Source organism: Adiantum capillus-veneris, chromosome 15 (assembly GCF_014529385.1).
Source record: "Adiantum capillus-veneris isolate H3 chromosome 15, ASM1452938v2, whole genome shotgun sequence".
In the NCBI taxonomy this organism is placed as follows: Eukaryota; Viridiplantae; Streptophyta; class Polypodiopsida; order Polypodiales; family Pteridaceae; genus Adiantum; species Adiantum capillus-veneris.
In genome coordinates, this window is record NC_140945.1 from 132,049,920 (window position 1) to 132,122,008 (window position 72,089).

General features: G+C 40.6%; 1 pseudogene; it reads left to right on the forward strand.

Moving 5' to 3' along the window:
• The first annotated feature begins 45,525 nt into the window (after window positions 1-45,525).
• Window positions 45,526-49,042, forward strand: LOC147441506 (uncharacterized; annotated as a pseudogene).
• Window positions 49,043-72,089: the final 23,047 nt, after the last annotated feature.

Below are 72,089 nucleotides of genomic sequence, written 5' to 3' on the forward strand. Positions count from 1 at the left end.
TTTGTTTTGTGGCACCTCCACTCCTATTGGGTATCCCAGATGTCTGAACACCTGGCCTTTACGCACTCTTTTCCCAGGCCACACAAGGCCAACAAAATCTGTGGCTGATACATCTATCAAAGAAGACTTTTGCAGACCAGCTGCTACTACATCATACAAATCAAGTACTTTCACACATCTCATGATGTGTACATAAGCTTTCAAAAACAAAAATGTGTCATCAGCAAAGCCCTTTCCTGCCCCTTGTTTAGAACCAAGCTGAAGAGTTTGCAGATGTCCCTTGATAGCTAAACAATCCAATTAAGCATACAGAGGATGAGTGGCTACTGCAAAGAAAAGGGGGCTTATAGGGCAGCCTTGTCTAACAGACCTTGCAATGTAAACTTTGGGTGACAGTCTTCCATTTATGACAAATCTTGAATATGCATTCTGTCCAATGAGGTAAATGCATCCACTGATTTTAGGTCCAAACCCATTTTGCTGAGGATACCAAATACAAAATCCCATTGTACTATGTCAAAGGCTTTCACAAAGTCAATCTGGAACATAACCATATCTTGATGAGTGGCTAAAGCATGTTCAATACCTATCTGCACAATAAGAATGTTGTCAAAAATAGATCTACCTACTATAAATCTAGTTTGGGCAGGATGAAGATATTTCTAAGCTCATGTGAAATTCTGATTGCTATGGTTTTATCCAGAGAATTCCCATCATGGTGATAGGCCTCCAATCTTCTAGGGATTTCGGAAATGTATTCTTTGGTATCAGATTGATAATACCCTGCTTGAGTGCAGGATCCATGTATTGAGAAATCCACACTGCATTGAGCAATGGACAAATAGTTCCTTTCAATTCAAGCGAGAAGGAGATTATGAACTCCTTTGATAAGCCACATATGCCTGGGCACTTTCATTGGGCAATTTATGCAGTCCACACAGTATTTCCTTGTCATGTAGAGGGTGCTCCGATCTGTTAGCTGTAGCTTTCTCAATGCATGGATTCACTGTATCAAGCAGGGTATGAATAGCTTGTTGTCTGGTTTTTGAGTATTCAGGTTGCACATTGAGCAGCTCATTGTAATAATGTGCAACCTTTTCCAGGATATCACATCCCTTGGTTAGAGGAGGCCCATCATCCTGATGTAATACCACAAGACTCTGTCTGCACTTCTTGTGTCTCAATTTCTTATAGAAGCTTTTTGATGCATCTCTACCATCTTCCACAACCCACTGCCTACATAAGAACCTCTGTTTAGTAGTTTGGGCCAGTTCCCATTCTAGAATGGTGGCTCTAGCCTCAGCCAATTCTCGAACCTCACTTTGACACGGTACCATGTTCTGGCCATCTTTGTGGACAAGCAGATCATCCTTGCACTTGGATTTCATCAGTTTCAGATTCCCCTGTTTGGCTACTATCTTACCAACAATTCTGATACATTGCTGCATCCCAGAGACAATACATAGCCAGGCAGCTAGGGGGTTAGTGTAATGCTCAGTTTCATACTGTATGAGATCATTAACTTGCTGTTTGAAAGCTGCATGAGTGAGTAGAGAGTTGCTGACCATAAGGGGTTTAGTATGACCATACAGATGCATATTTTCCAACGCATAATCAATAAGGTTCAAAAAAAGTGGAAAGTGATCAGACATGGTAGTTGAAACATCAACAAACATCTTTTCAGAATTAGGCAGCCAGTGTGAACAAATAAAGTACATTTGTCCAATCTAGACCAAGTTTTCTAATGAGATGCAGAGTGGTAGGTGAAACCAGAGGATGGCCTGGTAGCAGTCTCCTAAGAATCTATGAGCTTAGCACCTTTGTGAACGTTTTCCCGGCCACCAACACTCTTTGTAGCATTCATGACAGTGGATAGAGAAGTGGTATGAGCAGCATGCTCTACCATACCTATTATACCTTGGGTTCAATTCAGATTAGATAGCCAGTGCGAGAGGTCAAGTCTTTTAGATGTAGCATTAGAAGCATAGACATTGCAAATATGCAATGATCCCCAGGGACAATCAACATTGAAGACAGAGTGATGGTCAAGTAACCATTGAGGGTTTAGAGAGCTCTTAATATAGGTCAATGTTCCTGAATAGCAACCCTTTTTTCCTCCATAATAAGCATAATATAGGCTTTATCATGGATTTTATGCCATCTTTCTCATGGCTCTCTCTCTCTCTCTCTCTCTCTCTCTCTCTCTCTCTCTCTCTCTCTCTCTCTCTTTGCCTCTGTCCCTCTGTCTATCTCTCTCTTTCTCTCTCCCTCTATCTATCTATCTCTCTCCCTCTCTACCTCTCTCCCTCTTTCTCTATTTCCTCTCCCCCCCCCCCCCCCCCCCCCCCCCCCCCTCTCTCTCCCCTCTATCTATCTATCTCTTTGCCTGTGTCCCTCTGTCTATCTCTCTCTTTCTCTCTCCCTCTCTCTATCTATCTCTCTCTCTCTCTCTACCTCTCTCCCTCTTTCTCTATTTCTCCTCTCTCTCTCTCTCTTCTCTCTCCTCTCTCTCTCCTCTCTCTCTCTCTCCTCTCTCTCTCTCTCTCTCTCTCTCCTCTCTCTCTCTCTCTCTCTCTCTCTCTCTCCTATCTCTCTCTCTATCTCTCTCTTTCCCTATTTCCTCTCCTTCTTTCTCTCTCTTCTCTGTCTCTCTCCTTTTCTCTCTTTCCCTCTCTCTCTCTCTCTCTCCTCTCTCTCTCTCTCTCTCTCCCTCTCTCTCTCCCCTTCCCTCTCTCTCTCTCTCTCTATTATCTCTCTCTCTTTCTCCCTATTTACCTCTCTCCCTCTCTCTCTCTCTCTCTTTCCCTCTATCTTTTTCTCTCTCCCTCTATCTATCTCTCTCTCTCTCTTTCCCTCTCTCCCTCTTTCTCTATTTCTCTCCTCTTCTTCCCCCCCCCCCCCCCCCCCCCCCCCCCCCTCTCTCTCTCCTCTCCTCTCTCTCTTCTCTCTCTCTTTCTCTCTCTTTTCCTCTTTCCTCTCTCTCGCTCTCTCTCTCTCTCACTCTTTCTCTCTCTTTCTCTCTTTACTGTCTCTCTCTCTCTCTCTTCCCCTCTCTATCTCTCTCTTTCTCTCTTTACTCTCTCTCTCTCATCAAATTGACGTCTACGTCGAGCCCCTCATCAAAAAGTTGGAGGAGTTATGGAGAGGCGTTCCTGTTGTAGATGTCTCACTTGCAAAGGGGAGAAGAGAAGCCATTGTGAGGGGAATCCTTATTCGGACTATGCATGACTATTTTAGGCTTGGAAAGATTTTTGGTATCTCCATTTCTCTCTCTCTCTCTCTCTCTCTCTCTCTCTCTCCCCCCTTTAGTTTTGTCTCTTTCTAACTATATGATATGTACGTATGGTTGTCCACATTGGGTCACAATGCATGTCCTACTTGCGGGTCATCATTGGTGATAGAGAGGTCTGATGCCTTGCACAAAGTATTCTATCCAAACAACCATCATTTCTTACCCCAAGGGCATAGCAGGCACAAGCTTAGGATCCAACATATAGGAAGACCCCTCTAAATCTCACGATGGGAGCTTGGGCAGCCATTTGGGAAGAGCACCACAACAACAATCCGACTCCGTGCCCTCCACCAAAAGGTATGTCAAGGTATTCCATATTTTTAAGGCTTCCATTTTGGAAGGACTTAAAAATACAACTCCTCTTCGATCCCATGCACATATTCAAGTATGTAGCCCAAAAACTATGGGACCACATTATTGGCAAGAAGGACTCTTCGGGTTCGAGGGACGATTTGAGGCTTTTGAAACGTTTCCTCGCCTCTGCTACTCCACATCATGCCCCCGATGGAAATGTTGTGCTTTTTAAAGCACCATGGATGCTTGCCAAAGAAGAATTAGATGAAGTGAAGATTGCTTCTATTTGCACACCAGCACGATACATGATGTCTCCAAAGGGAGCTTTCACAAAAGCGAAGAAAGGTGGAAGCGTTCAATTGTATGGGTTGAGGTCCCATGATTGGCACAAGATGCTTCAGGTAATGTCCCTCTACCTGTTCTATATATAGTTTTTGTGTATGACTTTCTCTCACTTTTCCTCTCCATAATTTACATTGTAGTTCATTCTACCGGTGAGAATGTGTATATGGCGGGACAAGAACGTCGGGGATGATATTTTCAAACTTAGAGAGCTAGTAAGGTACACCACAAGACTCCACTCAACTACAATTTTTTTATGTACACAATAATCTCAACTAGCACTTAGCGTATTTTTGTGTGTTTTCTTGCAGATTTGTGAGCTCCAAGGAAATTGAAATAGATGTTGTCCCTATTGCTCAAACACTTGATCCTCCCATTAACTCTACTTCGATAGCTACTGTGGCATTGCAATCACACTTTGAGCCAGACGATGAGCACATGTTTGACATGTGTGATGGGATAATGGCTCATGAACGTGACGTCTTCGAGAAGGATCACCACTCTTGCACTCAACGGGCAGTGGAAACAAAGGATAGATTGATGGCGAGTGCTCGAACACCTCTTTATGATGGTGAACAGTACTCAACTTGCAAGCAAAATTTGGTTGGATCAATGAAAGTCTCGATGCACTAGGGTAAGTTTGAAATATGTCTCCTTAATTATATACGCTTCACTCACTTTATGGTGGCGCCTCCTTCCAATTGTACTAATACGCTTGTTTGTTGTATTTTGATGGGCAGAATGTTACCAAAAGATCACCACATGTGTTCATATTGTTGATGAGGTAGATCGTATGTCATTGCACTTGGAATGGAGTATGAGCACATCCATGTGTGCATCAATGATTGCATGCTATACCGCAATGATCACGCGCATACTACCTCATGTCCAGTGTGCGGGGAAGCATCATACAATACTAGAGTGAGCTGGGCGTACCTACCCCGCAAGGTATTGAGACATTTTTCATGGAGCTTCCCGCGTGGCACGCCAACCACCACTCAAATGATGGAATGATGCATTCCCCTACCAATTCACTTGCATGGAGCACGTTGAAACTCAATGGCCAGAGTTTGGGCTAGAGTCTCGACACTTGAGGCCTGGGCTAGCAAGTGATGGTGTCAACTCCTTCGGCACTAAGTCTACTTCATGGAGCACTTGGCCTGTGGTGATTGTCAACTACAATATTCCACCATGGGAGAGAATCAAGAGAGGAAATATCCTTCTTTCCTTGCTTGTGCTAGGGAAGTACAAAGTATCAAATATTGAAGTCTACCTCGAGCCCCTCATCAAAAAGCTGAAGGAGTTATGGGGAGGCATTCCTGTTAAATATGTCTCTTTTACAAAGGGGGGAAGTGAAGCCATTGTGAGGGGAATCCTTATGTGGACTATGCATGACTATCTTAGGCTTGGAGGGATTTCTGGTATCTCCATTTTCCTCTCTCTCTTTCTCTCTCTCTCTCTCTCTCTCTCCCCCCTTTAGTTTTGTCTCTCTCTAACGATATGATATGTATGTAGGGTTTTCCACATTGGGTCACAATGCATGTCCTACTTGCGGGCCATCATTGGTGATAGAGAGGACTGATGCCTTGTGCAAAGTAATCTATCCAAACAAACATCAATTCTTACCCCAAGGGCATAGCAGGCACAAGGATCCAATCAAATAGGAAACCCTCTAAAGCTCACGATGGGAGATTGGGCAGCCATTTGGGAAGATCACTACAACAACAATCCGACTCCATGCCCTCCACCAAAAGGTATGTCAAGGTAATCCATATTTTTAAAGCTTCCATTTTGGAAGGACTTAAATATACAAAACCTCTTCGTTCCCATGCACATATTCAAGTATGTAGCCCAAAAACTATGGGACCGCATTATTGGCAAGAAGGACTCTTTGGGTATGAGGGAGGATTTGAGGCTTTTGAAACGTCTCCTCGCCTTTGCTACTCCACGTCGTGCCCTCAATGGAAATGTTGTGCTTCCTAAAGCACCATGGATGCTTTCCAAAGAAGAATGAGACAAAATGAAGATTGCTTCTATTTGCACACCAGCAGGATACAATCTTTCAAGAACTCCCCTAAGGAGTTGTTTGTTACAAATCATCCATCCATGATTTATAACCATTGTCCATTTTTCTTTTTAATAAAAATTCTTTGATATAAGGTTATCTCTGGCCCATGATCTATCAACGCATTATATGGACCTTCAAAGTCTCCCACTTGTACCAAAGTCCCATTAGTTGCTCTTGCTTAGTGACTCTCCAAGTAGTAACTCTTGTGAGTGGTTTTGACTTCATCTTCATCATCCAAGAAGAGAACATGTTTTACTCCCCTTTTAGACTTGTAGCATCCAACAATATTTTCATCACCTTGTTCACCATAGATGTGTAATCCTTGTGCATTTAAAGTCTCTCCTTCACCCTGTACATGGATAGATTCAGTAAGAGATTGTCTTTTCCTCTTGATGATATCAATTTTTTCTTCATCGAACTCTCTCTTCGCTATTCCAAGGACCTCACCCAACGTAAATTCCACCTTATTGCTTAAAATCCTCTCTTCCAAAACCTTTTCAAGACCAATTACTGCCTCTATATCAGATTGGAGTTTGTAGGCAGCACCCTTTGCTTCCAATTTTGTTGCTTCCTTCTTCTTCTCTTTAGAGGCTTCTGCAATTCAGGGACATGCATCTGTTTTGCAGGGAAGGTTGAGAGAGATGGACTAGGGAGAGAGGGAGTGAGGGTGTGTGGGGAGGGGGGCAAGGAGCTTGAAGATGAGGCTATGGCAGAGAGGAAGGAGGGCAGGGTATGCAACAAAAACATGGCATGCTCTGCACTCCTTCCATTTTAAGGCTCTAGGCTTTATTGCCGTTATTATTGCGAGCATTACCGCAGGTATTACCGCAATTATTTCCACAAACCGTCATTTGAAACGGATACAAGAGTATCCAAGGTTCCGGGGGGGAGAGGGGGTTGGGGGGGTACAACCCCCTCTACAATTAGATTTCAATTATTTCATTTCTTAGCCTTTTGAGTTTTTTTATGAAGATTTTTAATTTTTTTATGAGTACTTCTTTTTGTAGTACTTTTAGATGTTTTTTAATTGCATTTTTAATGTCAATTTTTATTTCAAAATAGTTGTAGCACTCATTGCACTTTATTCTCTTTGAATTTAACGTCATTTCTTTTTTATTGAAATTTGTAGGGCACATATGACGTAATAAAAGATTTATTGCATGTGCAGGACATTGACTGGGATGATCGTGGCCCCCTAGAGGCCCTGAGCGCGATCGATGGATCAAGGAAAAATCCCTTGTCTGTGCGCCAAGTACAAAAGGACAATCTCTTGCTTGAGGCGCATTGCATTGGAGCACGTGGAGAACAAAGGGCTTTGGCATCCTCAAAAAAGCGCTCGGAGAGATGAGAGCACCACTCACCCATCGCTTGAGGAGGTGCCCCATTGGTCTGTGTTAAGGGATGGTGCATCGGCTCACAAGGCTGAACAGCAAAGGCAAGAGCTATTGGATGATCGATTTGGGTGCACCACATGGTGATCCTACCATTAGCTCTACTTCGATAGCTCGTGTGGCGTTGCAATCGCACTTTGCACCAGACGATGATCACATGCTCAACATGTGTGATGAGTTAATGGCTCATGAACGTGACCTATGCGAGAAGGATTGCCACTCCTGCAGTCAACAGGCAGTGGCAACAAAGGATAGTTTGATGGCGAGTGCTATAACACCTCTTTATAACGGTGAACAGTACTTAACTTGCAAACAAAATTTGGTTGGAGCAATGCAAGTGTTGATGTAGTGGGGTAAGTTTGAAATATGGCTCCTTAATTATATATGCTTCACTCACTTTATGGTGGCGCCTTCTTCAAATTTTACTAATATGCTTGTTTGTTGTAGTTTGATGGGCAAAAAGTTACCAAAAGATCACCACATGCGTTCATATTGTTGATGAGGTAGATCGTATGTCATTGCACTTGGAATGGAGTATGAGCGAACCCATGCGTGCGTCAACGATTTCATGCTATAATGCAATGATCACGCGCATGCTACCTCATGTTTAGTGTGTGGGGAAGCATCATACAATAGTGGACTGAGTGGGGTGTACGCACCCTACAAGGTATTGAGACATTTTTCCATTAATTTCTCGCATTCAACACATAGGTCTACCGTGGAGCTTCTCGCGTGACATGCCAACCACCACTCAAATGATGGAATGATACATGTCCCTACCAATTCACTTGCATGGAGCACGTTGAAACTCAATGGCTAGTGTTTGGGCTAGAGTCTTGACAATTGAGGCTTGGGCTAGCAAGTAATGGTGTCAACTCCTTCGACACTAAGTCTACTTCATGGAGCACTTGGCCTCTGGTGATCGTCAACTACAATATTCCACACTGGGAGACAATCAAGAAGGGAAATATCCTTCTCTCCTTGCTTGTGCTAGGGAAGTACAAAGTGTCAAATATTGACGTCTACCTCGAGCCCCTCATCAAAAAGTTGGAGGAGTTATGGGGAGGCATTCCTGTTGTAGATGTCTCACTTGCAAAGGGGAGAAGAGAATCCATTGTGAGGGGAATCCTTATGTGGACTATGCATGACTATCTTAGGCTTGGAGATATTTTTGGTATCTCCATTTCTCTCTCTCTCTCTCTCTCTCTCTCTCTCCCCCCCCCCCCTTTAGTTTTGTCTCTCTCTAACGATATGATATGTATGTAGGGTTGTCCACATTGGGTCACAATGGATGTCCTACTTGCGGTCCATCATTGGTGACAGAGAGGTCTGATGCCTTGCGTAAAGTATTCTATCCAAACAACCATCAGTTCTTACCCCAAGGGCATAGCTGGCACAAGGATCCAATCAAATAGGAAGACCCCTCTAAAGCTCACGATGGGAGATTGGGTAGCCATTTGGGAAGAGCAGTACAACAACAATCCGACTCCATGCCCTCCACCAAAAGGTATGTCAAGGTACTCCATATTTTTAAGGATTCCATTTTGGAAAGACTTAAAAATACAACACCTCTTCGATCCCATGCACATATTCAAGTATGTAGCCCAAAAACTATGGGACCACATTATTGGCAAGAATGAATCTTTGTGTACGAGGGAGGATTTGAGGCTTTTGAAACGTCTCCTCGCCGTTGCTACTCCGCGTCGTGCCCTCAATGGAAATGTTGTGCTTCTTAAAGCAGCATGGATGCTTGCCAAAGAAAAATTAGACGAAGTGAAGATTGCTTCTATTTGCACACCAGTAGGATACATGAGGTCACTAAAGGGAGCTTTCACAAAAGCGAAGAAAGGTGGAAGCGTTCAATTGTATGGGTTGAAGTCCCATGATTGGCACAAGATGCTTCAGGTAATGTCCCTCTACCTGTTCTATATATAGTTTGTGTGTATGACTTTCTCTCACTTTTCCTCTCCATAATTTACATTGTAGTTCATTCTGTCAGTGAGTATGTGTATATGGCGGGACAAGAAAGTCCAGGATGATATTTTCAAACTTGGAGAGCTAGTAAGGTACACCACAAGACTCCACTCAACTACACTTTTTTTTATGTACACAATAATCTCAACTAGCACTTAGCGTATCCTTGTGTGTTTTCTTGCAGATTTGTGAGGTCCAAGGAAATTGAAATAGATGCTATCCCTATTGCTCAAACACTTGCAACAGAAACTATGTGTGCCATTTAGGATGCATTTCCTCAATCGGTCCTTCTTAGTCAAATCCACCTCTTAGTTCACGTGGTGGAGGAGATTGTTATATGAGGAGTAGTACATGCACTAAAGATGTTCTTCTTGGAGAGGTGTTTAAAGACTCTCAAAGATTTTTTGCAGCTACGGTCTCAACCAGAGGCATGTATGGTTGAATGGTGGATTGTGGAAGAGACATTTGTTTACAGCTCAGAGTATTTGACACAAGTTGATCCGTCAATGCCTTGTATGTGGTCAGATGAGGAAGATGCAAGGATGACTTCGCACTTGCCACGTGGAAAGGGAAACTACTTAACATGAATATGAATCTATCCCGAGTGGTCAATAAAGTTTGTATTCTCAATGCAAAGATTATGACCAAGTGGGTGGACTTGTGGACAGTGGCAAAGGCAAGGCGTTTGTAGGAGAGAGAAGCATGGAATCAAGCACATGGAGGAACGAGGGCACCCCCAATGCCTAGACACCTTGCATGTTTCCTAGATCTCATTAGTGCAGAGTGGATTCATGAGAGAATGACCGAAGCAAAAGCGCACGGAGAAGAACGGCTTATGGTAAAGAAAATACTGCCAAGGCTCTGATATCATGTAAACCATCACAACAGAAACCAGTAAAATGTGTTGCGATGGAGTAACAGTTCTCGTCTAACTGCACTAAGCTCCAGCCTATTAATAAATAGAGGACTAAGAGGTTTTTACATAGGATGAGTGAATCAGATACTGAGGGATGTCTACACCATTTTCCTGTTATTGTCATATATGCATCCTCAGATGGACAAAATAGCCTAATCACCATGATGCTCGCAACAACAAACTTAATATTCTACAACCTTGAGTTGCAAGCATTATGCGGGACTACAAAAGGGTGCAAATAACATCAATCCTCAGAATAGGTGACTTACTCTTTATGGTGATCTTGTTGAGTGCCCTAGAATCAATATACATCCTCCAAGGATTATCCTTCTTCTGAACCAGTAACACCAGAGAGCAATAAGTGATTAACTAGGCTGGATCCGACCCTTCTCCAAAAGCTCATGTACATGGCTCATAATTTCTTTTTGTTGCACCTATTTGGTGTTGAGCTCTATGGAATCAAGTCAAACATGTAATCATCAGGCCTTTCTGGTGGTAACTCCCATGGCAAGGACTCAAATTTTGGTTTGGTCTATCGTCGACAACTCACATTGGATTCTATGTAATCTCTTTCTCTTTTGGGTTAGACAGATGCAGACTGCACAAGCTCACATTTATCTATGCGATCTACTAGTGGAAATTGCTTCTTTATAAATGGTTGTCTTGTTTCTTGGACCAGCAAGAAACAACATTGTGTTGCAGTTTCTACGACTGAGTCAGAATATGTCGCGGCATCACTTGCAGCTCATGAGCTCATATGGTTTGACAAATGCTGGTTGATATTGGTCACTCTCCTCTTTCTAGCACACCCTTGCGGTGTGACAACCAAAATGCTATTAGTATTGCAAAAGACTATGTTCAACATAATAAGTCAAAGCACATTACTGTCCATTATCATTAGGTCAGGTATGAAGTACGCAAAGGAATCATTATGGTTGAACACTGTCCAAGTGACCAGATGATTACAGACATTCTTACCAAAGTCCACAATGAGCCACATTTCATCCTCTTGCGCTCGGAGCTTGGAGTTGCTTCAGCCTCACTCTTTCTAGATTAGCTTCTCTGCTATTGTTGATAGCTTTGTACATATGACATTGTAATCCTATAGGCACCATGCACTTTGCACATTCCACATTTTCACATTGTGATCTTTGAGTCACTTGTATCTTTGTACATAGATACACAATTCACTTTCACATCATCATCGTTTGTTCATATTTTCACATTGTATAAGGGCTTGGGTTTTTCCCTTGAACTTCCCAAGGGTTTTTTCATCCAAAGCTAGAGACCTTTGTTTGAGTGGGGATGTTGGAGCTATATATGGCTCACTCTACTCAACCTGGTCTCACCTATATATTTGCATCTTGTTCTCAATATGAATCAGTCTTTGGGAGCGTACATGGTGTGTCTCTTGTCCTGTCTCTCTCTCTTTCTCTCTACATCTCAATATCCATCATTTTGAGTATAAATAAATAATTATGGTTATAAATGTAGCCATCATTTTGTGTTGTGCCCAGTGCAAGAGTGCTCGCTGCTTCTATAGAGTGCTATGAAGAAGAGATTCTTTATTGTGTTTCTTGCACAACATCTCTTCACAGTAGCTCCTTGTTCCAGGGATTACTTTGCACATCACATGTCTGCCTCCATTCTGAGGTACGATATCATTAAAGGCTGTCCAAATTAGTGCCTATTGTGTGGGGAGAAAGAGATAGGAAGAGAGAGAGAGAGAGAGAGAGAGAGAGAGAGAGAGAGAGAGAGAGAGAAAGATAGAGAAGCTAAGGAGAAGAGAGTCGAAAGTAATTTCTAAGGGTCCAACGACTTCATGTAAAGAAGGTCTTTTTCATAGCACTCTACAGAAGCAGGAGCATACCTGTATTATGCACACCACAAAATGGTTGCTCCGCCTACAACCATTGCTCTTTATCTCCCTATTTCTTTATCTTTCTCTCTCTATCTATCTCTTTCTCCCAATGGATATCTCTATTTTTCTCTCTCTCCCTCTTTCCCTCTTTCTCCCCATAGATATCTCAATTTCTCTCTCCCTCTTTCCCTCTTTCTCCCCACAGATATCTCAATTTCTCTCTCCCTCTTTTTCTCTCTCTTTCTCTTTCTCTCCCTCTTTCTCTCTCTCTCTCTCTCTCTCTCTCTCTCTCTCTCTCTCTCTCTCTATATATATATATATATATATATATATATATATATATATATATATATATATATATATATATATATATATATCCCTCTCTTCTCTCTCTCTCTCTCTTTTCCTCTCTCCCTCCCTCTCTCTCTCTCTCTCTCCTCTTCTCCCTCTCTCTCCCTCTCTGCTTTCTCTCTATATCTATCTCTTTTTTTCTCTCCCTGTCTTTCTCTCTCTTTCCTCTCTACCTCTTTCTTTCTCTCCCGTCCCTCCCCCCCCCCCTCTCTCTCCTCTCTCCTCTCTCTCTCTCTCTCTCTCTCTCTCTCTCTCTCTCTCTCGGGAGAAAGACCTATTGTATGTACCATGGCTGATAAGGTCAAGAGAAAGATCATCCTTGAAAATAGTTCAAAGGAACTGGTTGTAATGTATATGAGGATCGCACTCTTATACAACAAAATGTATGTCGCAAAGCATATGAGGAAAGAAGCAAGAAGGTTAAGGTGTCATCTCAAGAAGAAACGTCACTTGAGGAGGATGCAAGCCCACCCAACAATAGGGACACATGATCTATGAGACCAACTCACGCTTGCAAATAAGCTTTTGAAATTATAACGGGTATCCATGGAATGCGGGAATTGGCATTGATGAGCTTACCAATGACTCTTATGTGATACTTCTTGTCGAAACATGGGAGCATGATGCGCAATAAATTCTCGGATTTGACAAATACGATGTACATTCTTTGATGTGGGCCAAATATGCAAAGCAACGTAGAGGCCAAGGAGGCATAGAATGTATGACCAAAAAGGGTTCAAAATATGTTTCCATTGTCATAGAAGATAAGTATAAAGGCTACTTATGGCGAAAAATCAGCCCACCCAATGGTCAAGTCATATTTGTGGTTGGTTGCTAAATTCCTAACTATGACTCCAACTTCTATGCTCGCTTGGATATGGATAGAGATCAACCCTTTGTTGAACTAGAGGAAGACATTGCTCCTTACAAGGACCATGGTGAAGTCATTGTCTTTGGAGACATGAATGCTCGCACAAATACGTTACAACACGACACACGACAAGTCGACATGCCGCATGTCTCAAGAAGAAAGGATGACTCATACATGTATAATCGAAGTTCTAATGATGCAAAAGAACTAGATCACTATGGAAAGTCACTTCTATGTATGTGCAATAGTACCGGAATGCTCATTGCAAATGGTGTATCTCTATGGCAAGGCACTAATGACTTTACATGTAGAAAACACAATGGTGATAGAGTGATTGACTATATGTTGTTTTTGGAAGCCACTCTAGAATGCACACAAAGCTTTATATTTGGTGAATGGAATCCGGAATCGGATCAGAGGATGTTATGTGTTGACCTCAAGTGTGGTAAAAGACCGGGGCATGTAGCCTCCAATCATTATGTGAATCATTTGTACCTACGTCTAGACTTCAAACGATCACTTATATATGCTGATATGGTAGACCAAATGTTAAGCATGACAGAGCATCAAGAGAGCCCAACATTAGAATGCAAGTGGAAATTTTTCAAATAAGTAATTTGCTCTTGTGCGAAGGAATGGTTTTCGGTGAAACACATGTCTTGCAAAAGGTCTAAGAACGGTAGCACCAAGAAGAAATGGTTTGACATGGAATGTAGTCAAGCCCGAAAATACTTACTAAGTTTGGATGCAAGTAAAGACAAGGAACTTTACTTGGAATGTTCACACACATACAAAGCACTTGTTCAAAAAAAGAGGAGAAGGTGGGAAGTCAAAAAACAACTTCTTTAATTTTAGCGCAAGAGAAAGCACATGCATGTGGCAAGTTTTGGAAAAATCTAAAAGGAAAGCGTGTTGAGAGCTTTGGTGACTTGACTCTTGAGGATATTTATACGCATTGCAAGAACCTCTATGAGCAAACCAATGTTGATAAAATGGATTTTGTTAGCTCCCTTTTGTTTATGCATCCCATCTTTACCATTGAAGATGTATGCCGCACGCTTGAGAAACTTGCTACTAGCAATGCAGGGGACCTTCAAGGTGTCAAGGCTGAAATGATTAAATAGACAAGCAAGAAAATACGATATTGGATACACGATATGTTTAACTTTTCACTTTAGCATGGCATGCCCCATGATTGGAGTGCAAATTGGATTAAACCTTTGCACAAAGGAGGAGATGTAAACAATGTGAACAACTATCGCACTATAATGGTTGGCTCTCTGATGGCAAAGTTATTTGGATGTATCATGGAGATGAAGATAAGTGAATGGGATGAAAATAACGGCAAACATACGGTTGGCCAAGCAGGTTTTCGAAAGCATCATACCACTATTGATCACCTTGTCACTCTTTGAGTTCTTAGGGAAGTGTCTCGATTGAAAGGAAAAAAGTTGTATTGTTGCTTTGTGGATTTCAAGAAAGCTTTTGACATGGTACCACGAGGAAATATTTAGAGACATATGCAACGCCTTCAAGTGCCAAGAGAATTTATGCATGCAGTCTTTTGTATCTACCAAAAAGTGATATATAGACTACGTATGGGAGATGGAATCACATAATTTTTTCCAAGCACCATTGGTGTTAAACAAGGATGCCCACTTTCCCCAACCCTCTTTGGGCTACTCATTGATGAATTGGAATGCATGGTTCTTGATTTGATGCAACAAGAAGTCATAGAAGAGGTTAAGAATATCGGAAATGGGGTGATCATGCTTTTGCTTTATCTTTGATGATGTACTGCTCTTGGCACATACCTTAGAAGATGCAAAAAAGCTTATGAGTGTCTTGGAACGATTTTGCCTACATAGCGGGCTGATTGTGAATGGATCCAAAACCAAGGTTATTCTTGTAAAGACCCTCAATGACGAACATCCATGAATTTTATACAACAATGAGAAACTTGAAGTGGTAGATAGCTTCAAGTACCTTGGCCTTGAGGTTCCATCCAATCATAAATGGAAGGATTGCGAAATGTGTCGGTTGGAATCCGAAAAGAGGGATTATTATGCATTTGAAAACATGTGCAATGCTAGAGAGATCAAGTGTTGGGATCTCAAAAAGTACCTCTTTGACACATTGGTGACACCGGTGCTTCTTTATGGAGTGGAGGTGTGGGGTGGTAGCATCCGGAAGTCTACATGGAAAGAGTTTGGGAATGTTCAAAACCGTTTTCTTACCAACTTTCTCCAAGTCAAGACACAAACACCCTACATGCTCTTACTTCTTAAGTCCGGATCGCTTCCCATTGAGGTCTTGGGCATGCAAAGGGTTGTGGAGTACATGCTTAAGACACAACGTATCCCTTTGTATCGACTTCCTAGAATTGCATATGAAACAAGTCAAAAGGTCCAAAAGACATGCAAGAGCAAAATACTAAGTTCGGGGTGGATGCTTGACATCAAGAAATGGTTTGGAAGATGGGATGCATCTCACTTGGTCAAGGATGTATCGACCGACTCCCAAGCTAATGAGGCCTTCTTACAACACCAATGTATCACGGCTTGGGAGAAATCCAGAGGTTCTTGCTTTAGCCATTACAGCACACACATAGTCCTAAACTACAAATCTCTCTTCTTCTCTCAACGAGGTAACCGAACCCATCCCTACATCCTTGAGCCCATCCCGTTGAGTGCCATCTGCACCATTGTCTCCATTTGTCTTAGCTCCCATTCTCTATGCTACGAGACATGACTTTGGGGCATTGGCGAGGAGTCTCATCGACTTTGCCTTCTTCAAGTGCGAGAGAGTGAGTACCACACACTACTTGAGTGCTCTACTTTTGACCACATTCGGTCCTCTTTTCCCCATATATTCAGCCATGAGCTCTCCCTACATACCTTCCTCTCCCAACCACAATGTGGACTCTCTATTGTGACGCTCATTTCAACCATTTTTGAGAATCGAGAGTCACTTGTGACCTCCACTCACACCAAATGTGTAATAGGACTAATTTTTTAAAGTTCTTAAAGTCGAAAAGAATGTAGTAGGCCACATCTTTCGTTTAGCACGATTTGAAACATTGTCGAATAGTCTATTAGATAGAGCTTATATGAATGCGTTTAAGATACTAAGAGAGAAAATATATTATCGTATTTTAAACTAATACATTAAAGACATATTTCATAAAGATTAATGGATAACACATAGTCTATCTATGAAAAGTGTTTTATATCTATGTGTTTTACCTTAAAATGCATTGGTAGGCTTAAAATAAGTTGAAAAAGTAGTGGAGACCCAAAAATAGGGTTTTTATGAGTCTCGACCTAAAAGTTGTATTTTAAGCCAAAGAAATATATTTTTCGCAATTCTGTCCATGATGCCTTGTAGACCAGACCTATTACTGTCGTTTTGAGTACCTCGATTGCTCTGTTCTGAGTTTGTTTGTAAAAGTTACGATGAAAACAAACAGGCGGCAGCAGCAGTGTAGTATACACAGGGACATGCAAACATACAACAACATACAACTCTCCCTGCTATCAACCAAGAAGTGGATTTGTTTCTTCATAATAGACTATTGCAATTGAGATTATGATGGTACATGATTATATTTTTTTACTTTGATTATCATGTTGATTTGATTGCACGAGTATGTTTTTTTTTGTATTTTGTAGACGATACAAAGATCAACGTGTGTAACAGGATCTGTGCAAGGTACCATGATATTGGGATTGTGATCGTGTTGCGATTCCAATAATGATGGTTGTTGCCATCATGAGATTGAGATTAAGATTGAGAGTGTGATTGTGATTGAGATTGAGAGTGAGAGTGAGAGTGTGATTGTGATTGTGATTGAGATTGAGAGTGAGAGTGTGATTGAGATTGCGATTGTGCACAATATTGACATTGAGAGTGAGAGTGAGAGTGTGATTGAGATAGCTCGGGGGTGGTTGGGAGGTTATGAAATGAGCTATGCTTTTCTTTTAATGATTACCTTGTATCCATAAAGACTCTTTATTTCATCTATTTACTCTGCGTACTCTGTATATTCTTTGTTCATTATCAATGTATCTCGCTCTCCCGTGTCGCGTCACAAGTGGTATCAGAGCAGTTTTCATTCTGCAACATCGATGAAAGAATGCGAGAAAGGATTGACAAAAGAAAAAGATAAAAGTGGACGTAAATGATCAAAAGAGAAGAAGCAAAAAAAAAGAACCGATGACGATGATGAGGACTTCAAAGCGGGAGAGGCGATAGTCAAATAATTCTTCAAGAAGGCTAAGCTCAATGCTTTTGATGGCATACGAAAGACATGCAAAGATTTACAAGCGTGGATTGAAGAACTCAAAGATTTGGATTATGCTTTCAATATAGAGTATAAGACAACTAGAGTTTCGAATGCTGGAGAAAAGTGAACGATAAGGCAATACTTATCAAGATGGCTCAATTGGAGACTATTGGCGATGTGGACAATAAAGGTGTTGGAGTTATATATACCAACCCCCATGCTATATATAGCTAGGAGTCCCCACTATATATGTGTACTAAGTGTGTGCTCTACACATACTTTGGGGTTTGCAATTGTGGTGTCGTCTCTCTCTCCTCTATCTCGTGCGTGGTTGTTTAACATGGTATCAGAGCTCACCGCATGCGTTCTGTATCGAGCTATGGCTATGGAAACTCCCTGTGCCTTCAAGCACGAAGATAAGTTTTACATATTTCTTCTTGACTGTCGTTCTTGTATTTTATTGTAGTTGGTTTGTTCTTGCGTTCTTTGTAGACAAGAATAGTTACGTTACAATCTCTCGATTTTGGGTTCATGAGCGACAAGAAAAACATAGGGAGATGGCTGTGTGTGCACTGATGGCCCTCAATTGTGTAATAGGACTAATTTTTGAAGTTCTTAAAGTCGAAAAAAATATAGTAGGGCATATCTTTCATTTAGCACGATTTGAAAGATTGTTGAATAGTCTATTAAATAGAGCTTATATGAATGAGTTTGAGATATTAAGAGAGAACATATATTCTTTTTTTAAATAATACACTAAAGACGTATTTGATAAAGATTAATGAATAACATATAGTCTGTCTATGAAGAGTAGAATTGAGATTTTTATTAATATCAATATTTTATATTTATGTGTTTTAGCTTAAAATGCATGGGTAGGCTTAAAATAAGTTGAAAAAGTAGTGGAGACCCAACAATAGAGGTCTTATGAGTCGTGACCTAAAAGTTGTGTTTTCAGCCAAAGAAAGACGTTTTTTGCAATTCTGTGTACGCTGCCTTGTAAAACAGACCTATTTCCGTCGTTTTGAGTACCTGGATTGCTCTGTTCTGAGTTCGTTTGTAAAAGTTATGATGAAAACAAATAGAAGGCAGCAGCAGTGTAGTATACACAGGGACATGCAGACATACAACATCATACAGCTCTCCCTGCTATCAACCAAGAAGTGGATTTGTTTCTTCATGGTGGACTATTGCAATTGAGATTATGAAGGTACATGATTATGTTTTTTTTACTTTGATTATCATGTTGAATTGGTCACACGAGTATGTTCTTTTGGCTATTTTGTAGGCGATGCAGAAATTAATGTGTGAAACAGGATATGTGCAAAGTGTCATGATAAAAATCTAACCTGTACGGATCGCCTAACGATCACGTTCTTATCTTATTCTCACAGGTATACTTGGTGCGAAAATCAAGTTGATTGAACGCTTAGAAAGTGACTATTTTGAGAAGTCGCAGGCTTTTCGAGGAAAACAAAGAAAAAAGCACGACGGGTGGTGCGTTTGGGGATCATTCACAGATCTCCTCTTCTACGAGTGCGAGTGTGAGTGAGAGTGTGATTGCGAGTGCGAGTGCGAGTGCGAGTGCGAGTGGGAGTGCGAGTGAGACGCTGCATGCAAGCGGACTGAAGCTCGAGGGTGGTCGGGAGGTTCGAGCTCCGTACAACGGAGTGCGCCCATATATTTTATTGCTCCTCTGTTGTATCAAAAGTCTGCAAAAATACATCAATACAAAGATCTCTTTCTCTATCTTTTGTTACCTATCTCTATTATTCTGTTCCTGTGACAATTGGTATCAGAGCAAACGGTTGATTCTGGACATGGAAAGATAGGAGAGGAGAATGAAGGAGCAAGAACACCTGATTCGGCGACTACGAGAAGATTTGGAACAAGCAAATCGAGAGCGTGGTGAGGCTCTGCGGGGCAAAGCAGCACGAGAGCCTGATATCTATGTGGACCTTCATGGAGAACATGAAGGCGAAAACCATGCTATTCCACCAGAAAACAATAATCATCGTGGCAGCGCTGGGGCACCTGGCGGTGGTGATAGTGGTGATGGTGGGAACGATGATGGTGGACGTAGAGGTCGTCAACGCGAAAAAGAAATGATGACGATATGGGAGAAGTGACAACCAAATCATTCTTAACGAAGGCTAAGTTTCAAGAGTTTAATGACATAAGAAAGATATGCGAAGATTTAGAAGCGTGGATTGAAGAACTCAAAGATTTGGATAATACTTTCAATATCGAGAACACGACCACCAGACTTTCGAATGCTCGAGCAAGGTGACCGATAAGACAATACGTACCAAGATAGCTCAATTGGAGACTTTTGGCGATGCGTACGATAAAGGTAAGTCATCTATCCCTTCTTTGTGATGTTTTATGTCTTTGATACGTCGTTTGAAAGCTTCTATGTGATCGGATTTATGCGTAAAAGTTGAAATTTAAATTTTGAATTTCTTAATTAATTTGGATAGTATTCATTGCTTCTTATCGTCTAAATTGATTGAGAAATTAAACTTGAAATTAAATCGAGAAGTTAAAATACTTGTGGACTCATTAGGAGATTTCGAAGGTCTTTTGAAGGGCCTTTTGGAAGAGAGAGGAAAATAAGCTCCTCCAATGAGAGAAGAGCCTACGTTACGTAGAAAAATAGATTGATATTAACAAAAATATAAAAGGTGTCGCTCTCCTCATTTAATAATCTAGTGGTCCTTGAAGACGATCACTCTCTTTCATTTAATGCGAGCATGTTTTTCAGAAGGTAGATGCGGTGCATTTGATACGGCTTACGTCATCACTAGAAGTCAAAAAGTCACTAAACTATCAATTGGTGGAAAATTTTTAAACTTTTAATACTGTCAATGCGTCCGGAACGCCCAAATATCTTAGAAATGAATGTCCAATTGCCTCGCTCCGACATACAAAGAGGCAAAAAATGTCAAAAACCCCTAAAAGAACATTTTACTAACGGCGCGCGAGGGGGCATTCCAAAATTTTGGAATGCCCCCTTGCGCGTCGTTAGTAAAAAGCCCCTTTTTTCTTCTTTAGGAAGCTTTTTGAGAGGAAAATGTTAAAAAACCTCTAAAAAGCGAATGCCTCCTCGCGCGCCTTAAGTAAAAAGCCCATTTTTTGGGGTTTTTTGATATTTTTTGCCTCTCCGGATGTCGGAATGAGACAAGTAGAAATTCGTTTTTAGGATATTTTGGCGTTCCGGATGCATTGGTGGTGTCAAAAGCCTCAAAATCTATCACTATTTCATAGTTTGTGACTTTTCAAGTTCCAGTGATGACGTAAGCTGCATTGAATGCGCCGCATCTGCCTCCTGAAAAAGACTCTCGCATTAAATAAAAAAAGTGACCATTTTCAAGGACGATTGGGAATATAAATCTACTTTTTAGAGTGTCTGGTTGTCCTTTTGGACGTACTCACAAGGTGCAAGTGCATTTTAAAAAAAGTTTCTAGAGAGAGAAATACAATTTCTTACAAGGCCCTCCAAATGACCTCCGAAATTTTCTAATGTAACCAGTGGTAATAATAGTTTCACGAAAGAGTTAGTAGAAAATTTGTTTTTTTTCTTTGAAGAGTCGGAAGCATAAATATGATTCCTATATCATAAACATTGATATGCATGATGTTATCATTGGTATCAATCAGATGATTGAAAATCATGTTTTGATTGATTGTTAAGAAAGAAAAATATATCTTTAATCATTTGATGATGATAAGTCACACTCTTCGTGGAAAGAAAGAGATTCTAAATCTAGTTTTGGCCATGGAATTGATAAGGTGACTTAGATAAGAGTGTGAGACGTTGCTTGTGTTTGGTAATGAGATTAAAGAAGAATCTCAGGATAAACAAAAAGAGACGAATCCAAAATTTGTAGAGGATCTCTTACATGAATTTAAGGATGTGTTTTCGAAGATCTTCCCGGTATACCTCCGCCTAGAGCGGTAGATCATGCCATAGATCTATATCCAGGAGCAACACCTTATTCAAGGGCTCCATAGAGGTTCAATATTGATGAGCTTAAAGAGCTCAAGATATAACTTGACGATTTTTTGAAAAAGGGTTTCATTAAACCTAGTGTATCTCCTTGGGGTAGTACTATGTTATTCCAAAAAAAAAGGATGGTACATATAGGTTATGCATTCACTATAGGGGATTAAACAAACAGACCATTAAGAACAAATATCCTCTTCCTCACATAGATGAATTGTATAGCCAATTGAGTGGTGCCACAATACTTTTGAAGATTGACCTTCGTTCTGGCTACCATCAAATCCGCATTAAGGCCGAGGACATTCCAAAGACTGCTTTTCGTACACGTTATGGGCATTATGAATTTACAGTTCTTGCTTTTGGTTTGACTAATGCACCAACAACTTCCATGTGTTTAATGAATAGTACTTTTGACCCGTATCTTGATGACTTCATTCTGGTATTCTTGGATGATATTTTTGCGCATTCTAAGAATGAAGAAGATCATGCATTGCATTTAAAGAAAACATTTGAAGTTTTGCGTGAACATAAAGTGTATGCCAAAGCAAGTAAGTGTTCCTTTGCAAAGGATCAGATTGTGTATTTGGGAAGAGTGATTTCTAAAGAGGGGATTCACATTGATCTTGACAAAGTTAAGTCTATTGTGGAGTGGCCAACACCTAAGTCATTAAGGGATGTGAGAAGCTTTATGGGTCTAGCACAATATGAGAGAGAACACATTGAAGATTTCTCTAAGATAGCAAGTCCTTTGACCGAATTGACCAAGAAACACAAGGGTTTTGTGTGGACTTCTAGCTGTGATACTGCTTTTGAAACCCTGAAGGCTAAAATAGCGGAAAATTGTGTTTTAAAAGTTCGTGAGATGGGCAAACCATTTGTTGTGTCCTATGACGCTAGTGGTGAACAATTAGGTTGTGTTTTGACACAAGAAGGAAGAGTGGTTGCATATGAGTCTAGGAAATTAAGACGACATGAATTGAACTATGCAACACATGTTCTAGAATTGCTTGTTGTTGTTCATGCATTGAAGCATTGGCGTCATCTTTTGCTTGGTGTAAAATTTGAATTGCGTACTGATCATCAAAGCTTGAATTATATTTTCACTCAGCCATTGTTAAATAACATACAAAGAAGATGGATTGAATTGCTGGATGATTATGGCTTTGATTTGAAATATTTGTGTGGAAAAGAAAATAAAGTTGCAGATGCATTGAGTCGTAGGCCTATGTGTAATTTGTTGACTGTTGTGCGGTCTAATTTGATTGATGATATACATGCTGAAGTTGAAAATGATTCATTTTATATGCCTATTTTGAAATTCTTGCGTGAAAATATTGATGAGATGTATGAGAACAGATATCACTTGTATAAGGGAAATCTGTATTATTATGACCGCTTGTGTATTCCTGCAAATTCTGCTTTTAAGAGTCAAATTCTGCATGATCGAGTGTCATATTTCACCTTTTTCTGGTCATCCTAGATTGAATAAGACATATGAAAAGATTAAAAGTTCATTCTTTTGGCCGTGTATGAAATTGGATGTTAAGAATTATGTGCATGACTGCTTTCAATGTCAACAAGTTAAGATTGAACATAAGAGGATGCCTGGTGACCTTCAACCCTTAGACATTCCTTTACAAAAGTGGGAGTCTATATCCATGGACTTTATCATTAGACTTTCTACTACTCGTGGAGGGTATGATTCGATCTTTGTGGTGGTAGATAGACTCACAAAACAAGCTCACTTTTTCCAGTAAAAAATAACTGATGTTGCATTGACCATTGCACGCTTGTTTGTGAAAGAGATATTTCGTTTGCATGGCATGCCCAAGAGCATAGTGTCAGACACTATGCCCAAGATCATAGTGTCTGACAGAGATTCTAAGTTCACTTCTCATTTCTGGAGAGCTACTTTTGACTCTATAGGTACCCAGTTACACATGTCTACTGTTTTTCATCCTCAAACTGATGGGGAAACGGAGAGAGTGAATCGTATTTTAGAAGATATGTTACGAATGTATGTCAATGAAAACCAATCTAATTGGAATGAATATCTGCCCTTGGTTGAATTTGCATATAACATTTCATATCATACATCTATTAGGATGACTCCGTTTGAGGCAATGTATGGCTACAACTGTCCCACACCTATTAATTTTCTTAACTCGAGGAATAAGGTAGAACTGTCATGTGAGATGCTTGAGAAAATGGATAGCGAGTTGGCCAAAATCAGGGGGAATATTAGAGAAGCTCAAAAGAGACATAAATTGTATTATGACAAGAAACATCGTGTTGTGGAGTATGAAACTGGTGATATGGTTTTCTTAAAGGTTATTCTTGAGAAGTCTCATTTGATTCTTGTAAAGGATAGAATATTGTCTCTACGATTTGTTGGGCCATTTAAAATTTTGAAGCGCATTGGTTCATTAGCTTACAAATTGGAATTGCCTTCTCATGTTAAAGTGCATACTGTATTCCATGTGAGTTTATTGAAAAAGTATGTTCTCTAATGTACATCATGTTTTATAGGACAACTCTAAGTTGAAAGATGACGGAACATTGACAATAGCACTAGACTTAGTGCTAGATAGGCGTGTTAAATATCTAAAAATAGAGACATTGTGGAAGTTTTGGTTAAGTGGCAGAACTATTCAGTAATGATCATCATGGGTTATCTTAGTGTTTGCAAAGGGGAGAATTCCCCTCCTTCCAACTCTAAGGACAGAGTTAATTTTGAAAAGGGGAGAATGTAATAGGACTAATTTTTGAAGTTCTTAGAGTCGAAAAAAATATAGTAGGGCATATCTTTTGTTTAGCACGATTTGAAAAATTGTTGAATAGTCTATTAAATAGAGCTTATATGAATGAGTTTGAGATATTAAGAGAGAACATATATTCTTTTTCTAAATAATACACTAAAGACGTATTTGATAAAGATTAATGAATAACATATAGTCTGTCTATGAACAGTAAAATTGAGATTTTTATTAATGTCAATATTTTATATTTATGTGTTTTAGCTTAAAATGCATGGGTAGGCTTAAAATAAATTGAAAAAGTAGTGGAAACCCAAAAATAGAGGTTTTATGAATCGCGACCTAAAAGTTGTGTTTTCAGCCAAAGAAAGACGTTTTTCACAGTTCTGTGTACGTTGCCTTGTAAAACAGACCTATTCCCGTCGTTTTGAGTACTTGGATTTCTCTATTTTAAGTTTGTTTGTAAACGTTATGATGAAAACAAACAGAAGGCAGCAGCAGTGTAGTCTACACAGGGACAGGCAGACATACAACATTATACAGCTCTCCCTGCTATCAACCAAGAAGTGGATTTGTTTCTTCATGGTGGACTATTGCAATTGAGATTATGAAGGTACATGATTATGTTTTTTTACTTTGATTATCATGTTGAATTGGTCACACGAGTATGTTCTTTTGGCTATTTTGTAGGCGATGCAAAAATTAATGTGTGAAACAGGATATGTGCAAAGTGTCATGATAAAAATCTAACCTTTACGGATCGCCTAGCGATCACGTTCTTATCTTATTCTCGCAGGTATACTTGGTGCGAAAATCAAGTTGATTGAACGCTTAAAAAGCGACTATTTTGAGAAGTCGCAGGCTTTTCGAGGAAAACAAAGAAAAAAGCACGACGGGTGGTGCGTTTGGGGATCATTCACAGATCTCCTCTTCTACGAGTGCGAGTGCGAGTGCGAGTGTGATTGCGAGTGCGAGTGAGACGCTCCATGCAAGCGGACTGAAGCTCGGGGGTGGTCGGGAGGTTCGAGCTCCATACAACGGAGTGCGCCCATATATTTTATTGCTCCTCTGTTGTATCAAAAGTCTGCAAAAATCCATCAATACAAAGATCTCTTTCTCTATCTTTTGCTGCCTATCTCTATTATTCTGTTCCTGTGACACTTGTGTGGCTTGTATCACTGAATACAGAGCAGTAGGCTCGTATCTGCACAAGCGAGTGCAGCAGTACTGCCTCGCAGTGCCTCGCAAAGAAACGATGTTATATTTAGCTTTTTACTTGCAGGCTAATTTAAGAAAATACCAAGCTTTTTTAGTTTAATCGCAATAAACGTGTCCGGATGCGTGGCTTGTCTGCGTTACTCTGCCTATGCCTATGCTGTATATTTCCTAAGTTTAGCACAACTACTCCTTGTTGTGTCCATATCGTTGGTGGCGGCAGTAGTCCAAATATGCCCACCCTCACTTGGTTGTGGTTGTCTGTGTAACTCTAGGGTGATGGAGTAGCTCATAATAAGCATTCCCTGAAGCAATATATACCTCCTGCACAAGCACAAACAAGCCTGTGTCGAGTCTCTTCTCTATATCTTAATCATCATGTTTATTCATCTAATACAAGCCAACAAGGTTATTAAGTATAGAACTAAGGGGTGATTCCTACTGTTGTTTGTTCGTGTTGTTGGCGAGCACGATGAGTTTTCAGCAGCAAGGAGCCACGTACTGTTTACTGCCATGCAAACTTTCTCCGCTTCCCATCTTGTTGCTCGGCCTATTGTCACAACTACTGGTTTGCAGATCTGGTTGGGCCGGTACGAGCTCTCAGGTATATTACGGTACAGGTTGGCCTCAACAAAAACCCGCAAATCTGCTTGGGCCGCTACGTCTATGATGAGCTCGCAGCCGTCATGGCCGTACGCCAATCTGAGTGTTTAAGTGTGAGGAGAGACGACATGCTGATCAGACTTGCTTGGCTATTCTTGGCTTCCCTACAAGATTGGATTGCTATTCTCAGCTGCCCTATGATGCTCCTTTGTTATTTCTAGTTGCGCTTTGTGCATATTTTCACACTCGATGATTGTTGCGGCCTCTTTTTGGTGAACTACACCAACATTGTAGCTTGCCTCAGCTACAAGGCATCTCACATAATCCCAAAGTAGGAATACTGGTAGTTATAAAACTATGGCATCTCACATAATCGAAATAGGTCAGTGCTTATAAGAGGTCAACGTGCTATTTAGCTCATAAAAGCTAAGAGTTTATGGGCGCTAACAGTGTCTACAAGTCTCAGCCAGCTGATTTATTCATAGTTCGACAATGTTTTTCTATATCATTTTGAGCGTACTCGACTGTTGTTTTATTTGGCTGAAGTTCTATACAACCTTTGAGCAATAGATTGGGCCTTCTTCACTAGGAATTGCCTTGGAGCCATCTCACCATATTGAGATTAAGCGGCAAGGTTCACCAAGATGACATATCGAGCTCCATGATGTCATGAGGTGAAGTTACATGTTACGTATTCATCCATGGTTCAAGGTGATATTATGTGCTATGTATTTATTTTCTCCATTGATGCCTTTGGCTCTTGATGCATGTTATTGATCTCATCGTGTTTTTTCTTAAAATACTTCACGTAATTTGACGATCATTTTATGATGGTATACTAACATGTGACACTATTTTCATGTAAATCATGGATGTATAGATGCAAGATTTACCAAGCCATGATCTTCTGACTACTCATCGTCTTGAGGTTTTGCAGATTTTGCTCAAAACTAGCGTCTCTGATGCCATGATGAATATCGTGATGCCGTGATGACTATTGCTATGTTGAATGTGTCTCTCGTGCCATGGCACGTAAATCCATGACAATTATTCCTATTTCAAAATTTTTATAAGCGTCTCTTATGCCATGGTAAATACCATGATGCCATGGTACGTAAAGCTATGATGATGATAGCTACCAATTGTTGAGATCTTGGGGGCTCCGATATGTTCATCACATCTCGGCTTTGTATATATGTGCGCACATGTGATTACATTGATATTAAATTTGTTTCTATGTCGTCTGCACATGTGATTGCATCGGCATTATGTTCGTTTCTATTTCGTCTCTAGAGCGGCGTCGCGAACCGCCTCCAAGGACAACGTGATGTGCTTTATTCTAACCTTCACGTATCAATATGTTTCTTGAGTTATTGTTTACAAGATAAAAGTTATGTCAAGCAATGTGTACAGGGACTCAAAGATATTGAGGCGGCTCAAAGATATGAAAGCTGCTCAAAGATCTTGAAGAATTTGCATCGACTCAATTGTATATATAGGGTTATTGAACTTCCAAAGATGCTTGAAAGCACACATTCTATTATGGAGTGATGTAGCTCCTCAAAAATGAATTTTGCAAAAATTTGATAATTGTTAATATAACAGTGCATGTATATGGTGCTGTGGGTTTTTCCCTTGTACCTCCAAGGGTTTTTTCATCCACAGTTAGGGACTTCTATTTGAGTGGGGGTGTTGGAGCTATATATACCAACCCCCATGCTATATATAGCTAGGAGTCCCCAATATATATGTGTACTAAGTGTGTGCTCTACACATACTTTGAGGTTTGCAATTGTGGTGTCGTCTCTCTCTCCTCTATCTCGTGCGTGGTTGTTCAACAAAAGATAAGTCATCTACCCCTTCTTTGTGATACTTTATGCCTTTGGTACGTCCTTTGAAATCTTTTGTGATCGAATTTATGTGTAAAAGTTGAGATTTAAATTTGAATTTCTTAATTGATTGGGATATTATTCATTGCTTCTTATTGTCTAAATTGACTGAGAAATTAAACCTGAAATTAAACTAAGAAATCAAGAGACTTGTGGAGTTATTTGGTCATAATAAAAGTTTCACGAAAAAATCAATTAAAAATTTGTCTTTTTCTTTGAATAATGATAATCATAAGGGTGATTGTTTACATCATACACATGGGTGCATGATGTAATTATTCATATGGTTTGGGTGACTTAAAAAAAAAAAAAAATTAAATTACATTTTGATTGATTCTGAAGAAAATAAATAAATAAATTTCTAATGAAAAATAGAGAAGAAAAGGGGATTCTAAGTCTATTCTAATTTTTGTTATGAAATTGATAAGGGGACTCCCACAAGGGTGTGAGACCTTCATAATTTTTGCAAGTAGATTAACAAATGAACAAAAAAAAGGAAAAGGGAGAAAATCTAGAGTATGTGGAAAAGCTTCTTGATGAGTTCAAGGATGTTTTTCGTGATGACCCACCCGGTATGCCTCCTTCTAGATCATTAAACCATGGGATTGATCTAAACCGTCGTCTAGGGCCCCTTACAGATTCAACATGGATATTGAGCTTTTGTGAAAAAATGTGATGCAAGAGGGGAACAAATGGGATGTGTCTTACGTCAAGAGGAGAGAGTTGTGGGAAATTATGAGTCTAGAAAGTTGAGAAGACATGGAGTGAATTATCCTATACATGATTTGAAATCAGGAGCTGTTGTTCATGCATTGAAGCATTAGCGTCATTTTTTGCTTGGTGTGAAATTTGAATTAAGGACTAATCATCCGAGCTTAAAATATAGTTTCCCTTAGCCATTACTTGATTATACGTAGAAGCGGTGAGTTCAACTACTGTGTGAGTATGATTTTAATCTAAAATATTTTGCTAGAAAAGAGACAAGATTACCATTACCTTGAGTAAAAGGCCAATACGTAATATCATTTATGTTGTCTATAGTGATTTGATTGATTAAGTTTGATATGAAGTGAATAATGATTGTTTCTACTCTAACATTATCTCTTATCTAAGTCCTTGTGTGAGAGAGATGTTTGAGAAGAAACTTTGTTTACACAAGGATTATTTGTATTATCATGATTGCTTATGTGTGTTTGTAAATTCCTCTTTGAAATATCAAATTTTGTGAGATTGCCAACAAAATATATTTATTTAGATAATCTTGTTCTAAAGAAAAGATATGAAGGCAACACTAGAAACCAATTTGATTGTAGAGTTAAATAACTTAGAAGTAGGATTATTCTTATCATGTAAAAGATTCCTCTTAGATTGAATTTGATGTTTTTTATGTTGAAAACCCCTCTTTCCAACTCTAAGGACAGAGTTAATTTTTGATAAGGGGAGAATGTAATAGGACTAATTTTTTTAAGTTCTTAAAGTCGAAAAGAATGTAGTAGGCCACATCTTTCGTTTAGCACGATTTGAAATATTGTCGAATTAGAGCTTATATGAATGCGTTTAAGATACTAAGAGAGAAAATATATTATCTTCTTTTTAAATAATACATTAAAGACATATTTCATAAAGATTACTGAATAACAGATAGTCTGTCTATGAACACTATAATAAAAACGAAATTAAAATTGAGATTTTTATTAATATCAATGTTTTATATCTATGTGTTTTACCTTAAAATGCATGGGCAGGCTTAAAATAAGTTGAAAAAGTAGTGGAGACCCAAAAATAGGGTTTTTATTGAGTCACGACCTAAAAGTTGTGTTTAAAGCCAAAGAAAGATGTTTTTCGCAAGTATGTTTGCGATGCCTTGTAGACCAGACCTATTCCCTCGTTTTGAGTACCTGGATTGCTTCGTTCTGAGTTTGTGTGTACAAGTTATGATGAAAACAGACAGAAGGCAGCAACAATGTTCTATACACAGGGACAGACAGACAGACAACAGCATACAGCTCTCCCTGCTATCAACCAAGAAGTGGATTTGTTTCTTCATGGTGGACTATTGCAATTGAGATTATGATGGTACATAATTATGTTTTTTTACTTTGATTATCATGTTGATTTGATTGCACGAGTATGTTTTTTTTTGTATTTTGTAGACGATACAAAGGTCAATGTGTGGAATAGGATCTCTGCAAGGTACCATGATATTGGGATTGTGATCGTGTTGCGATTCCAATAATGATAGTTGCTACCATCATGAGATTGAGATTGAGATTGAGAGTGTGATTCTGATTGAGATTGTGATTGAGAGTGTGATAAAGATTGTGATTGAGATTTAGATTGTGCACAACATTGTGATTCAGATTGTGATTGAGATTGAGATTGTGCACAACATTGAGATTGAGAGTGAGAGTGTGATTGAGATTGTGCACAACATTGAGATTGAGAATGAGAGTGAGAGTGTGATTGAGATAGCTCGGGGGTGGTCGGGAGGTTACGAAACGAGCTATGCTCTTCTTGTAATGATTACCTTGTATCCATATAGACTCTTTATTTCATATATTTACTCTGCGTACTCTGTATATTCTTTGTTCATTATCAATGTATTTTGCTCTCCCGTGTCGCGTCACAACATGACATGTTTATTTGGTCCCATAGGTCATATTTGACCTTTGAGAATGATAATAGAACTATCTCTCTCTCTCTCTCTCCTTCCTCTCCTCTCTATCTCTCTATCTCTTTCCCTCTTTCCTCTCTTTCTCTATTTCTCTATTTCTTTCTCTCCCTCTCTATCTCTCTTTCTCTCCCTCTCCCTCTCTCTCTCTCTCTCTCTCTCTCTCTCTCTCTCTCTCCCTCCATATATATATATATATTATTTCCTCTTTCCTCTCTTTCTCTCTCCCCCTGGCTTTCTCATTCTATGTTTCTCTCCCTCTTTCTCATTCTCTCTCTCTCTCTCTCTCTCTCTCTCTCTCTCTCTCTCTTTCCCTCTTTCCTCTCTCTCCCTCTCTCTCTCTCTCTCTCTCTTTCCCTCTTTCCTCTCTCTCCCTCTCTCTCTATTTCTCTCTCTCTCTCTCCCTCTCTCTCTCTCTCTCTCTCTCTCTCTCTCTCTCTTTCTCTCTCTCTCTCTCTCACTCACACACACACACACACACACACACACACACACACACACATAATCCATTTCCTATCAAATCTATTTTGCAAATTCGTTTGCAAACAAATGTAACACAAAGCTTGTAGCATGGTTGCCCGTTAGGTTGAGCTTCCAAGGACGAGCGCGATAAACCCTCCTTTGATGAAGTCACCAAAAGAAAATTGAAGCTCCTCCTCAACTCAAACGTGCGGGTCTTTTTTTTTTTAAATGTGTGTGTGTTATTGTTGTTGTTGTTGTGTTTGTGGGAGGGAGAAGGTGGAGAGAGATGGATTAGGGAGAGAGGGAGTGAGGGTGTGGGAGGTGGAGAGGGGGGGAAGGAGCATGAAGTTGAGGCATGGCGAAGAGGAAGGAGGGCAGTGTATGCAACAAAAACGTAACATGCTCTGCCCTACTTCCTTTTTTAGGCTCCAGGCTTTACAATGGATATTACCGCCGCTATTACTGCGAGCATTACCGCAGGTATTATCGTGACTATTTTTGCGACCCGTCATTTCAAACGGATACAAGAATATCTAAGGTTGCAGGGGAGGGGGTGGGGGGGGGGGGGGGGGGGGGGGTTACAAACCACCCCCTCTATCCTTAGATATCAATTATTTTATTTCTTAGCCTTTGAGTTTTTTGATGAAGATTGTTAATTTTGTTATGAGTACTTTTTTTGCACTACTTTTAGATGTTTTTTAATTGCATTTTTAAAGTCTATTTTTATTTAAAAATAATTACAGTACTCATTGCAATTTATTTTTTTTGAATTTAACGCCATTTCTTTTTTATTGAAATTTAGAACTTTTTGAATTAATCCTTTATTTTCAAGGGCACATATGACGTAATAAAAGATTTATCACATGTGTAGGACATTGACTGGGATATTCCTGGCCCCCCTGGAGGCCCTGAGCGTGATCAGTGGCTCAAGTAAAAACTTCCTATCCTTGCGCAAAGTGCAAAAGGGCAATACCTTGCTTGAGGCGCATTCCATTGGAGCACGTGGAGAACAAAGGGCTTTGGCATCCTCTAGAAAGCACCCTGAGATATGAGAGCGCCACTCACCCATCGCTTGAGGAGGTGCCCCATTGGTATGTGTCCGGGGTTGGTGAACCAGCACGCAAGGCTGACCCGCAGAGGCAAGAGCTATTGAACGATTTGGGTGCATTGCATGCTGATCCTCCCATTAGCTCTACTTCGACAGCTTCTGTGGTCCTCTCAGTCACACTTTGAGGCAGAGGATGAGCACATGTTCGACATGTGTGATGAGTTACTAGCTCATGAACGCAACGTGTGCAAGGAGGATTGCCAACCCTGCACTCAATGGGCAGCGGCAATGAAGGATAGATCAATGGCGAGTTCCCAAACACCTCTTTAAGACAGTGCACATCATTAGGGCCAAAAGGGGCTCTATAAGTAATTGGTTAGCTTGCTAATTAGCGGAGCATTTGATGGTCAAAACGGCTCCAAATTTGACCATTTTGGGTATTCAAAGCATATCTTGAGCATTTAAAGAGTATCCTGGTACAGATCTTTCAATATGGACAAAAGATGTCATTTTCACACTACTTTCTCCCCTACTGGACCTATTTTGTTGGCTTGGCGGAAAATATGAAATTTTCACTTTTGAATGATGGTTTTCCTCACTACTCTTTCTCTGAAGCCATTTCATTAGGCTCTCTTCACCCTCACAAGCTTTCAAGATGTCTCTACCTTCGCAAGAGGACCGCCATTTCTGGTCTAGCTAGAAGGACCACTGTTGTTTTTCTCTCTTCACCATGGCAAGAGAACCACCATTTTGTTCTCTTCACCCTCACAAGATTTCCAATTTTTCTCACTAGTTTTGCTCGGCCACAAGCTCGCTTCAACCTCAAAAGTTTTCCCATCATTTCTACTCTACATGGAAACCATTTTTCTCTCTTCACCCTCACAAGATTTCCAAATTTTCTCACTAGTCTTGCTCTTCCTAGAAGCTCACTTTAGTCTCACAAGTTTTTTAAACTCACTAGTTTTGCTCTGGTTAGAAGCTCCCTTCAGCCTCACAAGCTTTTTAACCATTTGCACCCTGCCTAGAAACTCATTAAGTTGTTCCATATGAAAATCAAGCTCAACCAAGTGTAAGAAACCGCGAGGGTTGTGTATCAAAGGTTGCAGGCATCCGAGCAAGCATTACAAAGCCAACGGAGCAAGCAAATGGATATGGACAGAAGTCAACTTGTATCCTGTTGATCCACGAACTCGAAGGTAAATAGAAAAATTTGAAGCCGTACTTTCATAAGTAGATTTTTATGGTGGCCATCTGCATTTGGAGATTGATCCAACTATTTCTAAAAGTACAGAAAATGTTTTGCAGGATTCTTCAACAGGAGGTTTGAAAGCTAAAAGATTCACTTAGTTTTCTCAGAAGTCACATTATCAAGCACAAACTTCATTTTTCATATCAACAAGAAATGGAGGATGACAAAGAAGAAGCAATGCACTAAAATAACTAAGTCGATACCAAGGGAGGCAATTATAGAGGATGAGATCAAAGAGCCAATATCAACCACCTTGCTGTGAACATCACAATCCTTCCAAGGAGTCTCTATTTAGATGCAAAGTTACAATATTTCCTTGCAAAAGACTATCATTTTAACAATATAATTACTTGTAAATTTACTTTAAATCTCCTTGTAAATTTACTTTCAATCTCCTTGCAAAACATTCATTTTCACAATATAATACCTTGTAAAGTTACATCATATGTTCCTCTAGCATTGCAACATCAGGATTAACACTTTATCTCCCCTTTGCCACACAATCATTTTACTCATCTATAACTCCTAAGACAAGTTTCCCTTTAACTATTCTAACATTTGTGTGAGATCAAACTTGAGCTTGAATTTTTTTCACTCTTCTATGTAGACTTCCATGTGACCATGATCCTATAACATGACATCTAGAAACCATTGGCATGGACCATCATTATTAGAATCTTCATCACCCTCCAGAGTCCCTTTGCCTTTAAGCCATGTTAATAAAACTTTGTTGCTTCAGCTCTTTTGACTCAACTTATAATTAAAACTTTCAAATAGAGCAGAATGACAAAATTTTAACATCACATATGAGTCCGAAATGCCCAAAAACCCCGAAAACGATTGGCTATATGCCTCGTTCTGACACCCGGAGAGGCCGGTATGGCCAAAAAAGGCCTCCGGAGGCACTATCCCGTACGGCGTGAGGAGAGGGGTAGCCAGACTCTGGCTACCCCTCTCCTCGCGGAGTCTGGCTACCCCTCTCCTCGCGCCGTACGGGATAGTGCCTCCGGAGGCCTTTTTTGGCCATACCGACCAGCTCTTTTGACTCAACTTATAATTACAACTTTCAAATAGAGCAAAATGATAAAATTTTAACATCACATATGAGTCCGAAATGCCCAAAAACCCCAAAAACGACTGGCTATATGCCTCGTTCTGACACCCGGAGAGGTCGGTATGGCCAAACAAGGCCTCCGGAGGCACTATCCCGTACGACGCGAGGAGAGGGGTAGGACTTTGGTTACCCCTCTCCTCGGAGATAGTGTCGGTTTGGCCATCTCTGGACTTTGGCTACCCTCTCCTCGCGCCGTACGGGATAGTGCCTCCGGAGGCCTTTTTTGGCCATATCGACCTCTCCGGGTGTCAGAACGAGGCATACAGCCAGTCGTTTTCGGGGTTTTTGGGCATTTCGGACTCATCTGTGATTTCAAAAGTTTCAAATAATATAGCTTTTAAAAGTTACAAGTGTTATATATTGTAAAAATTTTGTGACTATGCTTGGGTCCAATATGCTTAATAGATCCCTATATAAAAAGACATCTATATTAGGCAGGAAAGGTGAATCTGCGAATGCACATAACCCACATGTCATGATTGGGGTAATGAGATTCTAAAACTAACCCCCTATCCTGGGGTAATGTAGCACCAAATTGGTGTTCCAAAAATGACCCACACAACATGAGGGGATAGTGAGATTCTAAAAATACTCTCTATCCCGCAGGTTGTGCAAGCAAGGCGTAGTGTGGCACCAAATAGGCCTTTTGCTAATATCTTGTACATATAAGAAAAACCAATGGAATCCAAATAATAAGGTCACTCAATATTTTTTTGCATTGTGTGTGCATGTAGCCAAAACGACGCGATGAGGGGGGGAAGTGACAAGTTGTATGATGCCCTCTTCACGCGGTCTGGGTAGGAGCAAAAATAATGCAACATGGCAAGTGTCAAAGTCTTTGAGCTCTTTTGCACATGGTTTAGAAAAATAAGTCCAAATAATAAGGTCACTCAAGATTTTTTTGCATGGTGTTTGCATGGAACCAGAACGACGCGATGAGGGGGGTAGTGACAACCTGTATGATGCCCTCTTCGCGCGGTGTGGGCAAGAGCTAAAATGATGCAACATGGGGAGTGTCAAAGTCTTTGCGCGCTTTTGCACATGATTTAGAAAAATAGTCCAAATAATAAGGTCACTCAAGATTTTTGTGCATGGTGTGTGCATGGAGCCAGAACGACGCGATGAGGGGGGGAGTGACAAGCTGTATGATGCCCTCTTTGTGTGGTGTGGGCAAGAGCTAAAATGACGCAACATGGGGAGTGTCAAAGTCTCTAAGTGCTTTTGTACATGATTTAAAAAAACCTTAGGAATCCAATTAACAAGGTGATTCAAGGTTCTTATGTGGTGTGGCCGCAGAGCTAGAACAACACGATAGGAGGATGACAAGCTCACACATGACAAGAGAACTATGGGCAAGAGATGGACCAGTGCGATAGGGGGAGGAGTGAAAAACTCATTGAGTCGTTTTGCGCACGATGTGGGTACACTAACGAAACGGGGCGAGTGGGGGTAGAGTGTAGTTCAATCAAGCCACTATCGCACAGAGTGGTCATTGATTCAAAACAATGTGAGAAAGGATGTCTTCACGTGTGGTCCCATGTTGATGTAGATATTATGTACGCACGTGCTAGGTGCAAGCTCTTGATGTGGTGCTTAGAAGTAGAGGCTAAGTGAAAAGTAGACATTAAAAAAAATACGGATTAGTCATTAATAGGCGTCATCATCACTGTTTGAAAAGAAAGATTTCGTATCTTCTAGCTTAATATTGTATAATATTAAATAGAAAAGAGCACTTGTACATCAGACCCAGAATATGATGTTATTAATAGGTGTCATCATCACTGTTTGAAAAGAAAGATTTCGTATCTTCTAGCTTAGTATTGTACAATATTAAATAGAAAAGAGCACTTGTACATTAGGCCCAGAATATGATGTTATACATCAAAAATAACAGGAACGCCATCAAGTATAGGCAATTTAGCCAAATGAAAGTGACATTTAGACGTTTTCCGCTAAAGTGGAAGCACAAAAGCTCAAGCTAGAGGAGACAGGAATGCCATATTTTTGTATACGTGTCAAGTGAGTATTGGCCTATTTCTTAATCCGTGGATTATCCAACAACCCTTTTTTAGACGTTTTTGGCCCTAATGTTACTTGATGCTCCGGGCATCATTTGAAGTCCTCAACTTGCAAGCAAAATTTGGTTGGAGCAATGCAAGTGTCGATGCACTCGGGTAAGTTTGAAATATGGCTCCTTAATTATATACCATTCACTCGCTTTATGGTGCCGTCTCCTTGCAATTGTACTAATATGCTTGTTTGTTGTAGTTTGATGGGCAAAATGTTGCCAAAAGATCACCACATGCCTCTATATTGTTGACGAGCTAGAGGCTTGGGTTAGCAAGTGATGGTGTCAACCCAGCCCTTTGCCACTAAGTCTACTTCATGGAGCACTTGGCATGTGGTGATCGTCAACTACAATATTCCACCATGGGAGACAACCAAGAAGGGAAATATACTTCTTTCCTTGCTTGTGCTAGGGAAGTACAAAGTGTTAAATATTGACATCTATCTCGAGCCCCTCATAAAAGAATTGGAGGAATTATGGAGAGGCATTCTTGTTGTAGAGAAGGCATTGTGAGGGGAGTCCTTTTGTGGAGTATGCACGATATCCTGGGCTTGGAGATATTTTTGGTATCTCCCTTTTCCTCTCTCTCTCTCTCTCCCTCCCTCTCCCTCCCTTTAGTTTTGTCTCTCTCTAACAATATGATATGTATGTAGGGTTGTCCACATCGGATCACATTGCATGTCCTACTTGCGGGCCATCATTGGTGACAGAGAGGCCCGATGCCTTATGCAAGGTAATATATCCAAAAAACCATCATTTCTTACCCCAAGGGCATTGTAGGCACAAGGCTCCAACAAATGGGAAGGCCCCTCTAAAGCTCACGATGGCAGATTGGGCAACCATTTGGGAAGAGCAATACAACAACAATCCGACTCCGTGCCCTCTACAAAAAGGTATGTCAAGGTATTCCATATTTTTAAGGCTTCCATATTGGAAGGACTTAAAAGTACAACACCTCTTGGATCCCATGCACATATTCAAGGGTGCGGCCCAAATTCTATGGGACCATATTATTGGCAAGAAAGACTCTTTGGGTGCGAGGGAGGATTTGAGGCTTTTGAAACGTCTCCTCACCCTCTGCTACTCCAAGTAGTGTCCTTAATGTAAATATTGTGCTTCCTAAAGCACCATGGATGCTTGCCAAAGAAGATTTACACAAGGTGAAGGTACACACAAAACTCCACTTAACTACAATTTGTTTTTATGTACACAATAATCTGAACTAGCACTTAGTGTATCTTTGTGTGTTTTCTTGCAGATTTATGAGCTCCAACGAAATTGAAATATATGCTATCCCTGCTGCTTAAACACTTGCAACAGAAACTGTGTGTGCCAATGAGGATGCATTTCCTCGATCGGTCCTTCTTAGTCAAATCCACCTCTTGGTTCACGTGGTGGAGGAGGTTGCTATATGTGAAGTAGTGCACAAACGATGGATGTTCTTCTTAGAGAGGTTTTTAAATTCTCTCAAAGATGTTGTGCGGTTATGGTGTCAACCAGAGGCATGTATGGCTCACCTCTTGGTTCACGTGGTGGAGGAGGTTGCTATATGTGGAGTAGTGCACACACGATGGATGTTATTCTTAGAGAGGTTTTTAAATTCTCTCAAAGATGTTGTGCGGCTATGTTTTCAACCAGAGGCATGTACGGCTGAAGGGTGGATCGTGCAAGAGGCATTTGTTTACATCTCAGAGTATTTGGCACAAGTTGATCCTTTAATGCCTTGTATATGGTTAGACAAGGAAGATGCAAGGTTGACATCACACTTGCCAAGTGGAAAGGTGAGGCATGCAAAAAAAACTTGGTGGCCTATACACCAAGACGATGGAAAGGGGAAAATGGTAAAAACACCATCACATAAACTCGATGCCTCTATATAGCTCAATGATCTCACAACACCCCTATCCCCTAGCAAACACACACCATGATACGCAATCTGCAATAGCAGCAGACCAACGACTATACGTACGCGCTACAAAGCATACGACCATGGTACTCGACTAAGACCCTTCAAAGCACCAAATACCATAGAAAGTCAATTAAAACCTTGCAAGATCTCCGACAGACATAAGTTTTCTCACATATGATTGATATCCGCTTGGCATACAAACTTCCCCTCTCTTGATACACCCATACATCTGGTATATGTCGAAAACACAGGTACATAGCATACATCCACTCAACACAAAGAAAAACAACTTTCAGAACCCACGAGGTATAACCTCATGTAGACAATTTCAAAGCCCGGCAATCAAACTCTGCATACAAACTGATAGTAGCAAGTGGTTTCACTTCAAGTTCACGAACAACACTTATAAATCCGGCAGTGTCGCTCTTCACCTTAGCACTAGCTTGAGGATCTAGCTTATGCAGCACCTCACCTCTCCTCTGATGCTCACAACAACACCCCCAAAGCCTCAACTCTCCCTCTTGCACACGATCCTTGGCTTTCTTGTGGCGTTGCTTACTGGCTGCAGCCCCTATCTATAGCTTCAACTGGCGGCCCTTGATTGGCGGCCCCTCTCCTTCTCCTTATCATGAAAGTGGCGGCTCCTTCAAGCACAGCCACACGGCCCTCTTCTCCCACTTCACGCCATCACTGGCTCTTGCAGCCCTAGCGGCCTTCAACCAAGAAAAAGAAACGCTGCCCTGCAGCCCCTGCGTGGCCCTCACTGAACAAGGCATCCCTTCACCTCCTCCTTAACTGCACAAGGCCTCCTCAAGCCCCCTTTGGCCAATAGCGACCTCGCTATTGGTCGCTTTCCCCTCTGCCTATTGGCTGTTGTCCTTGGCTACCCCCAGCCCCTTTTGCAATCCCTCGATGTCATGGCTCTTGGCGGCCTCTCCCCACTCTTGCATGCGCCACTAAGTGGCCTTCTCTTCCAGTACATGGCGACAACACTTGGCTTGCTTTCCCTCTGCGTCAGGGGAGGAAAGTGACGGCTTCGCTAGATCAGCCCGATAGGGCTTGCCGAAGCTTGTGAGCTCTTAAGTACACAAAGAAGGCATCCTTATTGGCAAGTTAGCGCTTTCTCCAATGCTTGCTTGTTTTGAGAATTGGAGCTCTGACAAATACACTCCATATCAGCCCCAAAATAGGAGTGTTCTTGGTCCCAAAACAGGACTGGATCAACACCAAAAATCGCAACATTTCTTGCCCCAACACAGGAGGGTTTTGAGCCTGCATGGCAGGAACGCCTTATGCCCAACATCGCGAGCATATTCTGTGAACGCTATTCTACAAGAGACAAACCATCAACAACTTTGGTCGATATGTATGCCAAAACAAAAGCGCAAGAGACGCCATGGAACAAGTCGATTGCGGGATATGCCCAACATGGGTGTGGCAAAGAACGTTGCGTTTTTTTCCCAAGATTTGAAATGAAGGGCTTCTAGCCGGAAATAATATGCGAGATGCAATGCTCTCACAAAAGCACGTAAAGCTCTTCATGTACCTGTGCTGGAGGTTGTTGTCCCTGGAAGCGCGTTGATTGCATCATATGTCGTCCGGGGAGGAAAGTGACGGCTTTGCTAGATCAGCCTGATAGGGCTTGCTGAAGCTTGTGAGCTCTTAAGTACACACAGAAGGAAGCCTTACTTGCAGGTTAGTGCTTTCTTCCATGCATGCTTGTTATGGGAATTAGAGCTCTCAGAAACACACTCCAGATCAGCCTTATAATGGAAGTAAATCAGCCCCAAAATGAGAGTGTTCTTGGTCCTAAAACAGCTGCAAATCAGCACCCAAAATCGCAACATTTCTTGTGTCATATGACACATCCAATCGTATGTGTCTGTGCACAAGCTACAGCATGATCAGTGTTCAGTCAGTCCGGTCAGTTTAGATTTAGAAGTGATCTGACACTTTCATGAGTCTATTCGTAGACCGTGCTATTTGTAGACCGTGCATGCCCAGTCACTTAGCATAGATGCATATCCTCTGGTTGCACGGTCTATTCGTAGACCGTGCATGTCCAGTCACTTAGCATAGATGCATATCCTTTGGTTGCACACAGCATGATCATCGGTATTCCCTTCAGAATCCATCAGATTCAGTCAGGGAAATTTTCCAGTGCATTTAGCCTATTTTTCCTATTTTCCCTATTTTTGGTATTTTTCACTTATAATTTTTAAGTGGCTTCCCAACAAAAGTAGATAGGGCAATTTTGCTAAGTTAATATATAAGCAAACCCAAGTTAGCACTTTCTGGCAGAAGAGGCAGCAGGAGCTTCCCGCTCAACAGGCACCTTCGTAATAGGAACCATCAAGAACCCCTCAAGCACCTTCCTGCACCAACATGCAACTAGCCCTAGCGTTTTGGTTTTTCCTCTCATTCCCGACGTTTTTGCATATCCTCAGCACCTCCCATAGTTCCTTGGCCTTTTTCAGCTTGCATCATTGCCACATTCCCAGATTTGCCTAGCGTTTTTGCAAACGCTACCCCATTCTGCCAGCGTTTCCATTTTCAGCCATAAATGGAGCAAATGCAGCAGTGCTTTCAGCTTTAAGATCAACAGCAGATTCAGCCTTAGCCTCATGCATAAGACCCCCATTTTCAGCCTCGAAAATGCAGCCAAAACAGTCATTTTCAGCCATCGAAACAGCCCCGAAATTCAGCAGATAGAAGACCAGATTTCAGCCCTAAAATCGTCGTCGTCGTCACCGTCGTCGTCATCGGCATAGTCCCAAGTTGCATCAGTCCATTGCATCGTGCTTGTACCACTTTATGCAATCATAAGTAGATCACTCTTGCCGACGAGAGTGGGGCCTTCGGAGGAGGGTTTTACAACGTCTCTGGTGTCGTATCTCTCTTCTCTCTCTATCTCTGAGTCTCATACACTTGCACGCACAGTGTCCCTTCACTTTGTTTGTGATCATAGCACTTTCCACTAAGAATGGAAGGCTCTCCCTTCCATAAGAACTAAAAGGAACCTTGAGCACAGTTCGGAGCACTCATCTTGAGCAAAGCGCAAACAATCATTCCGCTGCACCTAACATCTTGCCCCAAAATAGGAGGATTTTGAGCTCGCATGGCAGGAACGCTGTATGCCCAACATGGGTGTGGCAAAGAACGCCGCATTTTTTTCCCAAGATGCGAAATGAAGGGCGTCTAGCTGGAAATAGTATGCGAGATGCAATGCTCTCACAAAAGCACGTAAAGCTCTTCATGTACCTGTGCTGGAGGTTGTTATCCCTGGAAGCGTGTTGATTGCATCATACGTCGTCCGAGGAGGAAAGTGACGGCTTTGCTAGATCAACCCGATAGGGCTTGCCGAAGCTTGTGAGCTCTTAAGTACACACAAAAGGCATCCCTGCTGGCAGGTTAGCGCTTTCTCCGATGCTTGCTTGTTTTGGGAATTGGATCTCTGACAAATACACTCCAGATCAGCCCCAAAATGGGAGTGTTCTTGCTCCCAAAATAGGAGCGGATCAGCACCTAAAATCGCAACATTTCTTACCCCAACACATGAGGGTTTTGAGTCCCATGGCAGGAACGCCTTATACCCAACATTGCGAGCCTATTCTGTGAACGCTATTCTGCAAGAGACAAACCATCAACATCTTTGGTCGATATGTATGCCAAAACGAAAATGCAAGAGACGCCATGGAACAAGTCGATTGCGGGATACACTCCAGATCAGTCCCAAAATGGGAGTGTCCTTGGTCCTAAAACAGCAGCGGATGAATACCAAAAATCGCAACATTTCTTGCCCCTTTTGAGCCCACATAGCAGGAACATGGTGAGCGTATGCTTGTTGTTTACAAGGTCATCCCATGGAACGAGTTGATTGTGGGATATGCCCAACATCGGTGTGGCAAAGAACGCTGCGTTTTTCCCAAGATACGAAGTGAAGGGTTTCTAGCCAGAAGTAGTATGCAAGATGCAATGCTCTCACAAAAGCAGGTAAAGCTCTCCATGTACCTGTGCTGGAGGTTGTTGTCTCTAGAAGCGCATTGATTGCAACATACATCGGTTTGGGAGGAAGGTGATGGCTTTGCTAGATCACCCGATAAGGCTTGCAGAAACTTCTAAGCTCTTAAGTTTAAATAGAAAAGGCAGCCCTACTGGCAGGTTAGCGCTTTCTTTCATGCATGCTGGTTATGGGAATTAGAGCTCTCACAAACACGCTCTAGATCAGCCTTATAATGGAAGCAAATCAGTCCCAAAATGAGAGTGTTCTTGGTCCTAAAATAGCAGTGGATCAGCACCAAAAATCGTAACATTTCTTGCCCCAAAACAGGAGGGTTTTGAGCCGGCATGGCAGGAACGCCGTAAGCCCAACATCGCGAGCGTATTCTGTGAACGCTATTCTGCAAGAGACAAAGCATCAACAGCTTTGGTCAATATGTATGCCAAACGCGATACCTTACGAAAGCACAAGAGATGCTTGATGGGCTTGTTGTTTAGAAGGTCATCCCATGGAACAAGTCGATTGCGGGATATACCCAACATGGGTGTGGCAAAGAACACTGCGTTTCTTTCCCAACATGCGAAGTGAAGGGCTTCTAGCGAGAAATAGTATCTCTAAGCTCTATTTTCACATGTATGCGAGATGTAATGATCTCACAAAAGCACGTAAAGTTCTTCATGGTCATGTACTCGAGGTTTTTGTCTCTTGATGCACGTTGATTGCAACATACATAGGCCAGGGAGGAATCTGAGGGCTTTGCCAGATCAGCCCGATAGGGCTTGCCAAAGCTTGTGAGCTCTTAGGTACCACAGACGGCGGCCTCGTCGCCAGCAGGTTATTGCTTTCTTCCATGCATGCTTGTTTTGGGAATTGGTGCTCTTATAAATACACTCAAGATCAATCCCAAAATGGGAAAGTTATTGGTCTCAAAACAACAGCGGATCAAAAACCAAAATCGCGTCATTTCTTGCCCCAAAACAGGAGGTTTTTCAGCCCACATGGCAAGAACACCTTAAGCCCAACATGGTTGGGCAACGAACATGTGCCCTTTTTGTGAAGGCTCTTCTGCAAGAGACAGAGCTCCTCAAGCACCTGTTTTCATATGTATGCCAGATGCAATGATCTCACAAAAGCACGTAAAGTTTCTTGATGGTCCTCTTTTTGCAAATGTTGTCCCTACGCCTTGATTACATCCATGCAAAATCTTCATAAGTTTCCTTTTATTTAGAAGGGAATTTCCTTGGACCTAGCTTTCTTCGTCTCTAGTATGTGGATCCATCCCAATATCTGAGAAAACTAGAAGGCCTTTCTAGTAGTGATTCTTTTGAGTACACCCAATATAATAATGGAAATTTCTATTGGCATACCATTGATGTCGAGTATAAGTTTTTGAAGCCAATGATATTAGCAAATATGGGTCTAATAAGAGCTACATGCTTCTTTTCGATTCTAACATTGTACCTAATTTAATGTCGGAACACAACCAATATGAGAACTGGGCATTACCTGGAGAATACGTCGTCGCAAGATAGTCCACGTGTGTAGTAAACCTTGCAGTAGCTGTATGATAGAACTAGAGAAGACCGGGTTCCTTCCTTCAATCACTAACGCCTTAGTAAGGTAGCTCGTCACATGTGCTAACTACTGTATGATGGAACTAGAGTTGGCAGGGTTCCTTCCTTCAATCATTAACGCCTTCACAAGGCAGCTCATCACAATGTACTGGCTACTTCCTTCCTTCAATCATTAACGCCTTCACAAGGCAGCTCATCACAATGTACTGGCTACTTTAGATGACAATATTTTCACTCATGAACTCCTCGCAGTGTAGCTGTGTGCTGGGTAGGCGAAGCCATCTTCGATAAACTGCTCGCTAATGTAGCGCTTCAATAATCTTTTAAGTGAAGGAACAGTCACGGCGCCGTGACTGTTCCTTCCTTTTAAATAGTCTTTAAAATTTTGCGTAAAAGGTTCTCAAGCTGGGCGCCCAATTTTTATTGGAAGTTTGAAAAGATATTGAAAAACGTGGGCATTCACTTCTCATGCAACGCTGGTCTGGCGTCTCTTTTGCTTCAGGAATAGCTTCAAGTGAGCTTGAACGCGCAGAAGTAAGAGGTAACTCACTCTCTTCCTCTCTCTCTCTCTCTCACACACACACATACCTCATCTGCAGGAACGTCAGCTTGGAGGTGCATGAAAACTAAGAGGTAACAATCTCTCTCTCTCTCTCTCTCTCTCTCTCTCTCTCTCTCTCTCTCTCTCTCTCTCTCTCTCTCTCTCTCTCTCTCTCTCTCTCTCTCACACACACACACATACACGCGCGCACACGCACTCCAAGCACTCTCTCCATAGAAAACTCGTAAAGTATATTGGAGGAGGATTTCTTGGCTTTGCATTGTCACGAGCTGCGACACACTAGAGTGATGTTAATAGTTTTATAGTTCATGCACCATATAGTTGTAATGTGAGTGGTATTGAAGTCCTGTTTTCTCTCTATCGAATGGCAATGTGCGTAATAGAACCATCACCATCTAGAAGAGAATATTTATTTGATTTGTACCGATGCTGTGTGTTTAAAAAGGTGAAATTATTCATATTTTCAAGCTCCATGTTGTTCCAAGTGTTGTTTGCTTATGCTTATTGAAATGTAATAACATGAGTACTGCTTATAGTTTGGTATTAGTTTTTTATTGATCACATTGGTCTTTCTTTGTGTTGCTCCACCACCACAAACATCATACGTAGAGGTTTTTGAAATTTAGAATCACCACTAGGTATAATGATTGGGATCAATGGTGTATTAATTTTATTTGATTCATTGTTGTATGGTTCTCATCAGTGACTTTTAATTCATGTGTTTTTTGTGTAGGTCATCCTCATCTAAGTCAACATGGAAGATGAACCATTAGCGAGAGTTTGTAAATGGGATGCTCATCAAGTGTCATGTTTTATTAAAGGCTTTTTGGGTCAAGATCGATATACTCGCAGCATACGCAAGAATAATGTAAATGGTAGAACTCTTTTGTATATGTCTGTTGCTTCATGGGAAGCTCTAGGAGTTGACATAAGTGGACACAGGTTTGCGTTGCATAGCTGGGCTCAAAGTAAAGTTGCAGAGGGAGATCAAGCTCCTTTGCTTAGAGAGAATCAAGTTCCAAATCATCCAAAGATCCTCACCATATGTCAATCATCTGCAATGTCACATAACGAGGAGGAGGAGGAGGAAAATCTTTGTTCAAGTGACACCAACCTTGACTCTATGCCCGGATTCAAGACTCCGACAATTTTTCCAACAACCGGAAAGGAGAAAACCTTTCTTCGAGACAATTTCTCTATGGAACATCATGCCTATAATCGCAATTTGGAACAAATTCGCAGGTGGGCTGAACAAGGACTTGGTTTATTTCCACTTAAAAAGTTCATGTATGTAGATTTAGCTAAGGACAAGAAAATGAGCGAGGCGGTTGATAAGTTCATCCATCAAAGAAGAAAGACACTATCTCCTTTGAATAATAAGGAAAAGCAAGAAGATGGTGACTACATGACAGAGCGACAAATTTTTCTCAAGCTAAATCAACATAGACAATATATGAGGCTCAAAGCAGGTCCACTCTTTCCAAAGACTGATAAAGCCAACTGTACGTCAAAGAAAAACCTCCGCCACGAGATGTTGAGGGAAATTATTGAAGGTGACAAATTGGATCCAATAATGGTCGATTTGGATATGGAATATCCAAACCAAGAAAATGAGAGCAAAGCCTTGCTTACACCAAGCATGCGTGATGTTTGTTATGTTCCAGCAAGTATACTTCAAGAGGAGGTGACTATCATGGGATCATCCAAGATCATATCGGAGGAAAATATCCAATGTAGATGTGGATTGTTTCTTCAAGGTATGCCACAACAGTTTTGCTTTATTCCATTTCTTGATGCAAACACAAAGCAAGTTGGCATAGGAGTAGTCCTTTCAAAGCTAAGTGGTGGAAATAAGTATGACCTATGGAGGGTTCAAATTGAATCAATCAATCATGATGCCAATGGACTTTATATTCCTGGAAGCCACGTACAAGTATCATCATTGCATGTTGTGAGTATTGATTGAGTCTAAAGTTGTGTCATTCAATATAGTTTTTTGATTGATTCGTAATTCACCTTGGTGTATTTTGAATTTAGGGTCAAGTGATAGAAGTTCCAGTTGTGTATCTAAGTATAAATGAGCACAAATCAACTTCTGAAGAACCGGTATGAATTTTTCCTTATACTTTTGTTGTTTTATTTAGCTGTTATGACAATTTAATTGTTTAGGTACAACCTTGCAAGGATACAAGTCTTTCCTTATCTTTGCAAGAAATATCAAGTACCAAGTCAACTATGGAAGGAAAGAAAGATATTTGTGAAGTTCAATTGGAGGTTGGTCAACTACATAGCATTTATATATGTTCTTAGAAGAATTTCTTATGTATTTATTTTGTTCTCTCAAGAAAAATAACACTCCGAATCGGACCTTCACTTACTTGGAACCAACAAATCTATCTCCTGAATATGATTTAGGGCATTCAAGAATGGTATTTATAAGGTTTTTCATCAGTTTCTTCTTGAACTTATCTCCATGAATACTTGAGTACTATTTCTATGTGGTTTTTTAGGTGAAAAATATTGCAAATGGATCACCCTTACACATGAAATCAACCTCCTCTTTCAGAAAAGATGATACATGGTACTCAGAGATGCTTGATCAGGTTTGTATATCCAACATAGAGGCACTAAGATGTTTTTTATTGGTGGTACGGTTTGTTTTTAATTAGAAAATTTTATTTGAAGGTGAATGACCAAGGCGTTGGGGTTTACAAACAAGCAAGTGGGAGAGGTACTTAAGGTTCTTGGAAATTCAAATTATACATTACCTTATAATATACATTACTTACACAAATTAAGTATACTTTAGCAGATGGATGCTATGGCAAGTAGCTCACCTTTGAGTGCAGGGTTTTGTACTAGTTTGGAAAATACCAGCGATAAAAACAAAAGTGTAAAACTTCTTAAACCTTCTGTGAGCAAACAAAAGCATGCGCTTCTTTCGGTTTGAAAGTTTACTTATTTTTTGTAGTGTACATGGAAAATGTTTGACTTGACCAAGGCCTCTGAAGACCATTCTATATCTATCATACAAGATTTTGTGAGAATACTTTTGATACATTTTGTGATGATTATGGTGATTAGAAATGTTCTAGCTATTTAATGGAAGGTTATGTGTAGGTCACAAAGCATCCCTTAGAGAATGATGAGGAGAGTGACATAGAGCCATTTGAAATGGTACTTTTACTACCCTTTAAGTATTTAGATAGCCATATATTTGTCTCAACTTGAGTATGTCTTTCAGGATGATGATAACCCCATCAACAATACACAATCTAAGAAGCAAAAAGTTGCTTGCTTGAGTAACTTATTGGTGAGAGTCACCAATAGATTGACATTAATACTTGAATGCTATAATTGTGTAGTGGTTCATTTATATTTTTCCTTTGGTCCTTTTGCTAGGGCAAAAACAAAGCAAAGAAGGATGTTCCCTCAAAAAAGAAAGTATGTTTATACCACTTACTCTCTAATAATATATGTATTAAGCCTACATCTTTACATGTTTTGACAGGTTCTTAAAGATGTTTCCAACAAACAACCATGTAGTGCAAGTGCGGCAAAGACAAATGGAACTTCAAAGAGGGAGAGGAAGGTCCCTGCACGATACAAAGAGAATTTTTTGACTCAAGTACATTACTATCACTAGTGTACATTTATCTCCTTAAGCTAATCATTAGACTTATGTGACTTATTCATTTTGCAAATTACAGTTGCTCGAAAGATGAACATGACTCTTTCTCATCAAGAAATTAAAACATTAACACGTGTATGTATATTCACATATACCATGGGCCTTTTGTTAGTTCTAAATCGAGTATATTTTAGGTTTTTTCTCGCTAAAGCTTTACTTGATATGTGGCTTCTTGCTAATTTTACTAGGTCAACAACATTAAGAAATCAACATATACCATCTTAGGCCTTTTATTAATGTCAAATCGTGTATAGTTTAGGTTTTTCTTGGCTAAATCTTTATTTGATATGTGGTTGCTTGCTGGTTCTAATAGGTCAAAAACATAAAGCAATCAACAAAGGAATCCATTTCTTTGAAGCTTATGGGAGAGGACAATGTAGATCTGATGTACAAACGACTTGACGACTTTTTTAAAGAAATTCAAGAGAAAACTCCCAAGGGATCATTTGACTCCAAGAAATCGCATGAAGGACTCGAGACATTGGATGTTCTGGTGAATTGGGCATTCCAACACAAGAAAGTGAAGTTGGCTAAGGACAAAGGAGAAGACATTGGTCAAGATGATGTCGAACTACTTTAGATTGAACTTCACTAGCAAACTCATATTGGGATGATACTTCCAATCTAGAGATGATACTATCTTTTTTGACTTTTTGTTATTTGAATATGTATCCAATGAGTATGTGACTTGTAGAAGATAATCCACTTTTTGTGAGATCTATCTCAAGAAGATTTTACGATTGTTGAGAATTGTACTACTTCATATTTAATGAAGATGAATATAACTAGTTCGCAAAAATATGCACAAAAACATGTCATACGTACCTGCGATAGAAGTATTGTGCAATACCATTTGTCTCTTTATCATTTAAACCTCTTTTTGGCTCCATGTGAAAGTCTAAGTAGTGTGTATATGAGGTTAATCAGTTGAGCAAACTCGATGATGTGCATACTTTAATCACAATATCCAAATAATGGATCCTATTCAATATAGTATATCAAGGTACATAGCAACATATTTCCTTTACAAACCAATAGAATTATTCAATGGACTTTTGTCATCGTGGAAAATATTTGTTCGTAGGAAGAATCTATAGCAAATAAGTTTCATAGAAAATTTCTCTCTCACCGTGATCAAAAGAATAAATGAAAAAAAAACCAACCCTCTCACCGACATAGTGCCACAATACTCATTGGAAAAGTCAAAATTTTCATTAAAAATAGTGATAGATATGAAAAATTTGTATCATAATTAATGGAAATTATGAGCTAAAAGGTAAATAATCCTCATGGAAGAAAATTGTGTGCAAATAATTTTTGGCATAAAAAATGTAGATGTAAAACATTATAGGGCATTGACAATTTATAGCATGAAATATTCTCGAGTATGAAAAATTTTCATCGTCAAAATAGTCAGTTTATAGAATAAAATGAATTTTTTCCATAAAAAATATATTCCTACTCAAATAAATGGATGGAATAAAAAATAAATGAAAAAAATTAAGCACTATCAATGCTCATTAGGTGAGATATTTTTAGATACAAACATTATAGATGTCTATTTACATAGATCAGGTGCAAATATTTTACCTTTAGTCCATTGGTTGAGTTAATGGTAATAAAAATTATGCATAGGAAAATTAATTTTGGTAGAGGAAAAGAAAATCTACACTCGTCGGACTTTTTCTAGTTGACGGTAGAAAAATGGGTAAAAAAAGTGCCCTTTTTCTCAAGTTGAAAAAAAGTTTAAAACTTGTAGTGGTCCTCGTCGACTATAGCAACTGCAACAATACGTTTTTTTTTAATATTAATAGATTTTTAAAAAAAACTTCGGACTTAGCCCCCTTGCACACGCCAAGATCACCAATCCAACAAAGCCTTCGTAGTTGGTCCCCGTCGATGCAAATGGGTTACAATCAATCCCGCCCACCACTCAGAGAAAAGCACAACTGCTACAAGTGTCGGAAACCTTCGAACATCATCTACTTGAGCGGGCTTCATGCATCCAGAGAGCCTCCAATTGCTAAGATAGTGAAAGCATCCAATCATATTACATACCATGGTGCTAGCTGACGATTGCACCCAACCCATACAGTGGAAATTCATCCTCGATCTGGTGATAAATCCTTGGATCCTTAGTACCTTCAAGATTTCCGACCAATTGAGTTGGAAAAACATCTTTGAGCTTTCTAAACTCCACATTTAGCATACATACCCTGGCAAGTAGTGTCTCTTGTAGACATCTCGCTCCAAATCCCATAGCATAAACTTCATCGCACCTGCATCCAACACCCCTTGCCTCGTTCCCAACCTTGTGATACAAGAATATGCTTCAACCATCTGTGATAGCAAAAAAAACACTTGCAGTTTTGACTAGCGACTGCTCCAACTCGGTGTACCTAGCTCCTGGCTCCATAAAATATCTGCGCAAGGTCTTTGCCACTTGCCTGCAAACTGCTATGCCTCGACTTCCTACACTTCCATAGATTGACACAGTTTGGCTGTACCATCATTGCCCACCCCCTCATTGAGCATTATGCTCAACCACAATATTATTTAGGTAAAATAAGTATGTATAGAGAGCATGATAAAAATAGAGATATAGACTGCATAAGAAAATGATAGTGGCTATAAAAATAGGATAGATATAGATAGAAGAGCATCTGCTATTGCATCACCCTCCAAGGTCAGATGGAAAGCTTGAAGCTTCCCCAATCATAGTGTAGGCTCCACCTGGATCAAATACAAAGCAATGGCCTTGGCCATCCACCTCTAAAACATGGATATCCAAATCATCCACTATACTTGTAGGCCAATAAACACGCCATCCTTCTAGCTCTTCATAGCTCGAGGTTCATCACCCTGCATCCATAACCCTTGCTGCCAACTATAAGCATGCTTTTGACCACTTGAACCATTGGTACCACAAGCATCTATCGTGTCACCTGCTAGAGAACCCTCCATAGTGTAGTCTTCTGCAAAAAATCCTTGCCACTGACACAAAAACACCTGTAAAGCAACCTCCCATAACACATGTATCCATACCATCCCATAAAATAGCAAGACCCTGCCATTTGCCTCCGCCTGCTGTATAGCCAAGCAAACCTGATCCCTTTGCAAACCTATATACAAATCTTCTAAACATGGCTCCAAAACCTTCTCTTCATACTCAAGAACATGACTTGCTAGAGCTTCAACGTGTTCAAATACCTCATCACCTGCAAGGTTTCCATCACCTTCCTTGTTGCATGGAGCCTTACCCCCATAGGCTGCACCTGTATCAGCTTCGATAGAGTCATCTGCCGAGCTAACTCTCTACGGCTACACACAAACTCTGAAACCTCAAAGTACACCTCGACATGCCCCTGAACGCAAGGTTGCCCCACCCCTGCATAAAAAAATCAACTGAACATACCTCCGCTTCTGCAAGTCATCCTCAAAAACCTGCTCTTCAATTAGGTCTGATACACCATCAAACCATACCTCTTCCTCCAATAGGGACTCACCATCACAAGACACAAGAGATGGCTGCTTGACGGCCAGATTCACGCAAGGCATCTCCACACCTGCACTATGCGTTTCTCGACCTTCAAATGGCTGACAGGCAGCTCGCATACAGTGTTCTATACTTCATTCACATGAAAGACACCATAGATCTCATACCTGGAAGACCGGGATTCTTTCTCCCACATGCTATCTGTGTCCAAACTGCTGCGAGAGCTTTGAGAACTGCCGAATTCCTCTTTTGATCTAGCCAATTCTTGGACCACTGCTGTCACCCTCGTTGCTCGCTCTGGAACTGGCACCTCTTCTTGAAAAACTTTCACGACCTCGCTCTCTTGAGGAACCAAACTGGGTGGCACTCTGAATATGCCTTGCTACACCTATTGAGCCCTGGTTGGCACTTCTTCTATCTCTTCTAGCTTGGCATCAGCTTCACGGGCTTTTATTACATGCATATAAAAAGAAAGGAGCTTTTACCTCTTGATGTTCATTGATCTGCTTGGGATTCAGTCGACTGGCTACCATGATTGCTGACTAGAGCAAACCTCCCTCCATCTTCTTCTTCATCTTTCGACTCTTTGCTTTGGCAATTCTAACGGCTTCATCATAAGTGCTTGGATCTTCATAATCGACTCTCTCACGAACATAGGGATGCAAGCATGATAGAAACCTTTCGAGCTTCAAATATACCGCATTGGTTGCTTGGGTAGCAGCCACCAAATCCCCCCAATAAGCTTCAAATTTATCAACAAAAGCATCAAAATTGGCACTTACGTCTTGTTGCAAACCTTTGATCTTTGCATCTACCTCCGAAGCCTACACCACTTTTCGATACCTTTGTAAGAATTGTTCTCGAAATCCGAGCCAAGTATGCTTGTGTGCATCTTCTAAGCCATCGAACCAAACTTTTTCTTTACCTCGCAACACCAACGGTAGAGTTTGGAGCTTTGCTTCATCAACTAGCATCCATAGTACTATCAATATGAACAGCTCAAAATCTGTTTGCATCCTCATCTCCATTGCACACGGACCCAACTCCTGCTTCATCTTGATTCACGAAGACTTTGTTAAGAAGCAATCAGTGGGTCCACAGTGGGGGCACCACAAGATGGAAAGGGGGAAATGGTAAAAATACCAGCACATAAACTCAATGCCTCTATATAGCTCAGGGATCTTACAGCACCCCTAACCCCTAGCAAACACACACCATGATACGCAATCTGCAACAAACAGCGATTGTCCAAGCCCAATCCCGACCAACCCAGACAATACGTACGCGGCTACAAAGCATACGACCATGGTACTCGACTAAGACCCTTCAAAGCACCAAATACCATAGAAAGTCAATTAAAACCTTGCAAGATCTTCGACAGGCATAAGTTTTCTCACATATGATTGATATCCGCTTGGCATACAAACTTCCCCTCTCTTGATACACCCATACATCTGGTATATGTCGAAAACACATGTACATAGCATACATCCACTCAACACAAAGAAAACCAACTTTCAGAACCCACGAGGTATAACCTCATGTGGAAAATTTCAAAGCCCGGCAATCAAACTCTGCATACCGTAACTGATAGTAGCAAGTGGTTTCAGTTTAAGTTCACGAACAACGCTTATAAATCCGGCAGTGTCGCTCTTCGCCTTAGCACTAGCTTGAGAATCCAGCTTATGCAGCACCTCACCTCTCCTCTGATGCTCACAACAACACCCCCAAAGCCTCAACTCTCCCTCTTGCACAAGATCCTTCGCTTTCCTGTGGCGTTGCTTACTGGCTGCATCCCCTGTCTTTAGCTTCAACTGGCGGCCCTTGATTTGCGGCCCCTCGCCTTCTCCTTATCATGCAAGTGGTGGCTCCTTCAAGAAGCGCCACACGGCCCTCTTCTCCCACCTCACGCCATCACTGGCTCCTGCAGCCCTGGCGGCCTTCAACCAAGAAGAAAAACGCAGCCCTGCAGCCCTTGCGTGGCCCTCACTGAACAAGGGAGCCCTTCACCTCCTCCTTAACTGCACAAGGCCTCCTCAAGCCCCCTTTGGCCAATAGCAACCTCTCTATTGGTCGCTTTCCCCTCTGCCTGTTGCTCTCGTCCTCGGCCACCCCTGGCCCCTTTTGCAATCCCTCGATTCCATGGCTCTTGTCGGCCTCTCCCCGCTCTTGCATGCGCCACCAAGTGGCCTTCTCTTCCAGTGCATGGCGCCAACAGCTGTCTTGCTTTCCCTCTGCAGTCCACGTCGACTATAGCAACTGCAACAATACGTTTTTTTTTAACCGGCGATGCAAATGGGTTACAATCAATCCCGCCCACCACTCAGAGAAAAGCACAACTGCTACAAGTGTCGGAAACCTTCGAATATCATCGACTTGAGCAGGCTTCATGCATCCAAAGAGCCTCCAAATTGCTAAGATAGTGAAAGCATCCAATCATATTACATACCATGGTGCTAGCTGACGATTGCACCCAACCTATACGGTGGAAATTCATCCTCGATCTGGTGATAAATCCTTGGATCCTTAGTACCTTCAAGATTTCCGACCAATTGAGTTGGAAAAAAATCTTTGAGCTTTCTAAACTCCACATTTAGCATACATACCCTGGCAAGTAGTGTCTCTTGTAGACATCTCGCTCCATATCCCATAGCATAAACTTCATGGCACCTGCATCCAGCACCCCTTGCCTCGCTCCCAACCTTGTGATATAAGCATATGCTCTAGCCATCTGTGATATAAAAAAAAACACTTGCAGTTTTGACTAGCGACTGTTCCAACTCGTTGTACTTGGCTCTTGGCTCCATCAAATATCTGCTCAAGGTCTTTGCCACTTGCCTGCAAACTGCTATGCCTTGACTTCCTGCACTTCCATAGATCGACACAGTTTGGTTGTAGCAACGATGCACAGGGACCTCATCAAGGGAGGGAAAAAAAAACCCTTGGGGCACCACCTAGTTGAAAGTGCGTCAAGGATGCAAAGTGAGAATCAACACATATTACATATGCACAAAGGCATTGTTATACGCACTCATGTTGCAACCTCATCAGGCTAACTTCTAACACCCAAGTGAGAATGCCCACATAAAAGAGATCCAAGTGGAAGGATGATGGTATGAGGAAATCACTCTTGAGTTGTGAGAGTCTTGAAGGGTGCCTATTGAAAACCTCTCTTGACCAACTCTATCAAAAGGTTGCAATGGCAAGGGCAATTGTGTGCATATGAGAGAGAGAGAGAGAGAGAGAGAGAGAGAGAGAGAATAAGAGAGAGAGGAGAATAAGAAGAGAAGGTAATAGAAATGTGCTGGAGAGCAGCGAGAATGAAGGGAAGAAGGATCAATGACAATATAATGCAGTGCTTCACTATAGTCTCAAGCCTCCATAATCTGCGACATACTCACAAACAAAGAGTCTAAACATTATGAAATCTTCAATGTGGAGTGGAATAAGGGTAAGCATCACAACTCCATCAAAGGGAAGGTTGCAAGTAGCAAAGCCCACACACAAATCTAACTTGCTAATGACAAGATATACATAAAGCTCCACCTCCCAATACATTAGTGGTATCCTAGTGTTGCACTCAAGTACTTAGTGAAGGGTTTGGACTCCACCCCATAATGGCTCTCATGCATCTAGGTTATAGGTACATAAATTATCTTGCATAAAAATTTAGAATTTTCCTCTCCCTCTTTTCCCAAATTTGAAAAACGTTGAATTTCCCTCCACCTAGGTGCTATTGGTGGTACCACCTAAACATGCTTTCACCCTAGGGTAAGAAGGGACCCTCTACCCGCTAAGAAACATTGACTAATGACTAAGGCTTTATCTTTACTACCTCATAGTCGAGAACAACTATGATTTAAAGAGAGAGGAAATGTCATAAAATCTAATATCTAACCAACCCAAATGATTTTCTCAAATTAAACTGATCATTTAATGTGGGAGAATAAACAAGAACAAGGGTTAGAATATAGACATGTGCTTATGGATCTATCTCAATGCGGGGTCAAGGTTAAAGGGGTCCAAATGAGAGATGATCTGTCAAAGAGCAAGGTTAGCTAATGGAGCTGAAAGACCTTAGGTTTAGCTTCATTAAAGACCTCAAATAGTTAGTGTTAAAAGTCCTTTGACCTTAGGCAAGCTAGGGCTATTCTGGAGGTGGGAACCCGGCCCAAGCTTGAGGTGCTTGGCGTGCTTCCTGACTAAGGTTCTTGAGGTGATTGTCGTGCTTGCTGACTAAGGTGCTTGAGGTACTTGTGGTGCTTGTTGACTAAGGTGCTTACGATGCTTAATGAATAAGGTGCTAAGGTGCTTCATGACTAAGGTTTGTGAGGGGTTAAGGTGTTCAAAGAGTCAAAGCATATCCCTACTCGTGAGGGGGGGGAGCCATCTTTGTAGGAGGTAGAGAGAGAACATACACACCCTAACACAAGGCAAGATTGGTACAAAGAAAGCAAATAGGACACCTGTGAATCTCCTCTTCATGTTACCCTCTTGGTGTGCCTAAAGCCTATTGGTTGGCCTCCCAAGGGGTCCAATGATAATTTAGTTAATTTAATTAATTGTTTTTTCATTTATCAAGTCCTCTCTCTCAAAGGGGAAAGGGAGACACTTGTGCCAAGGCTACCCTTGTTGCTTGATATGCACAAAGCATGTGATTGGCCAAGATTGAGGAGGTCCAATGAAATGCAAGCTAGTGCTAGAAGAGGGGGTCGACCAAGGCAATGAGGGGGCTGGCTTGGGGGTATACACCCCCCCCCCCCCCCCCCCCCCCCCACACACACACACACACACGTGCACACACACACACACACATTGTGTGAGGTGCAAAGTGCAAGAGCTCCATCTCCTTCTCCATGCTTGTAGAGAAGTGGAGAGCCTACACCAACACTCTTGGCTATGGAATTCAAATCCAACCAAGAGCCATGCTCCAATGCTTAAGCTTTCCATCTTCTCCATCTTCATTAGTATTCTATTATGTATGCTAAGACAGGAGAGTGATGATAAGTGAGGAATTAACTCTTTCTCGTATGTTACTTCTTCTTCCTCTTCCCTACTCTCATTCCCCGCTAGCTCTCTCCATCTTTGAAGGTGCTTGAGGCCTTGGGACTGAGGCCGGGGATGGTTAATTCTTTCTAAAAAGTCTATGTTATGCTTGTGATGCATGAAGCTTTCCATATTCATTGCATCACCTAGGTCACAAGGAACACAAAGATTGTGTTGTACCAAGTCTCTCTTGATGGGAGAATCTACAATACAAAACTCTACTGGAGGGAGGACCGTCTCCACATAAATCCGGCTCTCAACTGTTGTCATGTTCATTAAACCCTCTCTCTTCTTGCAAAAGTATTGTTCATGCCAAGTTAATTAAGTACTATGGTTATGATGCTATAGCTAATTAAGTTCATCCTCTATGTTCTCAAACAAGTTTCACAAAAATGCTCACTCTAATTCTCTTAATTCCGCTATTCTTAAAGTTTATAGGCCATTTCCATTACAGTACCTACTGAGAATATCTTAATAGGTTCGATGTGCTTCCCATCCTAAGGACCCTCATCCACTCTAGAGATGCAATGCACTTGATAAAAATGGCTAAAATCAATGAACCTTGTGACCATTGATGCAACTGCTTGTGAATTCTAATAATCACATGCTCATCTTGGTCTAAATCACCTTCAATTCCCCAAAATGTCCCAACAAGCTCAAGGATGTTTGATTTGTGTGATGAAGTGGCTAGAGAAGGTTTGAAATTATTTTAAGGAAAACGCAAGGCACAATTAGAAAAGACCCAGCAAAAGTTTCTTTTGTAAGTTTTAAGGTGAAAAACTCTGATGTAAAGGGAATGAAATAATGTTTCTCTTTTGTGTGGTAGAACCAGCAAGCACGAATTGGGAATAGACTAGCAAGGAAGCAGAGACACCCAAAATTTGAGTGTTGTCTTTTATCCCGTTACAAAAAATTGATATTTTGTAACGTCTTTAATCTTTGGCATTTAGGAAAAAATCAACAAAACAAGTCTGTTTGAAGTAAATGGGTTGTGATTGCATGTTCGACGGCAACTAGGATAATTGCCAACAATTTGCTAGTCAACATCGAAGCTAATATTTTGATAGATAGGTAATCTCTTTTCTTTTCAAAGAATTCTATTTTCTATAGATACTTATATAGAGATTTTCTAATCAACTTCTAGGTCACGAAGACATCACTATGACAAATGGTTCATTCAAGTTTGTGTGCAAATTTTGTTTTGATTTTGGAATTGAAAGAATCGAGTAGCATTGTAGATCATGAAGACATCACTATGAGAAATGGTTCATTCAAGTTTGTGTGCAAATTTTTTTTTGATTTTGAAATTGAAAGAATCGAAATGCTACTCGATCAACTTTTTTAATTTGGGTGCTATCTTTCAAATATTTACATTTTCAAGAAAAATACAAGTTCACATACTTCATCTTGTCACAATGGGTAAAAATGGGTGAGTGAAGTGTTCAAAATTATATTTGGCAATCATACAATTAAAAACATAATGACTAGGCATACCGAGATAGGATCAAGAATATCTTAATAGGTCCAAAGAACCTTGTCAAGTTGAGTGCACTATTTATGAATTCTAATTATCACATGCTCACCTTCATCTAAAATTCCCAAAATATCTCAACAAGCTTAAGGATGTTTGATTTGTTTGATCATAGACTGGTTAGAGAAGGAGATTCAAAATTATTTTGATAAAGCAAAAGCAAAGGTTCCACAATTAGGAAAGATCCAACAAAGGATTTCTTTTGTAATTAGTTCTAAGATTGAAACTAATGATGTAAAAGGAATGAAATAATGCTCCTCTTTTGTGTGGTAGAACTAGCAAGGACGCATTGGGAATAGACTAACAAGGAAGTAAAGGCACCCAAAACTCTTGAATGTTATCTTATATCCTGTTATAATATAAGATATTTTGCAATCTCTGCATTCTTTTAAATATAGGCACAAATCATCGAGATGGGCTCATGAATAGTGGGAATTCGAAAGAGATCTAACCTTGAAGTAAATGGGTTGTGATTGCACGTTTTCTAGCAACTAGGATAGCCACCAAGAATATACTAGAGCCAACATTGAAGCTAACCTATTGGTGCATAGTCATTCTCTTTTATTATAAGAGCATGTTATTTTCTATAAACAAATATAAAATAGTTTTTTAGTCGATTTAGTGATCATGAAGACATCACTATGAGAAATGGTTCATTCAACTTTGTGTGAAAATTTGTATTGATTTCAAAATGACATTGTATGTACTAAGGAGTATGGGTAGTGGATGCGAGAAAGTCATGAAAAGACCTATATACACATTCAAATGGCATTGATTTCTAATGGCATTGTATGTGCTAAGGAGTATGGGCGGACTCATATACACGTTCAAAGATGTTTGATTTGCGTGAAGTGGTTAGAGAAGGAGATCCAAAATTATTTTATGAAATAAGCAATCCACAATTACAAAAGACCCAACAAAAGATTTCTTTTGTAAGTTCTAAAGTGAATATTTTTTATGTAAAGGGAATTAGACAATGCTTCTCTTTTGTGTGGTAGAACTAGCAAGGCCTCATTGGCAATAGACTAGCAAGGGAGAAGAGCAAAGGCAACTCGAACTCTTTAATGTTATCTTTTATCCTATTAATTATAAAATAAGATATATTGCAACCTCTGTAATCTTTTGAATCTAGCCAGAAATCAATGACACAGGCCTATGATTAGTATTAATTTGAAAGATATCTAACCTTAAAGTAAATGGATTGTGATTTCATTTTTGGTAGCAACTGGATAGCCACCCTCAGTATGCTAGAACCAACATTGAAGCTAATCTACTACTACAAAGTCAATCGATTTCTGACCATGAAGATATCACTATGAGAAATGGTTCATTCAAGTTTGTGTGAAAATTCTGTTTTGATTTTTAAATGGTTAAAATCAAAGAACCTTGTCAGGTTGGATGCAACTACTCATGAATTCTCTTGCTCACACGATCTTTGCTATGGAATTCATGTAAAACTCACCATGTATTTTGTCAGACCTTAATAATACAACCACATAGCAGAGGTAGTTTTTGACGTTGAAAACATTTCAAGGTTATGAGTGGAAGCCAAGCAAAGCAAGTAGTTTGAATAATGTCACATTCATGAATAGGATCTGCGGGTATTGCATGTGTTGAGAAATATGGATGGACTCATATGCACGTGTTAAAAAGTAAATGGACGAACTATATTGAGCCTCTCCATTGTGAAGATACATGTTATGGATCTACATGGAAAAAAGGTAGCTTCCAAAAGACAGAGAGCATGATGCTCCAGAAAGATCAGGTGACAAGGAGCGGATGCTTTAGTCTAGCATGGCTTGTTGATGACAGGTCCACACAATTGTGCATTCCCAGGAAGGTAACTATTAATGGGAACATAAAAACATCGGTAAGAACAGAGATCTTGTTTCCTCAATGGAAAGAGAGAGAGAGAGAGAGAGTGAGAGAGAGAGGTGATACCTGTTACTAGAAAATTGCCTGCACGCATCAAACGACACGTCAACTTGATAGGAGAGTGTGTGTGATGATTGACTCATGCACTGCAACCTTGACTTTTGAATGCAGCTATGGGGGGAAAGTTGATCTCCTCAGCTTAGCTTAAGGAGGCCCTTTAATTATTACCAGTGAGGCTAGATGTGAAGCGACGTGATGGGTGTTGCCAACAAGGTAGTTGTTGGAAAGGTGGCTGCAATATAGTGAGAAACGAACAACATACAGCTCTCTCTCTCTCTCTCTCTCTCTCTCTCTCTCTCTCTCTCTCTCTCTCTCTCTCTCTCTCTCTCTCTCTCTCTCTCTCTCTCTCTCTCTCTCTCTCTCTCTCTCTCTCTCTCTCTCTCTCTCTCTCTCTCTCTCTCTCTCTCTCTCTCTCTCCAAGAAATCAACCCTAAAGAAAGATCCAATTACTTACAGCTATTCCAAGGAATGGAGCTCAGCCAAGCGGGAGGAGATGGTTCCGAAGAGACCATAGTCATAAAGATATCTGCGGCAAGGAGAACGTCGTGCAACGGGTGAGACTGAAAGGTACCATATATATTGCCAATCAAAATCTTATACACAGGTGACAGAACATGTATACGTACATCAGCCTCACTTTGTTGTCAGCATTGCAGAAGACGCTCACCTAGGCGCAGGGGTCGATGTCGGTGGGATCCCAGGTGTGGAGGGCGCCCTGCGTTTCTTGCAAGCCACTTTTGAACGCGATGAGAGCCTTAACTGCAGGCGCGGATGAATTGGAGAGATGAGCACCTGCATCAAGGTATAATTAATTAGGCCATGCATGAAGGTATAATTACTTTCGGGTAGCTGAAACTGCGCAAAAACGCCAGGAATGGAGCGGCCGTTCAACAAGAGTACCTGCACCAGAAGGAGGCAGATTGCATTAAGGAGCTGCTGCCGAGCAACGACAATATTAAAGCGGGTCGTCATATTCACCTGTAGGCTGTGAAGTTGAGGAGAAGGGAACAAAGAAATGGTATCTTTTTGTATGCATGATGGCGCAGGTGGGGGGCTTGTCCCCGTTTTGAGAAAACGAATGTACCCACTTTATGATTGTGATGCCTCCGAATGAGGGCTGAAGCGCCCTCATATTTTTGTCATTTTGCCTTTTCTTGAGGTACAAACATACAAAATCATTTCTCCAAACATACAAAATTCCTTTCCTTGATTTTGTCAAGAGGAAATTTAGAAAATTAGGTTACTTTTTTAGGTTTTTGCACTGTTTTTCTCTATTTCTGGCCGAATTTCTCCTTTTCCCCTTGCCCCCAAATGACATTTTTGAAATAAAAAACGGCACGATATTAAGTTGAGACACATATTTCCTGAACATTGCCTCGCGCCCTCATATTCAATAGGCCTCGCGACCTCAGATTTTTGCCATTTTCCCTTTTTTTGAGGTCCCTTCAAATTACTTCCCTTTCACCAACTTTGACAATCAAAGTCATAGGCTCCTTCTATTGTCATCATCACCTCCTACTTGCCTAATCAACCCATGCCGGCCATCCCTTACTCTGCATGACTCTTGGCATTGTGGTAAACTTGTGAGAGTCTCGTCAACATGGTTGTAGGTCTTTCATTGGATGCAGCTACAGGCCACTGCTTCTCCATAATGATTAGATCAGATATGCACCTTCTACCTCGATGGAAATATCGTGTTGGGAAAGGAACACATCCATGACATAGATATACATCAAACAAACTACTATCAATGAGATAATAAACTGTGTGGTATTTGATTTCTTGCGAGGGGAGACTGTATTGTCCTCACAGCAAGGTGATCAATGTACGAAGATATCAATGTCAAGTACACACCACAACAAATTTGGACACCATTGAGATGGTAACAAGCTTGTTGGTGCTTGTTATTAAAGCTCAATGCTATAAGCGAGCCTTCAATGGTACTTTTATTATGTAGTCTGGGTGAGGTTTTGGACTTAATGAGTAGGCTAGATGACAAACTTAAGTTAGGGTCTTAGTACCTAGATGAACAAAGGGGAAAAAATGCCTTTGGCATATTCATATGTATTGGCTCATAGGAGGAGATGTGAGAAGAGTACACATATCATAATGATGAACTATAATTGAAGCAGGATGATGATAGTTTGGGCAACTACTTTCACGTGAAGTTGGATGTTAGTGGTCGCCACCATCATTGTTGATACGATAATATATAGGTGGAACACAAAAGGGGTCTAATGCATGTGTCAAACATATGAACATCATATATGCATGCAAATGCATCATGAACCATAAAGTTGGTGCAAGAAGATCAAGAAAATGGATTTTTAGGACTTAGTATACAATGGAAACATAAAATTGTAGCTTCACAAACTACCAAGACTTCTAAAGGGTTTTTCATATGGAGCTTTCTTCACTCAATTCGTAGAGAACATATGCCTGGGTGCCAGGCTCTATACAGATCAATTGATTTATAAAATTATAGAACTCAATTCTTATGCTCACATATTCCATCATGATTCATACATCTGATTAGCTCAATCATTTAGCTTCAGCACATGCCTCGTATCTTCAAGCCTTAATGCAAAGTTTACTATGACTTGAAGATTTGGACAATCACTTTTCTCATTTTGTAGCTTAGATGCTTGCCAAATTAGAATGCTATTCTCTTTGTTTTTCTATCACGACGTCAACAAAATTTTCTTTGAGAGAGATCTTACCATGTAACAAAGATAAAATAAACTTGACACTATCAGTGGAGGTGGGAAAGGAAGGTTAGCTAGCACTAAGCTCCATATTAATTTTTGACCTTGCTTAGGGAGAGATATTTCAAGTTGGCAATTACTTGAGCCTTGCCTTTGTTTTAAATTTCCTCCTTGACATCCAAGGTTGTGCTGGTTGCAACTTTCACATACACTATGAAAATCTCCAAGTGTTTACCGCGTTTTGTAGAGAGAAGGTGTAAATTCAATGAGAGAAATAAAAGAGAGGAGGGCGGGGGGTTTCTTTTGTGTTTAAAGTATTACCGTGACTGTATCCACTGTTATTATCGCTATTATTACGGCTGTTATTACCGCATTCATTACCATCGTTATATCCGCTGCCCAAATTTAGCGCCTAAACTTTCAAATTCTAGATTAACTTCCCCCTCCCCTCCCCCCCCCCCCCCCCCCCCCCCCCCCCCCCCCCCCCCAAATTTTGGTGTTTTCCTTCTCTCAATAAAAATTAAAGAGTATTGTATATAATTTTCAAATATAAAAAAGAAGAGAAAGAAACAAAGAGAGAGAGAGAGAGAGAGAGAGAGAGAGAGAGAGAGAGAGAGAGAGAGCGAGAGAGAGAAAGAGGAAGATGGGGGAGAAGGAGGCGGGGGATATAAGACCCGGTCCAGACGGTACTGCGGAAATGCTTCCCAAAGGGGCGTCTAAGTTGCGTGGCAAAAGCCTATTTGTTGCAGTAGATATCACCTTCCTCTGGGCCTGCCATTTTTCTTCCGGCACCCCCCCCCCCTCCCCTGGAAGATCTGCTGGCCTCTCTCCACCTTTCTCTGTTTTTCGCTCTTCTTCCTCCAACACCGTTTAGATGAGGCGGCGATAGACCTGCAGAAAGCCTTTCTTCCTCCAGCCTTCTGAACCCAGCCTAAGATTACCCTTGTTTACAACTAAAATAATCATTGTCGATAGTATAATTGTCGAGAGGTGAATGGATTACACATAAAAGAACTTCATAACTGCAAAATGTTTATGAATCATCTTCCAAAATATCTCTACATGAAGCATCATCCAATTCTAAGCCCATGGCTTCTAAATCAATAAAGAGAGAAACAGAATTGTCATTTGTGGATGCATTGCCAGCTTCATCATCCTCGAGTTCGTCATCCTCCATCTCATCATCATGACAATCGTCCTCGCTAAGACTTGCTGCCGCCAGACTTGATTCATCGTCCTCCCTCTCCTCTGTTTGCACCTCATCAAAAGTCGGAGGTGGAAGAGGGTCGAAAATAGTATCCACTTCATTAGTGGAAAAAATGGTTATCCCCAGAGGTGTTACGGGAATTACGAACCAAAGTTTTGGTTGGTGGATTTTTGGGATATAAATGACCTACAAAATAGAAGCTCAAAGTGAGTAACATTGGTATAACTAACGCTACAACAAGTAAATAAGAATATAAAAATACATATCACTCACCTGCTCACAATTGCACGGTAAAACTAAATTGTCATACCTCCCTGTGTGATGCACACTAGAGTCCACCATGTAGAGGCCATTCTCATGTCGTCTAGATGTCATGGATGCTTGAGAGTCAGTCGTCGCTGCCTGCATCATCGCCTATGTCATCGCCTACATCATCGCTAGAAGGCTCTAGAAGAATCTAGAAGGATCTAGAAGATTATAGAAGTTTCTAGAAACATGGAGAAGATTTCGAAAGAATCTAGAAGTTTCTCGAAATCTCTAGAAAGTTGAAGAAGGATATAGAAGGTTCTAGAAGAACTTGAAGGATCAAGAAGTGTCTAGAAGCTTGGATATGATTCCGAAAGAATCTATAAGTTTTTGGAAAGCTCTAGAAAGCTGAAGAAGGATCCAGAAGGCTCTAGAAGAACTAGAAGGATCAAGAAGGTTCTAGAAGATTCTAACCTCCTGAAGAAGAACCTAGAAAGTCCTAACCTCCTCAAGTAACCTCCTCAAGCACTAGCATAAATAGGGGTCTTGGGCCACAAGCCCCTCAGTTTTGCCAAAACCAGTTGTGAGGCTCCTATGAGGAAATCCCTCTTCTACTGCTTGTCCTATGTTCAATCCTTGTCCTTGCAATCAAGATTTGTCTTGTACTCAAGTCATGTAATCCACGTCTTGTATCTACCTCTGTTAATAAAGTATTAAGTCTTATAATCAATATTAAACTTATCATCAAATCCAAGTTCTTGTACATTGTGAGCACCTCCTCTTGCTCTCTTCTAGCTCTATACGTGCTCATAAATGTTTGGCAAGACTACCATCTCTTAATCTCTCAAGCCATCATGGAGCCGACGATGGAAGGTGTCATGAACGCATTGCAAAGCATGAAAGCAACTGTATCCCCTGTCCTCTTCCAGGATCATATGGGTAACTCAAAAACTTGTATTGTACTAAGCATTGATATTCTCCCCATCTTTTATTCCTCTCGGATCAGAAGGAGTTGTTATATACATCTGTCTCCAAAACATCTGTAACAAATCTCCATTATACGCAAAATGTTCATGACATAGAGACATAAGTTCCTCATCCTCCTCTTCAAAAAACACTTCCAGGCTTCCTGTAATATACTTGAAAGATTTTTGAAACTGCACTTCAACCTTCTGACCAACCTGTAAATCCATATGTACCTCTTTCGCATAGAAGTCTGAATCTGCATCTTCATTCTCAAAAGAATCCTCTAGATAGCCTTTCTCAACATCGAGAGAAACCTCAAAAATGTGCATGGTAAACCTCTCATCAATTCTCTCACCTTTTACCAAATACCTCTCCAGCTTTATAGCATAAAATTTTGCATACCTCTCAAATATGGTGTCTAATTCCCTTTCCAAATCATCCTGGTAGGTATGCTCCCGGTCACTTGTAACCGACTGCTCGAAAACCTCCTTGGAGTTAGTCTCTGACACAATATCTTCACCCCTTCTTCCTTTTTGACTCATCGCTAAATTATCTTCAATTGAATCATGTCTCCACTCATCTAGGGAGAACCCTTCTTCATTACATGACTCTGGTGTCAGCATAGAGCTAGCATCCTCTTCTTGCTTCAAGGAATCACCATGTATACCCTTCCTATCCATAGCAGATAGATGCTCACAAACCTGCTTGCAATTTATACCCTGTGACACAAGACCTAAATCCCTTTTATGCCTCAGATATTGTTTGCATACCTGCAGGCAACCAAATTTCTTAGAACCCTGTATAGTAGGCACTTTATGGCAAGCATCTTTATTTGCATCTTCACACAGATAAGAAATATCACCCCCATCACAGACCATATCCGAAGAGGTTTCTTGCTCTTCTACTCTATCCTCTAATGTCACTTCAACCTGTATAGCATAACCAAACACTTTTCTATCTTTGATTTGTGAATCTTGAAGATTCATAGCTTCATCTGCAGAACCCCAATCCTCATGCAGAGAATCTGCATCTGTCATTCCTTCCTCTACCATGGAATTGTGAAAGCTTGCTGCATCTAGCTCTAAATAAGGCACAATTTCATGAGTCATCTGGATCACATCTGCTACTCCATATATACAAGACATACATATTACTCTGTCAATGCACTCCTCTTCTTCCACCTCGTCTAACTGAGGTACTTCACAATCCGCAATGCTACTAGCAGAGCTATACTCACAAAGGAAGAGATTTTCAGTCACCCCTTCTAAATTAGCACTTTTGCAGCTAAGCATATCCATTTGGGTAGTACCACATGCATCAAACTCGCATAGAAAAGCATTGATAATGGTTTCTTCATCCTGGTATATGTCTTCAGTATAGGCATCCGGCTCTTCTAAACTTGGTAAAAGTTCCTGGATCAACTCAAAAGTAGATTGTAGCACATCACTAATATAGCCGTCTTCCACCTGTTTTCCCTTCACATCCTTTGTCAAAACCATAGCATCCTCATCCTTGTATATACACTCATGTGCATCTTCAAACGAATCAAAAGGAGCGTCCAAATCATCTATCATAGCCGACGAGTTTGCATCATCCTCTAAGTCGCTTTGAGCCGTTTCAGGCGCTTGGATAGCATCATGAAAGTCATTATCTTGAGATAAAAAGGTTACAAGACCCAAACGTGCATAAGTAGCTTGCACTATGTCGGCTTCATCTGCATACAATAAATTTGCATCTTGCAAAAGATATGCATCTATTACTGCTTCTAAATTGGCCTGTATGGATGTGTTGACACTTGCATGGCTTATAGGAGACACCAACTCTAGGTGGTCACATCCACTTCCACTCTGCTCCATCTCTTGGTCTTGATGTTCCAAGCATACCTGTGTTATAGCTATAGAAAACTCACCCCAGTTGCTTGCATATACACTTGAATAGTCTTGAACTTGGTGCTTGAAATCATCACTCACAAGTTCAACAAATGTTGCAATCATTCGAGCTTCTGGAATTGCTTGAAGCCTCATCTCTGTCACATAGCACTCAAGCTATCCTTCTCAATCATAGCCTTCGAATATATTAAGCTCATTATATACGGATTGCATAGCGCTTTCAATCGCTTTTTGAATCCGGTCTTCTTCTTCAAGCCACTTGCATCTGTCTTCAAGCTCTTTCATTTCAGCATATAGCTGCTCCACTTTGCTAACCATCTTTATGCACTCTCACCCTGGCTTGTTCGCGTCGGGTTCACCAAAAATATGTCGAGAAATTTGCGGTCTTGCCAGGAAAGCACCGGGCTTATGGCTGTGAGAGTTTGTGAGAGAACTCAACAAAAACTATATGAAGGAGTTAAACCATAGATGCCATGAAGACTAGGGTTTGGAAAGAAGTGCAATCAAAGAAGACTCACTCTTTCTCTCTTGCATTCACACACACAAAGAAAGAACGCAAAAGAGAATGTCAAAACAATACGAAGATGAAAACATCAAGGCTATGGTCATATCGTATCATGGGTAATATGAAAGGGTTAATGGATGAGTTAATGACATTCAATCTTGGCTGACCAAATAGGCTACGAATTGTTCTTTGGAATTGTAGTTTTGTGCTTACCATAATATATATATTTTGTCTAGTGATTGGAATTAATTGTGTGTACAAATCCTCTTGGTTCATAGCAAGATAACTACGCTTACATCAAAACAAAAATTATAGTCTATGAGAGGTAGTATGATGGGATCCGGTGATAGAAGTATTTCATTGAGCCTTTCAGGGCCGAAGAGAAACACTATACGTTGTTGAAAGTGTATTTTACGGCTAATCCATACGTTAATTCTAATAGATCGTACGGAGTGAAAGCGATAGAAATGATCATCATGTGGGTTATTCATCTAGGATAGTATGTGAGAAATGTAGATATGAGAGAAGTGAAGAGATGAGAAGTTTCCCTCCCAAGCCCTATTCTTGCCCGTAGGCAATAAGGATACTGCGGGGAGAGATGTACCTGTAGCAAAGAGAACCTAGAGAGGATGAATTACTAAGAATGAGAGAGATAGGTTTGGTTAAGGAGATGAGATTAGATACATATATATATGTTGGATTAGAGATGAAAATGAAAACAACAAGAAATCAAGAAAACATCAATGTAGAACACATCTTACTTGACAAACCCTTTGGCACCATTATTGATGGAGAGAGAAGAAGAGTGGATAATTCCACTTTTATTGATACACCAAGTGCAAGACCTTCTTTGATTAGAGTTGATCTTCCAAGGTTAGCTTGTTGCAAGAATGGCTAGTCTCCCTCTAGGAGAAAGTGTAGGCTTGGGCTTATGTTAATGGCTAAGTACAATTAGGCATTACTACTCACTCCCTCAAGAATTCCTCTCATCAATGGATTGAATGCTTGAGTTCTTTCCAAGGAAGAAGAGGTCCCCTTTTATAGTTGAAGGGAACCCACAAGGGTTTACACAAGAAGAGAGGAGCCAGTGTGAACAGGAATTGGAAAAGTTGGAAATGAGCTGTCCCTGCATGATGTGGGCAGACTGGGGTCTAGTATTTTGATCATATCTCCTCAACCGTGGCTCCAAATAAAAAAGTAAAAATATGGACGAAAACTTCAGCTCATTAGCTACGATTTTAATTTTAAAATCGTTTTCCAATTCGGATTGGAACCTTGTGTAAAAAATTCATCAAAATAGGGTCCATTTATGAAAGGAAAAGTCTTCATGTGGTCTCCTTAGCCTAGCTAGACTTTCATTTAATTCCAAAGGACACCTCATGCCATATGAAAGCATGACATTGCTCCTTGACAAAGTTTTGTAATCATGCTTGCAATAATGCATTAAAATAAGTGTATCTTTGAAATCATGCCACCTAGTGTCCCACTAGGATTTGATTCTCTCCTAGTAGCTATTTAAAAAGAAATATAAGAAAAGTTTAAAAAATACATAGAATATATATATATTGGAGTTTACCCTAGATATAGGATCTAGCTAGGGTGTGAGATGATAATGAAATAGTAGAAATAAAGAATCAATGCTTTTTGCCCCAAGTTAACGAGACGGAGCTATTGATGCTTTTCCCATAATATTTTTTGATGGTAAAGTAAGGATAGGTTACCCTTGAGAAAAATAATAGGATGAGATAGAAGGCTTATTATTATACTTAAATATGCATATGTACACTATAGGAAATATAATTATGTATCTAAAAAAATTCAAGATAGATCTTGTAGCATGCGTTCCCACTATGTACGTGTCACAGCACGGTAACGTGAACCAAGAGGTGGATTTGACTAAGAAGGAACGATTGAGGAAATGCATCCTGAATGGCACACATAGTTTCTGTTGCAAGTGTTTGAGCAATAGGGATAGCATCTATTTCAATTTCTTTTGACCTCACAAATCTACAAGAAAACACACAAGGATACACTAAGTGCTAGTTGAGATTATTGTGTACATAAAAAAAGTGTAGTTGAGTGGAGTCTTGTGGTGTACCTTACTAGCTCTCCAAGTTTGAAAATATCATCACGGACTTTCTTGTCCCGCCATATACACCCGACAAAATGAACTACAATGTAAATTATGGAGAGGAAAAGTGAGAGAAAGTCATACACAGAAACTATATATAGAATAGGTAGAGGGATATTACCTGAAGCATCTTGTGCCAATCATGGGACTTCAACCCATACAATTGAACGCTTCCACCTTTCTTCGCTTTTGTGAAAGCTCCCTTTAGTGACCTCATGTATCCTGCTGGTGTGCAAATAGAAGCAATCTTCACTTCATCTAATTTTTCTTTGGCAAGCATCCATGGTGCTTTAGGAAGCACAACATTTCCATTGAGGGCATGACGTGGAGTACCAGAGACTAGGAGACATTTCAAAAGACTGAAATCCTCCCTCGTACACAAAGAGTCCTTCTTGCCAATAATGTGGTCCCATAGTTTTTGGGCTACATACTTGAATATGTGCATGGGATCGAAGAGGTGTTGTATTTTTAAGTCCTTCCAAAATGGAAGCCTTAAAAATATGGAGTACCTTGACATACCTTTTGGTGGAGGGCATGGAGTCCGATTGTTGTTGTAGTGCACTTCCCAAATGGCTGCCCAATCTCCCATCGTGAGCTTTAGAGGGGTCTTCCTATTTGTTGGATCCTTGTGCCTGCTATGCCCTTGGGGTAAGAACTAATGGTTGTTTGGATAGATTACTTTACGCAAGGCATCACACCTCTCTGTCAGCAATGATGGCCCGCAAGTACGACATGCATTGTGACCCAATGTGGAAAACCCTACATATATATCATATCGTTAGAGAGAGACAAAACTAAAAGGGGGGAGAGAGAGAGAGAGAGACAGCCACAGGAGCTATCAAAGTAGAGCTAATGGGAGAATCACCATGTGGTGCACCCAAATCGTCAAATAGCTCTTGCCTTTGCCGTTCAGCCTTGCAAGCCAATGTACCTCCTCAAGTGATGGGTGATTGGTGCTCTTATCTCTCCGAGCGCCTTTTTGAGGACGCCAAAGCCCTTCGTTCTCTACGTGCTCCAATGCAATGCGCCTCAAGCCAGAGATTGTCCTTTTGCACTTGGCGCACGGACAAGGGATTTTTTTGTGGAGCCATCAATCGCGCTCAAAGCCTCTAGGGGGCCACGATCATCCCAGTCAATGTCGTGCACATGCGATAAATCTTTTATTACGCCATGTGTCCTAAAAAATTATAAATTAACTAGAAAAAGTTCTAAATTTCAATAAAAAATGAGGTTAAATTCAAAGAGAATAAAGTGCAATGAGTGCTACAACTATTTTGAAATAAAAATTGACATTAAAAATGCAATTAAAAAACATCTAAAATTACTACAAAAAGAAGTACTCATAAAAAAATTAAAAATTTTCATCAAAAAACTCAAAAGGCTAAGAAATGAAATAATTGATATCTAAGGGTAGAGGGGTTGGTTTGTACCCCCCCCCCCCCCCCCCCCCCCCCCTGCAACCTTGGATACTCTTGTATCCGTTTGAAATGATGGATTGTGGAAATAATTGCGGTAATACCTATGATAATGCTCGCAATAATAGCAGCAATAAAGCCTAGCGCCTTAAAATGGAAGGAGTGCAGAGCATGCCATGTTTTTGTTGCATACCTTGCCCTCCTTCCTCTCTTCCATCGCCTCATCTTCAAGCTCCTTGCCCCCCTCCCCACTCCCACACCCTCACTCCCTCTCTCCCTAGTCCATCTCTCTCCACCTTCCCTGCAACATATGCATGTCCCTGAATTGCAGAAGCCTCTAAAGAGAAGAAGAAGGAAACAACAAAATTGGAAGCAAAGGGTGCTGCCTACAAACTCCAATCTGATATAGAGGCAACAATTGGTCTTGAAAAGGTTTTGGAAGAGAGGATTTTAAGCAATAAGGTGGAATTTACCTTGTGTGAGGTCCTTGGAATAGCGAAGAGAGAGTTTGATGAAGAAATAATTGATATCATAAAGAGGAAGCGGCAATCTCAA